Consider the following 60,948-nt stretch of genomic DNA (forward strand, 5'->3'; position numbering starts at 1 on the left):
TTTGTCCTTTGATTATATATATATCTGTATTTTATAAAGTAACACCACTAGTTGCTTCTGTTCTCATGGTCTAAGTTTTTAGGATAGTCAACATTTCAAAGACTCAGCCTATGGTCTGTGCATTAAAAACTTTGAGACATTCAATCAATTTTTCCCCTCTCATTTAATTCAATAGTGATTTATATGACTACAAGTTAATAGGAGTGTACATAAACACCATTCCCACCACCAAAAACTGTGTCCTTTCCCATCCCCCAGACCCCCCCCCCCCCCACGTAGTGAAGCTGAGCATCCACCTTCACCCTCCACCCAGAGATTTTTACTTTGGCACCCTACTTAGACCAACATTCTTTATGGGGTACAGAAGGTGGAAGGTTTAGCTTCTTTAATTGCTTCTCTGATGAACATGGACATCGGCCAGTAGATACATACCCCCAGCCTGTTTCTATCATTCCCTAGTATGATAGTGTTCTGGGGAGGTGAGGTTTCAGGACACATCAGTGAGGTCATCTGTCCAGGGAAGTAAGAATGATGTTGCAGTAGTTCTGCAACTTGGGGGCTACAAAGTGGTAATATATAAAGCAATACAAATTGTTTACTAATCAGGAGCCTAAAGGTAAACATAGAGCAGATGGAACTAAAGGTCTTTGTGTAGGAAGAAGTTAGGAAGTCTATTTTAGGTATGTTCCAAGGGGCCCACAACTTTGGTAATTTTTGCCTTAGCCTGATTTAAATTATATTTTTATTTATGATTAGAAACAGGGAGAAATCAAGAGGGAAGAATGTAAAGAGGTAAAGAGACAGAGAGACACCTTCAGCCCTGCTTCACCACTTGTGAAGCTTTTCCCCTGCAGGTGGGGACCAGGTGCTTGAACTTGGGTCCTTGTGCACAGTAATGTGAGTGCTTAAACAGTTGTACCACTGCCTGGCTCCTAGTTAAACATATTTATAGGTCAAGCAGTTATTTCCTCTAAGCACTTCACTACCATACCCCATCTTACAACCTTCACTGGATGTCTAAAAAGCACCTGGCATTAATCATGTCAACAAATAAAGTTATCATCTGAAGGGGGTAGATAGCATAATGGTTATGCAAACAGACTCTCGTGCCTGAGGCTCCAAAGTCATGATCTGGTCCCCAAGTCTCAGTTTCTCTAGGGCTGATTACTACCTTACCAACTCAGTGTGAATCTCACCATTCATTTCCAATCTCTTAGCAAGTTCTGTTCACTTGACTACCAATGCAATGAGATATACTCTTTGTGGCTATAATCAGCACCTTCATGGTCCAAAGACTATGATACTGAAATTTCCAAACAGCTCTCCAAACTCCACTCCCTTCCCTAGCCTTCATACATATTCATAGTATTCTTTCTGAGATGAAGACAAATACAAAGCTAATGACTTGCCACCAGCTCCACCCCCTTGAAATCCTTCACCACTGCTCTCAGCACATATTGTCGTTTAACATGATGTATATTTACTTAGATCTGCTCTATGTCTTCTCTCCTACATAAACTAAACTCCACAAGGGCAGGAATTTTTTGTCTTTGAGCATGGCACATGGTAGGCATTTATTAAATATTTAATAATGACTGCATAACTGTATAAATGTTTTCAGAGTAAAGCAAGTAATAAAGCATGTCTCTTTGCCTGCAAATTTCTAAAGAATCTAGCCTCCAATCTTAATCATACTTCTTGCTTAATGCTCTTCTTCTAGTCCTTTGGCTTCCAGACCATTCAAAGAGTTTTCCTCTATCTAAGGGCACAACAAAGTTAGATTATGTGCATATTTTCTTCTTTATCTTGACTTCTGTCTCTTCGAGAAAGAAAGCTTTTACTGTTGTCAGCCCTTTGGTGATTCATACTTTGTTTCTCTGCAAAAATCCAACTGTTTCTCAAAAAATCAAATATAGAATTACTTTGTAACCACAATTTCTACTACTCTAGAATTTTCAGTCCCAAAGAATTGAAACTAATGTTCAAACAAAAATGTAGTTGGTATTATTTACTGCCAAAAAATTAAAACAACCCAAATGTCCATCAAATAATGAATAGGATAAATAGAATATGTTGTATCCATACAAGGAACATTACTCATTAATTGGTTCTGGGATTTCTTCTGGAGTTTTCAAAAGGTTCTAGAGATAGCTAGTGATGATGGGTTCACAACATTGCAAATATGAAAAATGCTAAAGGGTTGTACAGTTTTAAATTATTAAAATGATGAATATTATATTATAAAGCAATAAAAAATGCTCCATGTTAAAGTTTTCTGATCTCAGACTTCCTAATAGTTACTGGAAACCCTAATGATTGTTACCTTTACATCTGTATTTGCAAAATATTGTATTTTGCTTATTATTTGTCTACAAGGTACATTCCTTCAACTAATATACCTTGAGACCTGTATTTCAGGCTCTGTTCCATTATCACAAAATCTTGCTCTAAGGTGAAGTCTGGATATATTTCAGAAATTCCTGCCCACAAGCAGTAGAGGGTTGGATTACCACAACAATCATCCATAAATCTGATGTCTGGTTGCTATCCTAAGAGTCTGGAGATTATGCATGGGATAGCTAGAATAAACTCAATATTTTATGGTGTCAGAAGAATGTACCTGGCATAATTACATTTGTATTATAACAGTTTTAAGCACCCTTCTTGCCCTGGTATTTTCTCCTTTAGAAGTGTATTCTGATCCTTGTCTGTGTAATGGATCTCATACCTGTCCAAATAATTTCTATAAATCTCAGGGAGGAGTGAGAGATAATAATAATAAATGTTGATAAGCTTGTAAAGAATTCAAAATTCTTGTGCATTGTTCTTGGTGCAGTCACTGTGAAACAATTTAGAAATTCTTCAGATATTTAACATAAAATTTATATATTATTTAGAATTGAAATGTTAAGATATATACCCAAAGCAAGTGAAAATTAAAATTTAGACAAATGTATACACATCTTCCTTTTTTTTTTCTGCTCTAAAATATGACCCATCTGATTAGATGATTACTTTAGAATTGGGAAGAAATTCAAGAAGTCATTAGGGAACAGAAATTAATTAATCCTTGAGGAGACAGGATTCCCAAGGCAAAAGAACCTGAGTTCCCCAGATTTGCTGTACATCTGCTGATATTTGTTTTGTCAGGTATTTACCTGTATGATGCATAGTTTCCTATTTATTTCTCATTTCCTAGAGAATTTTCCTCACTTAGGCAATCCTCAGAACATACACATCCAAGAGGCAGAGAGTACACCCAAGAACATGAATACAAAACAACCAGCACCAAGGTACATCACTGTGAAACTGTCAAAATTCAATGACAAGGAAACAATTTTACAGGCTGCTAGAAAAAGGAAAGAAGTTATATACAAAAGTAGAATTATCTGACTTTCATCAGATTTCTCTGCACAAACCCTACTCAGGGAGAGAGTAGAATGACATATTCAAAAGTACTAAAAGATATGGAATTCCAGCCACCACATATGTTATATTATAAAAATCCTTCAAATATGAGAGAAATAAAGGCCTTATCAAATATCTCTCTGATAAATATTGATGGAAGAACTGGATAGCCACATGTAGAAAAATGAAACTAAGGGGCCAGGCAGTAGTACACCATATTGAGTATACACATTTACAATGTTCAAGGACCCAGGTTTAAGCCCCTGGTCCCCAACTAAAGGAGGAAAGCTTCACAAGTGGTGAAGCAGAGCTGCAGGTGTCTTTTTTGTTGTTGTTGTTGTTGTTGTTGTGACTTTCCTTAGAACAAAAACCTTTAATGAACCTGAGAGTATCATAATGGTCATGCAAAAGACTTTCAGGCCTAAGAGCTTGAGGTTCTAGGTTCAATTCCCATACTCCAAACCCCCTCCACCACCACCACCCCCCAAAAAGCCAGAAGTGAGTGGTGTTCCTGTGCAGGGTCCTAGAACAAGACATAGACTGATGGTGAGAGTAGTATGCTGACACCTACCATGGAAAGATAAATTGTACTTGTGTAAGAAAAGCTATCATGTAAATCATTATTTCCCTAACAAAACAATAAGAGAGAGATAGAGAGAAAAGAAATGTCTGATGGGTTTTTGTCTAGTCTCCATTATAATATAAGAAAGATAAAGTCTTCATGAAGGGGGTGGGCACTTGAGTCCTTCCATTTCCACACTTCCCCATCATACCTAATGTATTTGGGGGCTTCCATTAAGTAATATGAACACAAAAGAGTTACCTCTTATATTTCACCTCCTGTGAAGTGACTCCCCTACAGGTGGGGAGCCAGGAGCTCAAACTGGTATCCTTACTGCAGTCCTTGTGCTTTGTACCATGTGCCCTTAACCCGCTGTGCTACTGCCCAAATCCCTTATTTGTGATTAATAGTGGTTTACAAGATAGTTCCACACTGTGCCCACTACCTTTCTTCTGATAATTTTTTAGATTATATGATAGACAACTTCATAGATAGTGGAGCAATGTTGTGCTACCTTCCCCTTTTGTTACTGTTCAATTTGAACAAAACACTAAATTCCTTCAACAACCTTGTTTAGTTCAGCAAAAAACCTGAAAATTCAAATGAGACTACAGTCTGACCAGTCCCTAGATTTCACACTTTTGAAGTATCTTTTGGGTTGTTGGAAAAGTCACGACCTATTTTTCTATGGATGTTATCATGATTCCATCCTGCTATCATGATTCCATCCTGACTTCCCTGGGCAGACAACCACACCAATGTGTCCTAAAGTCTCACCTCTCCAGAGCTTTACCCTTCAGGGGAAAGATAGAAAGAGGTTGTGGGTATGGATTGGCCTGTCAACATCCATATCCAATAGAGAAGCAATTACAGAAGCCAGATCTTCCACCTTCTGCAACCCAAAAAGAATTTTGGTCAATGCTCCCAGAGGGAAATAAATTATAGGGAAGATGACCAGAAGGCTCTGAACTCTAACTCCATCAGGACACAAAGAAAGGAGAAAAAAAAGGATGGACATTCAGAAGTAGTAATAGATACAGGTATGACTTAGAAAGAAAGGAAGGCAAGACCATAGAAAAAATGGGCAAATGTATATATAGAAATAATAGTCAGCCCACATATGCACTCTTGGGAGAACTACTATAGCTTCCAGTGGAGGGAATGGGGATATAGAACTCAGGTGGTGGGAATGGTGAGGAATTATATCCCTGTTACCTTATAATTTTGTAAGTTAATATTAACTCACTAATAAAATATTTAAGTAACGAACTATTGATATCTCAGGTGCTCCACATGCCCCAAAGCAGGAGTTCTTACGGTGTGTGTTTTTTTTTTTCATGTGTGAATCTTTTTTTTTATTTCATTATTGAGGAATTAATGTTTTATATTCAACAGTAAATACAATACTTTGTACATGCATAACAGTTCTGAGTTTCCCATATAACAATACAACCCCTACTAGGTCCTCTGTCATCCTTCTTGGACCTGTATTCTCCCATCCACCCCAGTCTTTTACTTTAGTGCAGTACACCAATTCCAGGCCAGGTTCTACCTGTGTTTTCTCTTCTCATCTTGTTTTGCAACTTCTGCCTGAGAGTGAGATCATCCCACATTCATCCTTCTGTTTCTTACTTATTTCACTTAACATGATATTTTCAAGCTCTATCCAAGATTGGCTGAAAATGGTAAAGACACCATTTTTTATAGCTGAGTAGTATTCCATTGTGTATATATACCACAACTTGCTCATCCACTCATCTGGTTGCTTCCAGGTTTGGGCTATTACAAATTGTGCTGCCAAGAACATATGTGTACACAGATCTTTTTGGATGGATATGTTGGGTTCCTTAGGATATATCCCCAGGAGAGGAATTGCAGGATCATAGAGTAGGTCCATTTCTAGCCTTCCAAGAGCTTTCCAGACTACTCTCCACAGAGGTTGGACCAACTGACATTTCCACCATCAGTGCAGGAGGGTTCCTTTGACCCCACAAACTCTCCAGCATTTGCTGCTGTATTTTCTGATGTATGACATTCTCACAGGAGTGAAGTGGTATCTCAGTGTTGTCTTTATTTGCATTTCTCTGACAATCAAAGACTGAGCATTTTTTCATATGTTTCTCTGCCTTTTAGATCTCTTCTGTGGTAAATATTCTGTCCATGTCTTCTCCCCATTTTTAGATGTGGTTATTTGTTTTCTTGTTGTTGAGTTTGGCAAGCTCTTTATATATTTTGGTTATTAGCCTCTTGTCTGATGTTATGGCATGTAAATATCTTCTCCCATTATGAGGGAATCTCTTGGTTTGGGTAGTGGTTTATTTTGTTGTGCAGGAGCCTTTTAATTTTGTGTAGTTCATAGGTTTATTCTTGCCTTAGTCTTCTTTGTAATTGGATTGATTTTATTGAAGATGTCTTTAAAATTTATGCGGAAGAGAGTTCTGCCAATATTTTTCTCTAAGTATCTGATAGTTTCTAGTCTAACATCCAAGTCCTTGATCCACTTGGAATTTACTTTTGTATTTGGTGAAATATAATGTTTCAGTTTCATTCTTCTGCATGTTTCAACCTATTTTTTCCAACACCATTTGTTGAAGAGACTCTGCTTTCCCCTATTTAATAGTCTGGGCACCTTTGTCAAAGATTAGATGTCCATAGGTGTGGGGGCTTACTTCTGGACTCTCAATTCTATTCCACTGGTCAGTGTGTCTATTGATGTTCCAGTACCAAGCAGTTTTGATGACAATGGCCCTATAATGCAATTTGAGATCTAGGAGTGTGATGCCTCCGGTTGTGTTCTTCCTTCTCAAGATTGTTCTGGTAATTCTAGGTCTTTTCTGGTTCTGGATAAACATTTGTAGTATTTTTTCTATTCTCCTAAAAAAATGTGTTTGGGATCTTGATGGGGATCTCATGGTGTGTTTTATGCATCAGGAAGGGACATTATCATCACAAGAAAATTTCTGTAAAATGCAGATTATTGGGTCTCACCCCAGAACTACAGATTACAATTTGGGGGTTAAAGTTCACTACTCTGTGCCTAACAAGACTTTGGGTGATTCTAAGTTTGACTAGACATGCACCCAGTAGGGAGAATGAAAAAGTATCTCTTTTAACTTGTATGCTATTCTCCCTCAGTTCACTGACTGACAAACACTAATTCGTTTATATTTACAAACTCTGTATTCTCCATTAACATTTATATTTGTTAGAGACAATAATCTAATTTTGACAGTACCTAAAATCACTATTACAGTGATCACAGCTGATTACCAGAACCAAGGATGTTCTAAATTGGATATACTTTAGGTATCTCATATTTGTTGATTAAGGGATGAAATTTGGTTTAATTAATCCCCTTGAAGAATTGGAATGGAGACCAAAAGAATGAGTGGGGATAGTATCAGGGTGGCTAGAAATTTGAGCTCATGGCAGACTTTTGTCTATGAAACAGTCTCCATTTTATTTATGCACCTGAAAGACTGATATAGTTGTTCACTAATCACACTTAATCCCTTTTAAAAGAAAAAAATTATCAGCTAGAGTAATATATATGTAGCTGCTATATAACAGGAACCATTAAGCATTGTTGTTCTTGAACTGAATGGAGCTAAGGATATTTAAACATCAAATGACTGCTGTGACTAGAAAGAATGCAGCACAGAAACATGCACAGTAGACTTGGGAGCACTTCAGGTGGAATAAAGCAGTTAGAAATCTGCTTTGATCTTAACTTACTGAAGCTGGTGGTGATTTGTTAACTGTGACATAATCTGACCCATTCTGACTATAATTGGTAACTAAAGTTAGAAAACCATCCTAATCACCTGTGAATGCACATATGTGTGTTGCTATGTTGTGACTGTTATTTTACATTCTTTTTTTGATATTTATTTACTTATTCCCTTTTGTTGCCCTTGTTGTTTTATTACCATAATTATTGTTGTTGTTACTGATGTCACCATTGTTGGATAGGACAGAGAGAAATGGAGAGAGGAGGGGAAGACAGAGGGGGGAGAGAAAGACACCTGCAGACCTGCTTCACCGCTTGTGAAGCGACCCCCCCCAGGTGGGGAGCTGGGGGCTCAAACTGGGATCCTTAAGCCAGTCCTTGCACTTTGTGCCACCTGCACTTAATTCACTTCACTACTGCCCTGCCCGACTCCCCTGTTAGTTTATTTATGAATCTCTTTTTCATTGATCTCTGAGGTCCTTGATGTGAAAAATTATGTGCATTTTATCAGTATACCACCAATGAATCTAACACATAGTAGAAGTTGATTAATATTTGGAGACTGACTAGAACAAATAGATGAATTAAAGAACTGAAGATGATTGTACATTATGGACAGGAAGTTCTCAGTGAATAACAAGGGACAAAGAAAAGTATATATAGTTTTTTTTTCTAACTAAACTTTCATCTCAGCTGAAGATAAAAGCATTAGTTTGCTGGCATACATAGCTATACAGATAAGGGTTTAGTTTTTGATTCATTTAACTTTTTGTTTGTTCCTTTGTTTTACTTTCTTGCTTGAGCTGGTCCTGTTTAAATTCTTGTGTATCTCCAAAGTCAAATGTTTGCAGTTCATCAGAGAAGAGAATAACACTAAGGCAACAAAGAAAGGTACAGGAACCAAAGCAAAGGACTTTGGGAAAAAAGGAGAAATGGGGGTAGAGAGAGCATTAAGGTCCTGGTTCATGATGGTAGGAAAGATCCAAAATGGGGGTTAGAGTGTTTAGAGACTCCTATCACCGGGAGATGAGAAATTGTACCCTTGTATCAACAAATGTACTTTGATCTATTAATACCCCCTATAAAATGATTTTAATATAAAGTGCAAATTAGTAGAAAGATAGTATGTGGAAACAAGAACAGATTTGGCAATGATTTTTAAAAAACAATTAAAGGACTTGCCTGTGGAAGGAAATTAAAAGGCTAGGATCAAAAAAGTTGGAGCATTAATGGGATTTGATTAAGTTCAAACAGAGGTGATTTGAGTTCAAAATCTCCCAGTAGTTGATCAGACTGAAAGAACAGACATAGGTAGATTCTAGCTATAAAACTAACAGGAAACAGTTCTCCACCCACACCTCACACCCCCACTGCAGGGTAGATTTCATTTTTTTAAAGTAGAGTGAGCCCTGTTTTTCTGCTCACTTAGAACCTCTCCTGGAGAATCTAAATCACTCTGACAGAGAAGCATCTTTGTTTTCCCACTCAGGAGTAAAAGTGGGGTTTCCAGGCACTCCTGTCTATTTTACTTTTGTCATTTTGGGGGAGCAACTTCAGAGTACAAATGTAATGTGGATTGAGATTCATTTAAATTTATCATAAATGTCTCACTTCCCTCAAAATCCTGTAATAATTTTTGTTTGAAAGGGCGTGACCCACAGTTTATTCAAACCAAGAAAATAATCTGTCAGAGTACAAGTTTGTTGTTGGTGATCTTTAACTGGCTGGACTAGAACATGGTTTCTTTTTATCTTTTTTTATTTATTTAAGAAAGGAGACATTAACAAAATCATAGGATGGGGGGGGGGGTTACAACTCCACACAATTCCCGCCACCCAATCTCCATATCCAAACCTTTCCCCAATAGCTTTCCCATTCCCTATCCCTCTGGGAGCATGGACACAGGGTCATTGTGGGTTGCAGAAGGTGGGAGGTCTGGCTTCTGTAATTGCTTCCCCGCTGAACATGGGCGTTGACTGGTCAATCCATACTCCCAGTCTGCCTCTCTCTTTCCCTAGTAGTTTGAGTCTCTGGGGAAGCGGAGCTTCAGGACGCATTGGTGGGGTCTTCAGTCCAGGGAAGCCTGGCCGGCATCCTGATGGCATCTGGAACCTGGTGGCTGAAGAAAGAGTTAACATACAAAGCCAAACAAATTGTTGAAGAATTATGGACCCAAAGGTTGGAATAGTGGAGAGGAAGTGTTGGTGGATACTCACTGCAAACTCTAGAGTACTACTGCTTTCAGGTATATATTTGCCCTAGTTTATTCTTTTTATCTTTTTAAAAAATTTTTATTATTTAAAAAAGGAGACATTAACAAAACCATAGGATAAGAGGGGTACAACTCCACACAGTTCCCACCACCAGATCTCTGTGTCTCATCCCCTCCCCTGATAGCTTTCCTATTTTTTATCCCTCTGGGAGTATGGACCTAAAGTCACTGTGGGATGCAGAAGGTGGAGGGTCTAGCTTCTGTAATTGGTTTCTTAACCTCAGTACTATTAACATTTTGAGTCAGACAATTCTTTGCTGATACGGGGAAGCATAAGAGGCTGTTCTGAGCTGTGTACAGTATTTAGCAACGCCCCTCATCTCTTCTTAGTAGGTGTCAGTAACACCTATCTCCCCAAATCATGACTCATCAATGTCTATTTTTTCCCCATGATTATCACTGGGGCTTGGTTCCTGTACTATGAACCCACTGCTTCTAGAGGTCATTTTCCCCATTTTCTTCCCCTTGTTGTTGCTGTCATTGTTGCCACTGCTGTTGTTGTTGGATAAGACAAAGAGAAATTGAGAGAGGAGGGGACAACAGAGGGGAAGAGAAAGATAGACACCTGCAGACCTGCTTCAACATCTGTGAAGCAACCACCCTACACGTGGGAAGCAAAATCCTCTCTTCTCTTATAAGGAAATAAATTATTGCTTGTAGGAACCACCAAAAAAACCTACCTCAAAATTCTTAACCACATTTTCTGTCATGTAAATTATTGTTCAAAGCTTCTGGGGATTAGGCTGTTGATATGTCACAGGGATCAATATTGAATCCAAAATAGTACTGTAGTAGGACAGACATAGACCACTTTCATAAATGAAGAAAGCTTTTTTGAGAAGATGGGACCATAGAAAAAAATGGGAAAATATATACAAATATAGACAGATAGTTGCTATTGCTATAACTTATAATGAAGGAATTAAGGATTCAGAACAATGGTGGTGGGAATGGTGCCTTTGTTATATTGTAATTTCTGTAAATCAATATTGAATCCCTAATGTATAAATTTAAGAAGGTTCTTCTGTACAGTGTTCTAGAAAAAGGCTGTGTCAGCGGGGAAGCAATTACAGAAGTCAGACCTTCCACCTTCTGCATCCCACAGTGACCTTGGGTCCATGCTCCCAGAGGGATAGAGAATGGGAAAGCTATCAGGGGAGGGGATGAGATACAGAGATCTGGTGGTGGGAATTGTGTGGAGTTGTACCCCTCTTATCCTATGGTTTTGTTAATGTCTCCTTTTTAAAAAAATAAATAAAAATAATACATCAGTAGCTGATAAACAAAAGTGAAAAAAAAGAAAAGAAAAAGAGAGAAAAAGGTTGTGAACCAAGAGTCAGAAATGATGTAGTAATAAACTAGTGAATCTATCTTCAGAGAATTTTCAGAGGCATTCATCTGAATGTCAAAGGCGCACTCTTTATTCCATCATTGTAGCAAAGAACACAAAGTTTACAACATAATCATTTTAAAGGATTTATATATGGGAGAAGAAGAGAGAGACAGGCAAAACTGGGGATTGAAGTTGAAATATCATGCTTGAGAGTTCAACATTCTACCAACTACACCATCTCCCAGGCCAGTATAGCATTTTAAGTATTCAGTAGTGTTAACTATATGAACATCATTGTGCAAAAGATTCTTAGAACTTTCTCATCTTTGAAAACTGAAACCCTATACCCATTTAACAACTTCCTCTTCCTCCCCACCTCCTAGTCCTCAGCAACCACCATATCACTTTCTATTTGAGTATGATTAGATTCTCCCTATGAGTGGAGTTGTGCATTCTTTGTCACTTTGTAACTGGCTCGTTGCATTTAGTAAATGAAGTCCCTTCATTTATAAAGCTGAATAATATTCCATTAGATGTAAGACGTGTCATTTAACATTTTGGCCAAAATTAAACAAAATATATGATGGCTATACCATATACCATAGATGTTTAGTAAACTATAACACTAGACTTATGTAATTACACCCTATAATATTCACATGAGAGTAAAAGAAATTGCATAAAGATAAATGTTCCTTTTTTTCTTTTCTTTTTAATAGGACAGAGAATTAAGAGGGTTTGGAAATAGGGGAAGAGAGAAAGACAGACAACTGCAGACCTGTTTCACTGCTTGTGAAGTGGGGAACAGGGCTTCAACCAGTCCTTGAGCATGGTGAAATGTGAGTTTAACTGGGTGCTCCACTGCCTGGCCCCCAAAAACTAAATTTTCTTTCTTTCCTTTTTTTTTAATTTTTTTGTGTGTGTGTGTATGTGTGTGTCATGGGAATACACAGCTCCATCAGTCCTGGCAGTCTTTTTTCATTATCTTTTTAATATGGGGTGAGAGATGAATATAAAGGGAGGGGGAAAGAAAGACACCTACAATACTGCTTTGTTACTTGTGAAGCTCCCCACGCTTTGTAGGTGAGGATCTGAGACTTGAGCCTGGATCTTTGCACATAGTAAGGTGTGTTCTGCCAGTGTCCAACCTTCTGGCCCCAAGAATACATTTCTAATAATATAACCCAACATTAAGTGATACAGTACTGTCTGTACCATGTTTCATTTACCTAATTATTCATCAGTGGATATTTGCTTAAGTTACTTCCAAAGAGAAGTAGGAGTTTGGGAGGGGCCAAGTGGTGGCGCACCTGGTTGAGTGCACATATTACAGTGTGTAAGGACCTAGGTTCAAGGCCCTGGTCTCCACCTGCAGAGGGAAAGTCTAATGAGTGATGAAGCAAGGTTGTTGCTGTCTCTCTGTTACTCTCCCTCTCTATCTCCCCACTCTCAATTTCTGGCTGCCTCTATCAAATAACTAAAGATAATAAATAATTTTAAAAAAATTTTTCCCTTTTGTGGCCCTTGTTGTTTAGCCTCGTTGTTGTGATAACAAATAATTTAAAAAAGAGAAGGGGGAGTCGGTTGGTAGCGTAGTGGGTTAAGCGCACATGGCATGAAGTGTAAGGACCAGCATAAGGATCCCAGTTTGAGCCCCTGGCTCCCCACCTGCAGGAGGGGTCACTTCACAGGTGGTGAAGCTGGTGAAGCTGCATGTGTCCGTCTTTCTCTCCTCCTTTCTGTCTTCCCCTCCTCTCTTGATTTCTCTCTGTCCTATCCAACAACAATAACAACAACAATAAGGATAACAACAAGGGCAACAAAATGGGAAAAAAATGGTCTCTAGGAGAAATGGATTCGTAGTGCAGGCACCGAGGCCCAGCAATAACCCTGAAGGCAAAAAGAAAGAAAGAAAAAGAAAAGAGAGAGAGAGAGAAGGGTTTTGCACTTAAAAGAAGCCTTCATTCATTCAACACATGTAGGTAGCAAAGTTCCAGATACAGTACAAGGAACTGGCCATGTAGTGCACAAAATCCGTACCTCTCAAAAGTGCTTAGTTCAGTTTCACCATCAGAAAAGGTGAGGAGTACCTGGGGGGTTGGGGAGATCGCTCAGCCTGTTAGACTTGCATGACCCATCCCACAGTCCAAAGGTTCAGTCCCCATTTCTGCTTGCTCTGTCTATAATCTATCTATCTATCTATCTATCTCCATCTCTCTCATTCACTCAAAAATAAGTATTTTAAAAGAAAATCCCATTTATAAGAATGTATTTTGAGATGACAGAACCACTTTGAATGTGTCCACTATTAATGAGGAGGGTGAAAGGGCTGGTCAAAGACAACCTTCTAGATACTCTCTCTTCAGAAGTGTTCATTGTAGGTAAGAGAGAGGATCAATCATAGGAATATGTCTCTACAGTGGGTGGGAAGCACCAAAGAACTAGACATAGTTATTACAGTCCCTCCACTCACTTCTCTTTGTCTGAACTGTGGCAATAACCAGTAGCATTTTCCAGTCATGTGGGCCCTGGCTCACTGTGATTTCATTGGCACAGACTCTAGAAGGACAGGAAGATTGACAGAATGGACCAATGGGAACCCTCCAAACTGATGTGAAGTTCCCGCCCCCATGGGGACACATGCGCGTTCGCCTCCGACAGGCCCAGAAAGAGTGGTGTTCAGATTGGATCACAGCCACCAGGTAGGTTGCTAGGTACAGGTGTGCGTGACCTCTACCCACACTGTGCATCCTGACGTAGCCCACTCTTCCACTTCAGCCTGTGGAAAATAGCTAAAAGGTGAGAAAATGAGCTTGTCATGTATAAAAGGCATTTCCAAATTGTATGTCTCCAAAGGGCAAGTTCACGGTGGTCCACGATGCTCTGAGGGACCATGAGGGCCTCAAAGGCGCCAGGATCATCTAGAATTCCTCCCATAAACTCAGCTAACTAGCTCCTTCTTTCACAGAAAACAGGACGCAGCCTCCACCATGGGCCAAGCAGCTTGGAGCAGCCTTCTCTTGGCCTGCAGTCTGGCCCTCATGCCCACCTTAGCAGGTAAGAACACAAAGTAAGGTCCTAACCACTTCTGTGCATTCTGAATTACCGCTGATGTTCTGACATTCCTTACCACTAGAACTACTCCCCCTACCCCTGTATTCCTGCATTACCCCCTGTATGCCTGGAGCCCCACCTTCATGTCTGCATTCCAGCTAGCCTTCTATGTACCATCAGAGGATACTGATAGATTCTTTGCCCGCAAGATGCTGTGTCCAGCAACGTAGACACCGTGAACCAGCAGGTGTTTCTTCTGTCATCATGACTCTTAAAGTCTTCTCATCAGTTCTGGGAACAGAGTCCTGAGTGTCACTGTCAAAGCAGTCCATCTGTGTTTTTTGTATCCCTGATGGAGAAATAGGAATATTGTTTCATGCCTCTTGGAAGTTGCGAAGAATTTGAGAACTAGTGAAGAACTGGCACTTAATAAGTTCTTTATATATATTTTTCCCCTTTTGTTGCCCTTGTTTTTCATTTTTGTTGTAGTTATTGTTGTTGTTGTTATTGATGTCGTTGTTGGGTAGGATAGAGAGAAGTGGAGAGAGGAGGGGAAGACAGAGAGGGGGAGAGAAAGACAGACACCTGCAGACCTGATTCACCACCTGTGAAGCGACTCCCCTGCAGATGGGGAGCCAGGGGCTCGAACCGGTATCCTTACGCCTATCCTAGCGCTTTGCGCTACATGCGCTTAGCCCGTTATAGCCAGACGCTCACTTAGTAAGTTCTTACTGAAGGGCAGCTTTTCAGGGCCAGTGAAGCAGCTCACTTGGATAATGCATAGCTCTGTCATGTATGTAACCCAGGTTTTAGCCCAGTGCCCAACACATTGAAGGAAGCCTGTGCACTGTGGTCTCTTTCTCTCTTTCTCTGCCTTCCTATCTACTTATCAATATCAAAGAGTAATAATATAATAAAGGGATTAAACTACAGGATAGCAGGGACCAGGTGGTGGCATACCTGATTAAATGCATACATTTCAGTGCTTGAGGACCCAGGTTCAAGCCTGATTCCTCCTGCAGGGAAGGAAGCTTCATGAGTGGTGAAGTAGGGCTGCAAGTGTCTCTCTGTCTCTGTCCCTCTCTATCTCTCCCTACCTCTTGATTTCTGACTGTCTCTATCCAATAAACAAAAAAATAATAAAGATAATAAAATATATATATATATATATATATATATATATATATATATATATATATAGTGTAACTACTCATGTGTTTTTCTCCAGAGACTGCTTCATTTTGGGACAAGGAAAGAAGAAAAAAAAAATTCACCCTCTGAAACACATATTATGGACCTCAATCCATTAGTTCTACTTCTCTGATTTCTTTAAGAGGCATGGTGTACTTTGTGAACAGCCTGAAACATCCTGACTTTGTCCTGACAGCATGTGGCAGTGATGACACTTAGATGGAAGCAAGGAGTCAGTAAACTTCAGCTACCTAAGATGTCGCTGTAAAAATGTAAAGGCGGCAAAGAGTAAAGAAGAACATATACCTTTTTTGTCAGCTAGGGCCACTTCTTTAAGTATTTTGTACATGCTGTTTTCTGTGTCTTTTATCTGGAAGACTCATTCTGTGCAAGTGTTTGGGAGCTGATCTCTTCTAGGCCACTGTTAAAAAATAAAAGTTAAAAAGGTGTTTCTTCACTATATTATAAATTGTGATCACACCACACACTTTATATCCTATTCTCTCCCAGCTAATTATTATTGCCAAGAAAACCATGTGTTTATCTTCTTTGTTTTTGTCTGCCTCACTCACCAGAAGGTAAATGCCCCAAGAACAGAGGGTTTTTTTTGTTTTGTTTTGTTTTTAGTAGTAACACTGGTGTTGATTTCAACATAAGTAATGCTGAGAAAGGTTTTGGGGAGAACAAATGGGTAGATGAGGTTCTAAGTCTACTGTATGAGCAAGAATACATCTGCTTGCTGGTGGCAACCAGTTCTGTTTTCTTTTAACAGTCTCCTGGGACATTGGAATGAATGACCTAGAAGAGAAAGATGTTGATGAATTCCACTCCAATGGCCTTAAGTGTCCAACATGCATTGCAGTGCTAGGAAGGACATGTAACACTGAATTCAAGTGGTGCAGACCAAATAAATTTATGTGTTTTGAATTATCTGGCATCATAAAAACAGGTACATATTTAAGATGCAATAATTTATATGCACAGCAAAAGTGACACTCTCTCAAAAGTTTATGTGTCATGTATATCCAGGTCAGATTTGTCAAAAACTTATACAATACTGGGTTCACTAAAAAATATGGCTTATTCACACTAACACATACACTTAATGAATACACACATGCTTTTATAGACAGATATATGAGATTTGAAGGCATTAAGCCTATTGGATGAAATGTTATCCTCTGCAAACTTTGTTCAGTACTTTTAGGTACAGAAGCAATTTGTGTTGTCTCCCACTCTGAAATTTTTTTTGTTTTGTTTTTAAAGTAAAAGTTTGGGAGAAAAACACTGACTAAATTTAAATTTTCTTCAAAGAAACTGTAAAGCATAATTTATGATGCTTGCTTTGAGAAAGAAATCCCAATACAAAATTCAAAATTAATTTTAAAAGCAAGTTTATTTTAATTTAGCTTATTTATTATTTATTGGATAAAAATGGGGAGAAGTTAAGAGGAAAGAGGGAGATAGAGAAGGAAATAGATACCTGCAGCACTGCTTCACTACTCATTAAGCTTTCCTCATGCAGGTAGGGACCAGAGTCTTGAATTTGAGTCCCTACACTTTATGACATGTGTATTCAGCTAAGTGTGACACTACCCAGCCCATGGTAAAGCAATTTTGAATGGATTAGAAGTTTAAATGTAGCATGGGAAGCAATGCTCTGAGTTTCACTGGGGGCTAAATTCTGAATTGTTTTCTTTTTTTTTTTTTTGTCTTCACTGCTCTGAAGCAATTTTTCTCAGAGAGAGAGAGAAAAAAAAGGGGGGTGAGAGCAGAAGAGAACACAGCACCAAGGCTTCCTTCAATGCAGTAGAGTCTGGACTCAAATTTGAGCTGTGCACATGGTCAGGCAGCACAACACTATCCAAATAAGCTATGTCACCAGCTCTTCATAACTCTTTCAGCACTCTTATTTCTCCCACTTGAGACTGGAGAGCACAACTTTCTTGAAGTTATCAATTAATTATCAGTCAGGTAATTGCAAGGGTGAGCTATGTCATTTGGTTTCTTGAATCACTTTCTTTTTTAATTTACTTTATTATCTTTATTTAATTATTGGCTAGAGACAGCCAAAATTGAGAGGGAAGGAGGTGATAGAGAGGGAAAGAGACAGAGAGCAGAGAGACATCTGCAGCAGTGCTTCACCACTCGCAAGGCTTTCCCCATGCAGGGAGGGACCAGTAGCTCAAACCCAGGTCCTTGAGCATTGTAACATGTATGCTCAACCAGGTGCATCACCACCCAGGCCCCTTGAATCACTTTCAATACACAAAGATTATCAGTTTGAGCATCAGTCACTGGATATGAAAACAAGAGGAGGCAAGATGAAATCACCAAAAGCAGAGTGCCTAGTGTATGAAAGTATGTATGTAGAAAACACTTTGAAAGGTTAAAAGTAACTATTTGTGACTATTGTTATTTTTCAAAAGAGAACTTAGGCCAATAATAAGATTATATTTGTTTCCTTTAAAATCAGATGTGAAGGAGTTGGTGCTTGCGCAGCAGGTTAAGCACAGGTGGCGCAAAGCACAAGAACTAGCATAAGGATCCTGGTTCGAGCCCCCGGTTCCCCACCTGCAAAGGAGTCATTTCACACAGGCGGTGAAGCAGGTCTGCAGGTGTCTATGTTTCTCTCCCCCTCTCTGTTTTCCTGTCCTCTCTCCATTTCTCTCTGTCCTATCTAACAGCAATGACAGACAACAATAACTACAACAATAAAAAAAGATTTAAAAAAAAAAGAAATACATTTAAAAAAACTCAGATGTGAAACACAATTCCACAAAATCCCAGAGTATCAGCAGCAGCATACAGATGGCTCCAAACAAAGTAATTTGAAGAATCACACACACACACACACAAAGTTCTACTACCATCTGAATATAATTTCTATTTAAAAAATATGATAAATCCTTAAGTGATCATATGGGTTAATTTTTTTTCCTCAGAGAAATTTTAGAAAACATACCAATAATTGATTAGGATAGGTTTTTTTTTTAAATAGTTTAAAACTTTTGAGACCTTAGGTTGTAAGGATCTATATCCAGGCCATAATTATGTCTGCTAGAAAGAGCCATGTTGGATGACTCTCACCTACATGTGACATGGTTTATATCCTACTCCAGCCCAGTTGGGGTGGGTAAGGGGGATGTATGGAAGGAGGAATACAGTGGAAGGCGGACAGAGGATAGATAGCTTCATGATTATGCAAAGAGACTCTCATACCAAAGGCTCCAAAATCCCAGGTTCAATCCCCCACAGCACCATAAGCCAGAACTAAGCAGTGCTCTGGTTAAAAAAAAAAAAAAAAAAAAGTAGAAGTCTCAGGTTTGGTGTTGTTTCTTTTTTTTTTCAGGTTATAGAGATATAACTGTTGAAATGAAGAAGTGTATAGAAGCAGACTTATGCAATGAGACGGTCACTTACATGGCTTTTCCGATTGCTAACCAAAGTAAAAACTGCAGATCGGCCATCAGAAATGGGGCCAGAGTAAGAGCCCCAACTCCCATCTTTTTTATTTTCTTCTTGGAAAAGATGCTTCATTGAGTCCTTCCTTCCAAGTGCCCAGCTATCTACATTTCTGAATTAAACATGTGTTTTTGGATTTTTGTGTTCATTCATGTCTGTTCATTTCTCCATAAGTGTATTCAGCTGACCAATTATTTACCTTCTGGCAAAGTTTACTTGTGTTCCCAATCTTGTATAAAGTAGGTTAAGACTAAAGTCAATCAACATTGAGTCTCTGCCTTTGAAAATAAAAATCCTAGAGTATTTAGAAAATTAGGACATGCATGGCTTAAATGTTCAGAGACAACTCCAGAAACAGTAATAAGAATGGTAGAACTCTTCTCAAGTAACTGGAGGAGATTGTTTCAGACACCAAATAGAGCTAGAAGTCTATGGGTTTGATTAAGGAAAAGGAGATTTTAGATGAACTTTGATAAGATCTACACTGTTTGACAGTACAGTTATTGTGTATTGGGCCATGCACATGGGGGTGTGGACAGAAGCTAAAGTACAATGGCTGGAGTTAACAGCCTAAGAAAGGATGGTATCAATAAATTTAAGAGCCTAGCTGAAAGCATCTTTCTGTAGGCAGTGGAATGTGCTGTTAGGAGGCAAACATAGTAAACTTACTAAAATGAGCACAGGCCTACTCCTTCTGTGGAGGAAGAAAAAAAAAAAAAAAGAAATTCCTCTTAGTCCACTAGAGATGATCTGAAGATTAAAGTTCTCATTAGTCTCTGAACTCATTAGAATTATTACCTGAGGGCCCAGTTTAGGCTCGTACACCTGACAGACAGCTAAAGTCAAACACCACAGCACAGATGCTGAGAAAAAGAGGTAGGTTTTCCTTAGAATTGATCAAATCAAGAACAGAGGATTGGCCAGGTGGTGGCACACCTGGCTGAGCGCACATGATACAGTGCACAAGGACCCAGGTTCGAGTCCTCAGTTCCCACCTGCTGGGGGAAAGCTTCATAAGTGATGAAGCAGTGCTTCAGGTGTCTCTCTGTCTCTCTTCCTCTCTATCACCCCCTTCCCTCTCAATTTCTGACTGTCTCTATCCAACAAAAAAAGGTTAAAAATTTAAAAATTAAGAATAGACGATCAAAGTCACTCAAATCTGTTCTGCTTCAGAGACTGAATGAAAGGTTTTATAATGTCAGGGATGAGAAGGGAGAATTAAGGGGGAAGAACATACAATGCCTTTCTTCTCATTCCGGTAACTTTTGCGTAGCCAGACTTCTTGACGACACTAGAAGCAGCTGGCACTGAATTATCAGCTGGCCAAAATTTCCTTAAGGGTACTTGCTTCTTCTGAAAAACAAACTCATAGATGTATCAGTGAGTCTGGAACTTGTCTCATGAGGTCTGTGAGAAAGACATTAATTGACAAAGCAATTCAATGATTCTAGTTATATCTAGCTGCAATGAGAGGTGTAAACATTGCTGGAGGTCATCTACAGAACCACCTGATAGCTTTGACTTAAATTCATCTAGACCCACTAGCAGAGACTCAATACTCAACAGATCTTTATTGGACATAACCCTACCCACTCATTTTCTTCCTTTACCTATTTTTTTTAATTTACCCCCAGGTAGTTCTACTTTCAATTCCTGTGAAGAAAAGAAAAGTAAAAAAGCTGAGGTCTGAGAAAAAAAACTAAAGCTCTTATTTACACAGAGTGTACACTGAAAGCAACCAATTTCATGTAGAACACAGACACACAAATCTTTCTAGTGATACCAAACATCTGCCGGGCTAGTGTGGGGGTGCCTCTTCTCAGGCGTGTAACTCTCTGGGTTGGAGAAAACACAACTGGAGGCAGCCAGGGCTGCTACTCACTCAGAGATGAGAGAGAGAGGAACCAAACTGGTGGTGGTGAGGCGATTCAAATATTTATGCATCCAAGTGTCCAAGCTCTTAAAGTCAGAAAACGGAAGTGGCAAGTCAGAAATGGAAGTGGCTTGGCAATATCATACATGGTTAGGAAAGGGGCAGAGAAAGGTAAAAGGGGCTGGGAAAGGTAGGAAGTTCCTTAGCAACTGTTTCGAGGGGTCTAACTGGTAGGATTAATAATTAATAATACCCTGAAGGCAGGGAGGGTCTTGAGGGCAGAAAAAGAATATATCAAATTAGCATAATGGGTGGGGAAGTAGGGAGAAAACATTAAATCATTTGTTAGACAAAGCAGAACATTGATATGTAGATAATAAGAGAGCAGGGCAGGACAGAGAGAAATGGAGAATTTCACAAATTTTTTCTGATTGTATAAATGTGTAAAAGATGTGTCAAAGATGTGAATAAGGGAGTCAGGTAGTAACACAGTGGGTTATGTGCAGGTGGTGCAAAGTGCAAGGTCCAGCATAAGGATCCCGGTTCCAGCCCCCGGTTCCCACCTGAAGGGGAGTTGCTTTATAAGTGGTAAAGCTGCTCTGTAGATGTCTATCTTTCTCTCCCCCTCTTTGTCTTCCCCTCCTTTCTCCATTTCTCTCTGTCCTGTCCAATGATGACATCATCAACAATAACTACAACAATAAAACAACAAGGGCAACAAAAGGGAATAAGTAAATAAACAGATATTTTTAAAAAGATGTGAATAAACACATTTAATTAAACTACTGAACTAAATAGAGTCCAATGGTTTTAAGGATCCTGAATTATTTGCTGGTGCTTTTTAGGTCAATTATGAAGGATTTTTGCCAAAAATAAATTTTTAAAAAATCACCATACAATTACCTCCAATTCAGTGTTTCCTTGAAGCAAATGGAATATTTGTCAGATACTTTGAGTAATCAAGGACCAAAAGGGATCAGATAACTTGTTTCTCATTTGTATTATACTGTATGTACATGTATAAAATAAAATTTAATCTCCAGTAAAAATAAAAGTTTATTTGTAAAAATACTAGAGATGAGGAATATATTGAAATTGAAATTTCTCATAGAACTCAGTAATTATATTTTACTATATATTTTAAAGTATATTTTATATGTTTATATTTTACTATAAATTAATGTGCATAAGGTTTTTAATATAAAAAATAGTTGTGAAAAATACATGTGAAAAGTTGAAGAAATTTAGAATGTATGATTTATATAAAAATATTTATAGAGCTAGACTCTGAGATATCATACGGAAAAAAAGTAGAGTATTGATAAGCATATCCTGTTTAATCGTTAGTGCCACACATGCCAAAATAATACAATTTATTTAAATAAAATTTAGAATGTATGATTTATATCAGAATATTTATAGAGCTGGAGTCTGGGATATCATGCAGGAAAAAAAGTAGAGTATTGGCAAATTATATAAAATGATACAATTTATTTAAATAAAATTGAATCCTTTAAAGGAAATGAGTTATTTTTAAAATAATATTTCTTAATCTAAAAATTAAATTTTAAGTTGAAAAAATATTTAGTGACTTTTATTATTAGTGATTTTAACACTGGTGTACAAATTTATAAGATTTCAGGAGTATAGTTTCATAGCCAGGTATGTGTCTGTGCAATTCACCACACTCACCACTGAAGTTACTATGCCCCCTTATTTCCATCTGATGACTAACATCATTTTCACAAAGTATAAGAGACAACTTGTTACTGTTTTTTTTGCGAGTTCATTTACTTTAGTGACCTATATTCCACATGATTGAAGCCATCCATAATTATATTTCACCTTTTACTTATTGCACTTATTATAATCACCTCCAGTTCCGTTCATTTTGTCCCAAATGACAAAATGCCAACTTTTGCTCCTTATTTATTTGCTTTTAACCAGAGCACTGCTCAGCTCTGACTTTGAAACCTCAGACATGAGAATGTCTCTGCACAACCATTATGCTATCTCCCCAGCCCTATCCAATGTCATTTTTTGTATGGCTGAATTGAATATATTCCCAGTGAATATATATTCCATAACTTCTTTATCTAATCATCTGTCAGTGGATATAAAGGTCAATTTCATGGTTTGGCTATTGTAAATAGTGCAGGTATGAACATAGGGTTACATGTGTCCTTTCAAATTAAGTATTTTCACACCATTTGGATGTAGGCCTAGGAGTAAAATTGCTAGATAATATGAAATGTCTACTTTTAATTATTTAAAAACCTTCCATATTGTTTTCCTGTAGGTTTCACCAGTTTGCATTCCAATCAGCAATATAGTTTCTTTTCCTCCATACCTATGCCAACACTTGTCATTTCTGATCTTTTGTACGTAGAATATTTTCATCAGTGTGAGATACTATCTCATCATGGTTTTAATTTGCATTTCTCTATTAGTAAGTGATAGAGAATATTTCTTCATGTGCTCTAAGCTGTCCGTTTATCTTCTTTGAAGAAGCATCTGTTCAGGGTTTTTGCCTTTCTACTCACTTTTTTATTGATTTGGTTTTGTTTGTTTTTCCAGAGCACTACTAAGCTCTGCCCTATGATGCTGTCAAGGATTGAAGCTGACATGTGTGGTGTCAGGCATGAAAATATGTTGTGTAAATTGTTTTGCTATATCCTTGGCCCAGTTGCTTATTTCTTTTGTTGTTAAAGTGTATTTATTTATATTAAATTAATCTCTGATCAGTTCTGTGATGTGCAAATATCTTTTCCCAATTGCTTTATTGATTTTTTTTCATCCTTATAGAAGTTTCTTTCTTGGGGCCAGTTGGTGATGCACTCTTTAAGTGCACTCTTTACCATGCACAAGGACCCAGTATTAAGCCCTTGCCCTACACCTGCAGCAGGAGAAGCTTTATGAATGAGGAAGCAGAACTGCAGCTCTTTCTCCCGAAATTTCCCTGCTCTCTTAATTTTTCTGTCTTATTAAGAAAAAAAAAAAGAAAGAAAACAGAAAGAGGGGGAAAGAGAGAAAGGGAGGGACAGAAGGAGGAAGGAAGGGAGGAAGGGAGGAAGGGAGGAAGGAAGGAAGGAAGGAAGGAAGGAAGGAAGGAAGGAAGGAAGGAAGGAAAGAGGGAGGGAGGGAGAAAGGGAGGAAAGAAGACTACTTGAAGCAGTAGGTTCACAGTACAGGCACCAAGCCTCAGTAACAACCCTTTTGGCAAAGAAGGGGAGGAGGAAGGTGGGGCAGGGAGTTTCCTTTTATATACAAAAGCTTTGTATTGTAATGTAGTCTCACTTTTTTATCTTTTTATTGAGATATAAAGAGACAGACTGAAGGAAAGATACCACAATACTAAGTTTCCTCCATTGCAGTGGGAGCCAGGCTGAAACCTGGGCTATGTACATAACAAGTCAAGAACACTGCTTGGGTGATCTATCAATATTTTGCCAGTCTTGTTTATTTTTTCAGTAATGTTCTTTGCCAGTGGGGTTGAACCTCCAAATATGTCTCTGACATTCAGGTCTTGATGTGTTTCACCTGTATTTTCTTCTATATGTTTATAATTTCATTTCTTCTCCCACTGTATGGTTTTACCTTCTTTATCATATATTAGATGCTTATTTATCTCTGGATTTATTTCTGAACTGCACTGTTCTAAGTGTTTGTTTTTGTTCCAGTTCCACAGTTTTAATTACTGTTGCATCATAGTATAATTCAGAATCAGGAAAATGGTACCTCCTTTTTGGTTTCTTCCTACCTCACAAACATACATTGACTATTCAAGATCTGAAGTATGCTTCTACACAAATATTAGGATAATTTCCTTGACAAATGTCATTGGTATTTTCATAGTTATTGCATTAAATCTATAAATTGCTTAAAGTAGTATGGCCATTTTAACAATATTTATTCCCCTGATCGAAGATGAAGAAATATGGACAAAAATATTTTGGCTACAAAAATACAGAGAACTTCATGTCATAGTGCTAAATGAATTTAAATAACCTTGAACTAATGCCAGGTAATAGTGATATTAATAACTGGAGGCCATTTTGTCATAAATGTAAGATATAATCTTATATTTGGAATAATAAATAATAACTTATTTGAGAAGAAATAAAATAGCCCAGAACAGGAATATATTCCATAAAAATGGATAATTTAGTGTGGAGTTAAAATAGATGAAAGGGGAGCCAGGTGGTGGTGCACCTGGTTGAACACACTTTATAATGAGCAAAGACACAGGTTCAAGCCAACAGTCCCTGCCTGTAGGGGGAAAGCTTTGCCAGTGATGAGACACTTGCAGATGTTCCTCTGTCTCTCTCCATCTCTACCACCCCCTTCCCTCTCAATTTCTGGATGCCTCTATGCAATAAGTAAATAAAAATAATAGAAAAAAAATTTAAGTCGTTGCAAGGAAAACTTCACTAAGGTACTTGAGTATAATTATAAGAAAATGCTTAATAATATGAATAATAAATCACAAAAAGGCCAGGTGGTGGCACACCTGGTTAATCACAAACACTATAGTGCTCAAGGACACAGGTTCAAGTCTCTAGTCCCCACCTGCAGGGGGAAAGATTCATAAGTGGTGAAGCAAGGTTGCAGGTGTCTCTCTGTCTCTTTCCCTCTGTATCTGTCTCTCCCCTCTCCATTTCTCTCTATCTTTATCCAATAATAAATAAACAAATAAATAAATTTTTTAAAAATTTGCTTTAAAAATAATAATAGGGAGTCAGGCGGTAGCACAGCGGGTTAAAGCACAGTTGGCGCAAAGCACAAGGACTGGCTTAAGGATCCCTGTTCGAGCCCCTGGCTCCCCACCTGCAGGGGAGTCGCTTCACAGGTGGTGAAGCAGGTCTGCAGGTGTCTGTCTTTCTCTCCCCCTCTCTGTCTTCCCCTCCTCTCTCCATTTCTCTCTGTCTTATCCAACAATGATGACCTCACTAACAGCAATAATATCTACAGCAATAAAACGACAAGGGCAACAAAAGAGAGTAAATAAATATTTTTAAAAATTAAAAAATAATAATAATAATAGTAAATCACATCAGCTCATTTTGATGAATTTTTTCACTTTCCAAATGCATAGTAATTATATTTGTTCTGTGTTGCCCTTGTCATTTTTATTGCTGTTGTAGTTATTATTGTTGTTGCTATTTATGTCATTGTCAGATAGGACAGAGAGAAATGGAGAGAGGAGGGGAAGACAGAGGGGGGAGAGAAAGATAGACACCTGCAGACCTGCTTCACCACCTGTGAAGTGACTCCCCTGCAGGTGGGGAACCAGGGGGTCGAACCGGGATCCTTACTCCGGTCCTTGAGCTTTAACCACCTGCGTTGAACCCGCTGTGCTACCGCCCAACTCCCAATTTTTAATTTCTACATAGAAAATATTTGATAAAAAAATCACATTGTTTATACATATATTTTGAAATTCATTGATTTTTTTAAAATACTTTATTTTTTTATTTAAGAAAGGATAAATTAACAAAACCATAGGGTAGAAGGGGTACAACTCCACACAATTCCCACCACCCAATCTCCATATCCCATCCCCTCCCCTGATAGCTTTCCCATTCTCTATCCCTCTGGGAGCATGCAACCTTGTGGGTTGCAGAAGGTGGAAGGTCTGGCTTCTGTAATTGCTTCCCCACTGAACATGGACGTTGACTGGTCGGTCCATAGTCCCAGTCTGCCTCTCTCTTTCCCTAGTAGGGTGGGTCTCTGGGGAATCAGAGCTCCAAGACACATTGGTGGGGTCTTCAGTCCAGGGAAGCCTGGCCGCCATCCTGATGGCATCTGGAACCTGGTGGCTGAAAAGAGAGTTAACATACAAAGTCAAACAAACTGTTGAACAATCATGGACCCAAAGGTTGGAGTAGTGGAGATGAAGTGTTGGGGGGGGGTACTCACTGCAAACTCTAGTGTACTTCTTCTTTTAGGTATATATTTTGCACTTGTTTATGGATACATGTGAACATATGCTCTCACAGAACCTGGTCTATATCTAGGTTTGGGGACTTTGTTAGAAAGTGATCCACCTGGGATGGAATTAGAGAATGCTATGAAAGGAAAGGCCTCACCCGAGTAATAAAGCTGAAGGGTTGTCCTTCCACACCTGAAGTCTCTGGACACAGTCTGAGCTGAAGCATGTTGAGGTGGCAATCATTGCATTGATTAGGTTGCAATCTGATGATGCAATATTATTTGATATGGATTGGGAGAGGCATGCGGGAAAGTGGCCCTATCCTAAGTTTCCAGGACTGGGAGAAATATAGGCTCTATAGTGGAGATGTGAGGTTCCTGCTGTTTTAGGGTTCAAAAAGACAATGGATAGTTAATGTTTTCATCACATTATTTGGAATTGGGTTAACTTTGAAAAGTCCTTTTGTTAGGGTTTGCTGTATAGTACCCAGTATCTTGTAAATAGCTGTGCCACTGGTTGCCTCTAATCTACTTAGTCTAGGCTTTTGAGAGAGTCTGCATATCAAATGCACAGCCTATATATTAAGAAGACTCAGTCTGTGTTTTAAAACTTCGAGACATACAATTAATTTTTCCCCTCTCATATTAATTAACTAGTGATTTATATGACTATACTTTACTAGGAGTGTACATAAACACCATTCCCACCACCAAAAGACCGTGTCCCATCCCACCCACCCACGCCCACCCCCCGCCAGCCCAGGAAGCCGCATGTCTACCCCTCACCATGGGGTTTTTACTTTGGTGCCCTACTTTCAATTTAGTCAGATCATGCTTTTAATTTCCCTTTCCGATCTTCTTTCTCAATTTCTGTTGATGAGTAGGATCATTCCATACTCATCTTTATCTTTCTGACTTAGCTCACTTAACATAATTCCTTCTATCTCTGTCCAAGATGGGTCAGAGAAGGTGGGTTTATTGTTCTTGATAGCTGTATAGTATTCCATTGATTTTTTTTAATTATTGGGGAATTAATGTTTTACATTCAACAGTATATATAATAATTTGTACATGCATAATATTTCCCAGTTTTCCATATAACAATGCAATCCCCACTAGGTCCTCTGTCATCCTTTTTAGACCTGTATTCCGCCCCCCAACCACCCACCCCAGAGTCTTTTACTTTGGTGCAATACACTAACTCCAGTTCAGGTTCTACTTGTGTTTTCTCTTCTGATCTTATTTTTCAACTTCTGCCTGAGAGTGAGATCATCCCATATTCATCCTTCTGTTTCTGACTTATTTCACTTAACATTTTTTCAAGCTCCATCCAAGATCAGCTAAAAATGGTGAAGTCACCATTTTTAATAGCTGAGTAGTATTCCATTGTATATATATACCACAACTTGCTCAGTCACTCATCTGTTGTTGGACACCTGGGTTGCTTCCAGGTTTTGGCTATTATAAATTGAGCTGCTAAGAACATACGTGTACAGAGATCTTTTGGGATGGGTGAGTTGGGTTCCTTAGGATATATTCCCAGGAGAGGAATTGCAGTATCATAGGGTAGGTCCACTTCTAGCCTTCTGAGAGTTCTCCAGACTACTCTCCACAGGGGTTAGACCAATAGACATTCCCATCAGTAATGCAGGAGGGTTCCTTTGACCCCACAACCTCTCCAATAATTGTTGCTGTTACCTTTTCTGATGTGAATTTCATTGACTTTTAAAAAATACAGCACACAACTTATCTCAGTTTTTATTCATTAAGAATTCATTTGAGGTGGCTTACAGTCAACAATATCTATACACTTTTTGGGAGCTACTCTCTCCCCTGATCCAGCTTTTTGGTCCTTTTTCTAGCCATGACATTATCTCCCCAGACAATAACTTGGATCCACCTGCATATCAGATGTCAAGCTCAGAACAAAAAAAAAAAAAAACTACTATCGTCATAGACCCTTTGGAATATAACTAAAATAGGCCTACTAACTATTTACAAAATGGAGACCCCCCAACTCATCATCTGAATTATTCCAAACTTTAGGTTCATAATTAGTCAAAAATTTCTTTGGCTTTATATGTTAACTCTTCTTTCAGCCACCAGGTTCCAGATGCTAAGATGATGGCAACCAGACTTCCTCGGGCAGACGACCCCACTAATGTGTCCTGGAGCTCCACTTCCCCAGAGCCCTGCCCTACCCACTATGGAAAGAGAGAGACAGGCTGGGAGTATGGATCAACCTGTCAATGCCCATGTTCAGCAGGGAAGCAATTACAGAAGCCAGACCTTCCACATTCTGCATCCCACAATGACTTGAGACCATACTCCCAGAGGGTTAAAGAATAAGAAAGCTATTAAGGGAGGAGATGGGATACGGAGTTCTGGGGGTGGGAACTGTATAGAGTTGTACTCCTCTTATCCTGTGTTTTTTGTCGGTGTTTCCTTTTTATAAATAAAAATTTTAAAGAAAAGAATTCATTTGAGGTACTAATGACATTATAGATACTTTAGTCTTAAATACCCAACATAAAATTATTCTAATTAGTATCTTGGATCATATCCATTTATAAAATAAGCAGTTGTGAAATTGTATTTTAGTAGTAGTAGTAGATGGAAAGGACAGTGTAAATAATAAGATGCTTATTTAGTAAGGCTTATGACTAAAGGCAATGGGGTAATCGTGGAGCCTAACGTCTCAAAAACACATAAACAATTACTTTTATAAAATTTTATTGTTGTCCATGAGATAATGATATCCATTTGAAATGTAAAACATCGGTTTATGTTAAGATAGCCAAAATATACTAAAAAATAAATGGCAATGTAATATCTCTATGATTAAGTTCCTTAAATAGGTCATGATAAAAAAAGTACAAAAAAATGTACAACTTTATCATATACACAGTAGAATCTGCTAAATACCTGAACTCTATTCCAAGAGAAAAGCAGCAAACATGGTTATTGCAAATTTATATCTATTCAGTGAAAACTTGACCAGTCTCATTCAGGATAACAATGAATAATTCAATCATGGGCCCCTTGGAATATACCTAAAATAGACCTACTAGTTATTTCCAAAACAAAGACCCAAATCTTCATCTGCAATATTTTTGGCTTTAGGTTCATGATTAGTCAACAATTTGTTTGGCTTTATATGTTAACTCTTTTTTCAGCCACCAGGTTCCAGATGCTACCATGATGCCAACTGGACTTCCTTGGGCAGAGGACCCCACCAATGTTTCGTGGAGCCCCGCCTCCCCAGAGCTCTGCCCCACTAGGAAAAGAGAAAGAAGCTGGGAGAATGAATCGGCCTGTCAACGCCCTTGTTCAGTGGGGAAGCAATTACAGAAGCCAGATCTTCCACCATCTGTACCCCATAATGACCCTGGGTCCATATTCCCAGAGGAATAAAGAATAGGGAAGTTATCAAGGGAGGGGATGGGATACAGAGTTCTGGTGGTGGTAATTGTGTAGAATTGTACCCCTCTTATCCTATGGTCTTGAGTGTTTCCATTTTATAAATAAAAGAATTAAAAATAAATAAACTAACCAAGGCACTTAGTTATAAAAAAAAAAGTAATAATAAAGGAGGGGAGAAACTGACCTCTCTTCCCCACCATTTAAAAAACACCTTCTCTTCTAATAGGCCAATAGATCTTTTAAAATAAAGTTTACATAATAGATCTTTTAAAATAAAGTTTCTGTAAAAAAAAAGAATTAATGATTCAGGATAAACTTGAAACCAACACATATTATTTTCTTAAATAAAACTTTTTAATATCATCTTTTGTACAGCTCCCTTTACCTGTTTGTTTCTAAGACTATAGATAATAGGATTCAAAAATGGAGGCACAATGATATAAAACACAGAAAGAATCACATCCTGAATTGTTTCAGAGTTTTCTGAAGGCCTTAGATATACACAGGCTAAGGAACTGAGGAAGACAGACACCACAAGGATGTGAGGGACACAAGTAGAAAAGGCTTTCCCTTGCTCTCGGGTTGGAAACTTAAGCACGGTAGAAAGTATTTGAACATATGACAAGGAAATATATATAAAGCAACCACCACAAACGATCATGGCAGAAATAAGTATTAAAGTCTCATTGCTAGAAATGTCAGAGCAGGAGAGCCTCAGAAGAGAGGGGATTTCACAGAAGAACTGATGAACCACATTGGATCGGCAGTAGGACAGTCGGAATGTGTTGGCTGTGTGCACACCTGAATAGATAAGGCCACTGATCAGGGAAACCAGTGTTGTCCAGATACAGAATCTGTGGTTCATGATGATGGGATAGTGGAGAGGCTTGCAGATAGCCACATAACGATCATGGGCCATGACAGAAAGCAATAGAATTTCCACAAACGCACAATAAATGACCAGAAAGATCTGAGTTACACACCCAGCTACTGAAATAGCCCTGTTATCAGTGAGAGAATTCACACAGGCATTGGGAACAGTAACAGAAATATAGCACATGTCTAAGATGGACAGATTTCTGAGGAAAAAGTACATGGGTGTGTGAAGATTCTGGTCAAATGTGGTAGCAATGATGATGAAGATATTCCCTACTAGAGTGGCCAAGTACATTAGAAGAAATAGCATGGAAAGCAGGAAATTTATCTTCCATCCATCAGCAAAGCCCACAAGGAGAAACTCAGTTACCATGGTGGAATTGGCCATTTTCTGGAAATATTAGAACTGAAAAAAGGAATAAGGGTAAACAAATATAATAAAATCAGCTTAAGTATACTCTTTGAAATTTCTCTCTTCTACACCATACTATGGGTTGTAGGTACTCACGTTAAATGTTTTATCTCAACTTAGTTACAAGTTGACGCAATAAAGAGCTAAGTTGGAGCTGGGTGATGATTCACCCAGTAGACCAAAGTCCTGGGTTCAAACCCCAGTACCAACCTTCTTCACAAGCACTGAAATAGTGCTACAGGTGTCTCTCCTTTTCTCTGCCTCTTCAACTCTACCTTTCCCTATCTCTCACCTCCTATGAAAGTATAGATGTAGATGACATATTTATATCTATATCTATGTCCCCTCCTGGAATGGTGGAGGCATTAAGTCATGCTGTCACTGAGCACCAGTCATAACTTAATGGTTAAAAAAGATTAGAAATAATGATTGTTTCACCATCACCATCATCATCTAAAAAGAATTAATGAGGGCCTAGGTGGTGGTGCACCTGGTTAAACACACATGTTACAACGTGTAAGGACCCAGGTTCAAGTCCCCACCTACAGGAGGAATATTTCACAAGTGGTGAAGCAGGTCTGTAGGTGTCTCTCTGTCTCTCTTCCTTTCTATCTCTCCCTTTCCTCTCAATACCTGGTTTTCAGTGAAATTTATCAAATAAACAAAGATTAAAAAAAAAAAAGATTTGAAGTGTCCCCGCTGCCAGTGGGGAGCTGGTAAAAAGAAGAGTTAATGACATGGCATATTTAGATGACCCCTCATTGGATACATAGATGTTAATAATTATTATATCCTCTTGGCTGACTGATCACTTAAACGTTGTGTAATGTCCATCCCTGGTTTTTGTCATTTTATTTACACTGAGCACAGCTTCCTAAATCTTGGAGCGTCCCTCTCTCCTTTTCAATCCACTGATCACACTTGCTTCCATCTACTTACTTGTGGTTAAGTGAGTTACTTAAAAGGTCATAGTTGTAAATTTTAACAGTGATTGTTACTTTAACTCAATCCCTGCAGTGAAGCACAGTAGTTAATAATCCCTTGCTATGCTACCAAGAAGTTGGCTGGGCTTTATTTTTCTAACTGGCCCTGGGAGCCTGAGCCAATCAGAGGGATTTCTCTATAGTTAGATTTTTTTCACTTAATCATTCATTAGTGATTAAGAGAGAAAATAAAGATAAGAAAGAGAATAGAGATAATTGAGATAAAAGAGATAAGAGAGGTAAAAGAGAAAATAGTCTGAGAAAGGGAAATGTTTTGCTCACACAACAGGCAAGTGATAGATTGGGACTGGACCCCAAATTCTCTCTCCTATTGTACAGTAGCTAAATCTAGACTCTTCCAAGCATTGTACTGACAACCAGTGGTCTCAGAGAGAAGAGGAACCGGAATACTATCCTTGGTCTTCTCTAGGCACTGCCAATGTGCTCACCTGCTTCACTCCCAGTTCGGAGCCAACAGTCACCAAGTACAGCTTCTTAGCAAATAAATGAATCTTATTTTTCAAAATCCAAGAATGATAGTCAAAACAAAAAATAAATAAAAAAGAAAGGTTCATTTTATTTCAGAATTCCTTCACTCAAATAGTAGAGATGATTAGTGATTGATTAATCAACTACCTGCAATGAATGAATAGTATTCACTCTTTAACAAGGTATGTTGTTTTTATGAATTGTCACTGGGAACAGACTCAGTCTTCTATTGTGTTCAAATTATGTAAACGTTCTATGAATCAATAATAACACAGCTATATGAGTATGTTTAGATTTTAAAAACAAAACAAGCTTTTTTTGTTTGTCTCCAGGATTATTGCTGGGGATCGGTGCCTGCAGTACAAATCCACTGCTCCTAGTGGCCATTTTCTTCCTTTTTACTGGGTAGGACAGAGGGAACTTAAGAGGAGAGGAGAGAGACAGACAGACCCGCAGACCTGCTTCACAACTTGTGAAGCATCCCCTCTACAGGTGGGAAGCAAGGGTTTAAACGCGAATCCTTATGTGGGTCCTTTTGCTTGGTATTATGTGTACTTAACTGGCTACACCACTGCCCAATCCCCCCCAAATATTTTCTAGATCAACAGTGAAACTACATAAGTTGTATAGTCAAACATTTAAAATCAGTAACAGCTTATGCTTGAAGAGTGGTATTTAGAATTCCTAGATATTTTTTTAATTTACATTAAACAATATCTAACAATTGTTCACTAAGGACTAGTCTTTGAACATTTATATGTTTACTACTAGCTATTTCTACTTCTCTTTTTTTCATTATTTATAAAAAGGAAACCTTGATAAAAACCATATAGGTAAATATAGAGAGAAATAGGTAGAGGTAAACATATAAATTGATCTATTGTTAATAATAATATATTTTATTACTTTATATCCAACCTAATCAAAATTATCAAAATGCAGCTACACAAAGATCCATTAACAGATTAATGGTTTACATTTTATTAATGTATCTGTATATCTGCACACAAAACACAAATTGTATAAACTAGAATCCACATGCATTCTTCATTAATAGCTTATTAAAGATGAATGAAGACAAATCCAGCTGAAGTCAGCACAACAGGTGTTAATTGATTTATATTTTTAACATTTTAAACTTTATTTTATTTGGTAGAATAGAGAGAAATTGAGAGAGAAAATGGATGGAAGAGAGAGAGACAGAGAAAGAAAGAGAGAGAGGAGAGAGAGAGAGTACCTGCCTCATTGTTTCACTGTTTGTGAAGCCTTCCACCTCCATGTGGGAAGAAGGGACTTGAACCCAGGTCCCAGCATATGTTAACACACATACTTAACCAGGTGTGCTATCATCTGGCCCCTAATTCCTTTATTTTAATAGCATGATGGAAGTCTAAAGTAAGGATCTGAGTTTTCTGTGAACAGTAAAATATAACTGACATAGTTCAAAAAGGCAAATGTAATAATATAGTTATATTTTGGTTTGTAGTTATTTGCTCACTCTATTTATATATTTCAATATCACTTAGCTCTTAGGTAAAAATGAGTTCTATACAATTTTAAGTATTTTAGTTAATTCTTTAAAGACATCTTAACAATACCCAAAATAATAAAAAATAATGACTAAATAATAACCTGAGATTCAGTTACTGAAAAGATTCTTAAACGATTATAAAGAAAAATGCAAAACTACTTCTGTACTACTTGCAAGACTTTAAAAACATTAGTGTAGTTTCACTTGGTTGCGTATTCATACATATACACACACATACTCAAATAGATTCTAACACGTTTATATAGGTTTACCTTATTATTGATTTTTCTTTATAGGCTCTTTTAGATCTTCTGCTCAAATAGGTCTGAGGATTTTCTGAGCTTATGGTTAATAAATGTCTGAAAGACAAAGATTTTTAATCAGCAGTGGAAGTATTATGATAAACACTCAGAAATTAACTCATCTTTGTGTATAAAGAGCTCATTATACCCTGATATAGCTAATGAGTCACTAGCAATGACAGAAACAGTCATAAAATATTTTATAAGAATTCTCTGTGCTCTCCATTGTCTTCAAGTAATTAACCATTCATTTCCTTAGCTGGCTTACCACTTTATGGAAATTCATGTTTTTAAGGCTGGGGTTATAGATGGACCTGCCCACCTCCATGTCCATCAGAAAAGCAATTATAGAAGCCAGACCTCCCACCTTCTGCACCCCAAAAGGAACTTTGGACCATACTCCCGGAGGGGTAAAAGGTAGGCGAAAAAGACCAAAGGTCTCAGAATCCCAATTCCACCAGAACCATAAGTGTTTGTCACAAGGAATCTTGTTTTTCTGCCATCACAGAAAGGGAAGCGAATCTGGAAAACAGCAGAGGAAGCCATGCACTGTTTCCCTTATCAGAGAGAAGAAGAAAGACAGGAAGGACACTGGGACATAGTAATAGGTCTAGATGTGCTTTAGAAAGGAAATGAAGGCATAAACATAGAAAAATGAGCAAAAAAAATAGATATAGATACTTAGTTATAGAATCAACCCCTATCTGTAACCGTGAGAGAACTACTTCAGTTTCTCGTGGAAGGAATGAGGACAAAGAACTCTGGTATTGGAAGCAATGTGGAACTATACCCCTCTCATTGTACAATCTTATAAATCAATATTAAATCACTGATCATTTAATAAAATAAAATTTCTTGTTTTACAGAATAAAATAATACTATTTTATTGATATTTATTCACATATTTTCATTTCTAGCCCATGTCCACTTGTAAAACAAAAATATCCTTTCAAAGTGAAACAAAAGATCGCAGAAAATTTAGATTGTGAAATGATGAGGGAAAAGGGAACACATTATAGAAAACAGAAACCACATAGTACTTACTCATAAACACTGTATATTTATAACTTAGGATAAGCCAAAGAGTTATCTTTTAGATTTTCTAAATCAATATCTTAAAATGGTTTAACCAAATTTTCTTATGCAGCCATGTTCTGAGATTTTCAAATGAGCAAAGTACATAAAATGCAGAAATGGGTCAATCGACATGTCCTGTTTTATCTAAAATTGTGCACCTATTATATGTCATTACTTTCAAGCCCTTTGGGAACATAGTCCTTACAATTCACTGGAAGTTTATCACATAATTTCACATAAGGGATAGTCTCTAGAGTATGGGTGAGTAGGACCCAATTAAAACACAAGAATGGAGAAGAGACTATCAAAGATAAAACATGTTATATATTTGAATGAACCTGGGTTTCTTGTATTTGCCATGTTCTGGGCAACTGGGTGGCTTTAATCATTGCTTCCAAAACATAGTGAAACCTTCAGGTCTTCAGGTCTACCTGAAAGAAATAGAAAAAAATGTGGCAATGGTTCTGGTTAGCTAAAGAGATAGCTGATCTCAAAGATACTGGGGTTTTTTTACTGAAACAAAAAGTCAAAAATGAAAGTGTCAGTCAAACCTTTATTCACCTATTGCCATGGTGCAAGGAAGAGACTAAAATGGAGAAATGACAAACTCGCCACACCATAAAATATCTTCCAGTAAATCTAACAGAAGAGGTGAAAGATCTTTACAATGAAATTTATGCTGCATTGTTAAAATAAATAAAAGAAGATACAAAAAAAAAGTGGAAGGCAAAGACAAGGTAGTGGCACACTGGATACAGTGCACACATTACCTACCATCTAAGATCTGGGCTTGGGCCCCTGGTCCTCATCCTCAGCAGGGAGGCTTCATGAACAGTGAAGCAGTGTTACAGGTTGTCTCTACTTCTCCCTCCTCTCCCCTCCTCCAACCCCCACCCCCTACCCTGCCCACACCCAGGCTATTTCTTTCCATTTTATCAACTAAAACTGGAAAGGCAGTTAAAAACCATCAGAAGTGAAGAAGTCATTGTGCAGGTACTGAACCTCAGTAATAACTGGTGCCAATAAAAAATTTAAAAAGGAGGAGAAGAAAAAGTGAAATGGAAGGATAGGTAACTATCTGTCTCTATCTATCTCCTCCCCCCCCCCTTTTTTCCCCTCCAGGGTTATTGCTGGGCTCGGTGCCTGCACCATGAATCCACCTCTCCTGGAGGCCATTTTTCCCCTTTAGTTGCCCTTGTTGTTGTAGCCTCATTGTGGTTATTATTGTTGCCATTGTTGATGTTGTTTGTTGTTGGATAGGACAGAGAGAAATGGAGAGAGGAGGGGAAGACAGAGAGGAGGAGAGAAAGATAGACACCTGCAGACCTGCTTCACTGCCTGTGAAACGACTCCCCTGCAGGAGGGGAGCCGGGGGCTCCAACCCGGGATTCTTACGCTGGTCCCTGCGCTTTGCGCCACATGTGCTTAACCCACTGCGCCACCGCCCGACCCCCCTATCTCCCCCTTTCTTTCTCAATTCCTCTTTGTCTTTATCTAATACATAAATAAAAAAATTTTTTTTTAATTAACAAGCATTTCTAAACTGCTGGTGGGATTGCAACTTGGTGACCCCCTGTGGAATATAGTCTGGAGACTTCTCAGAACACTGGAAATGGACCTCCTATGACCTAGCAATTTATCCAAAAAAGGAACAAAAAAAAACCTATCCACCTATATTCAGAGTACAGGTTGTAATCATGCAAACTTATAAATAACTCAGATGTCCAACAACAGATGAGAGGCTAAGAAAGTTGTGTATATACACAATGGAACACCACCTATCTGTTAAAAATGATCAATCTTCTTTGCCTCATCTTGAACGAAACTTGAAGACACCATCTTAAATGAGATAAGCCAGAAGAAGAAAGACAAATATCTGATGATCTTATTTATAGATGGAATTTAAGCACAAGGATATAAAGAGAAAACACATAGTGAAACTTGGACTGGGTATGATATATTGCACCATAGCATGGAAATTTATAGAAAGAGGGATGAAAGCAGGTTGGAGATGTTTGAGTCCTGGTACATGATGGTGGTAAAGGATCTAAGTTGGGGGTAAGACTGTTTTGCAGATACCTATTATGGGGAGATGAGACACTATACCCATGTGTCAACAGCTGCACTACAAACGACTAACCTCCAACTAAAATTATTTTTAAAAAAAAACTTATGGGATGTTGGTATGCTTCTAGTTCTGCTTCTGGGATCTAGTTCTGCTTCTGTTACATTGCTTGACATTGTGGTCTACTAACATGGTCTTTTCTGTTACATTGGTTTGGTCTCACTCCCCCGCCTCAGGGAGATTGTGGTTGTCTTTGCCTTTTTGCGCTTCTCCCTTCTCCCTGACCCCTATCTAAGTACTTCCTGAGTTCCTGCCGCTGCCGCTGGAGGAGAAAGATGGAGGAGCACATTGTGTGGTGAGGTTGTTTGCCCGCTCATGAATAAAGATTAAACTGCGTTCTCAGCTCAGCCACAAGTTTCTGGTCGTCTCTGTTTTCCGTCTGCAAAGCCAGCCGAACGAAAACGACAATGGGACATATATTTTTTTTTTCAATGAACTACTACTCAGTCATTAAAAAGATGACATACTGTTATTAGGGACAAAATGAATAGAACCAGACTGGATTATGTCCCATCTGGGACTTTGCTTTATGTTTCTTTACCTTTCTCTTGATTCCCTGCCTTGTGATACTGCCTCTGCTGACCTCAACTAAATGAATGCAACTAGTGCCACCATGCCACATTTCACTTTGGACTGTATCCAGAGCCTCCAAGTCTGAGATGTCAACCTCCCAACTCCAATAATCTGATGTGACCTTTCCTAACACATGGGACTATCTAATTCCATTTCAAATGGTATAGTCCCTAAAAACGTTACAGATCCTAGGTATTTACCAGGGCCTAGGGGACATGGTGCATGTGTACATGTATCCATAAGTTAGAGAAAACTATATATCGTGGGAGTCGGGTGGTAGCTCAGTGGGTTAAGCGCACGTGGCACAAAGCGCAAGGACCGTGTAAGAATCCCGGTTCGAGCCGGTTCGAGCCCCCTGGCTCCCCACCTGCACAGGCGGTGAAGCAGGTCTGCAGGTCTGTCTTTCTCTCCCCCTCTCTGTCTTCCCTCCTCTCTCCATTTCTCTCTATCCTATCCAACAACAACGACATCAATAACAACAGCAATAATAACTACAACAACAATGAAAAACAAGGGCAACAAAAAAGGAAAACTAAAAAATAAAAAAAGAAAAGAAAACTATATATCTCAAAGCAAAAGTGCTCAATAGCCTGCTATAAGTAGACTTAGACCTATTAAGCTCAGCAAACAAGTAGAAAGACCTAAAGAAGACACTGTAAAATGTCTAATCAAATATTTACTACATAGGCCTAGAAACCCTCTTCTCTTACCAACTACTTCACTTCTCTCAATCAAATGCAATTAAAACTACGTTGAGAGTCTACCTCATGCCTGTGAAAATGGCCTTTATCAACAAAACAGGAGAGGACAAGTGTTGTGGAGAGAGAGGAACTCTCTTACACTGCTGGTGGGAATGCAAACTGGTACAACCACCATGAAGAACAGTATGGAGAATCCTCAAACAAATACAAGTGGAAATACCTTATGACCCAGCAATTCCACTCCTAGGCATTTATCCAAAAGAGATAATAACACTTATTTAGAAGGATATGTGCACCCCCATGTTCACAGCTGCATTATTCACAACAGCCAAAATATAGAAACAACCAAAATGCCCTTCAACAGATGACTGGATTAAAAAAAAGTTTTGGGCGGGGGTAGATAGCATAATGGTTATGCAAACAGACTTTCATGCCTGAGACTCCCTCAAGTCCCAGGTTCAATCCCCTGCGTGGTACCACCATAAGCCAGAGCTGAGCAGTGCTCTGGTTAAAAAAAAAAAAAAAAATATATATATATATATATATATATATATATATAGATGTTGAACTATAATTTTGAAACTGGGGAATGTTATACATGTACAAACTATTGTATTTACTGTTGAATGTAAAACATTAATTCCCCAATAAAGATATTTTAAAAAGTTATGGGATATGTATATCAGAAATTAAAAGATGGTACTGTGTCCTTTGGGATAAAATGGATGGAAATGGAGAAGACTATGCTTAGTGAAGTAAGTAAGGAGACAAAGGACAACTACAGAGTGGTTTCACTCATATGTAAATTTTGTTTCAGTTAATATTTTATGTATTATTGTACAGAGTCAGAGAAAAATTGAAAGGGGAGGTGGAGGTAGAAAGGGAGAGTAACATAGTGACACCTGCAGCTCTGCTTCACCACTTTATGAAGCTTTCTTTCCGAAGAAAAGGGGACAAGGGGCTTGAACCTGGGTCCTTGCACATTGTAATGTGTGCACTTAACCAGGTGTGCCACCATGTAGCCCTTCAGCTTACCATCTCTATGTGCCAACATGTCTGTAATTCTTCTTCCCTCCCTGACCAATTAGTATCCTTTGATTATTTGGGCTTAGAATCCCATTCACTTACATATGATTCTATCCTTGTCTTTATATTTCTTATTCCTTAACTGAGGGGATTGTCTGTGTCATTCATGTCACTCTCATGAGCACACAGTGGGGATAACTCGGTGAAACACTGTGAGAAAAATGAGGGAGTCCTGGGTAGACAAATTTTGACTCCTGCCACCTCCAAAGTCCAAGAAAGTGAAAGTGATTATGGGTCAGAACATTGGTGGTGGATATGATGTGGAACTATATACACTGTAATCTTATAATCTTATAACCTGATATTAATCACAAATTTAAAAAATGAGAAAAAGAAGGAAGTGATAGGACTAAAGACCCTAGGCCTTACTTCTTAAGTAGAGTCTCTAACAGAAGTCACAATCCCTATTTGTTTACTTAGACTTCAGTCTCATGTGGCCTAACTAGGTACAGACCCCCAGCATCATACAGATATTGTAGTCATGTACCCCTGAATGTAGTTACAATATCTGGTCGGGGGAAGGAGTTCTTTTCCCCTATGCAAGTACTTAAGATATCCCTCAATGGAAACTAAATCTGGAGAATCAAGGGGTCCATTTGAGTAAACTGTGAAGTCTCTGCAAGAACATCACACAGTTTGGGTGATGTAAAAACTCTCACAGATCAACGTACCCACCCACTCACCCCCACCATCCTGCCACCACACACACACACACACACACACACACACAGACACACACAGACACACACACACACCAGTTCTCCGCCAGCATTGTATGAAGGTCTTCCTCTTCCATGGTCCCTGTAGAAGTGCACAGCTCTTGGCCCCCCAAGGGATACATCTTGTTCCTCATCAGCTTTAGGAAGAGCTTTCACAGACCACCTTTGCCTATGTTTTCTGTTTGCTTGTTTGTTTCTTATCTACACATTGAATGTGTCATAGTTCCAAAAGATGGTGTGATACAGTTATAATTGGGACTTTGCAAACCATATGGAACAATCTTTCTGGGCCCTGAACTATTCATTCAGAAGCATTTTTCTTGGAAATGAACATCTATAGATAAGGAATAGAGACTTAGAATGTATTAAGGCGGCCAGGTGGTGGCACACCTGATTAAGCACACATACTATATAATGTGCAAGGGCCCAGGTTCGTGCAGGGGAAATGCTTCATGAGTGGTGAAGTGGGGCTGCAGGTATCTCTCTGTCTCTCGTCCTTTCTATCCCCCACCTCCCTTCTCAATTTATTTATCCTATAAATAAAGATAATAAAAAAATATTTGTTTAAAGAGACTATCATTAAGGAGGTGTGTTCCAGGATATATACAAGGGACTAGGGTGCAGGGTGGCACCTCAGTGATGTCATCTAGGGTTTCCTTTGCAATATGTTACTTAGAATGAAGGAAGAGCCTATTAGAATAATGAATAAGAATTTTTTTTAATTGAGAACGGAGGGGGGGATAAAGAAGGAGAGAGACAGAGAGTCCTGTAGCCCTGCTCCACCACTTGTGAAGCTTTCTCCCTGCAGGTGGGAACCGGGGGCTCAAACCCAGTGTATTGTAACATGTGCGCTTAGCCAGGTGCACCAGCCCCAAATATAATTTTTTTTTACCTTCAGGGTTATTTCTGGGGCTCGGTGCCTGTATCACGAGTCCACTGATCCTGGAGATCATTTTTAATATTTTATTTAATTTTTGAGAGAGATGCAGAGAGAGAGAGAGAAACACCAGTGCACTGCCCAGCTCTGGCTTATGGTGGCACGGGGTGTTGAACCTGGGACTTCGGAGCTTCAGGCATGAGAATCTGTTTGCATAACCATTGTTCTATCTACCACCGCCCCACCTGGAGGCCATTTTATCCCCCTTTGTTGCCCTTGTTGTCTTATCATTGCTGTGGTTATTATTGCTGTTGTTGGATAGGACAGAAAGAAATCAAGAGAGGAGGGGAGACAGAGAAGGGGAGAGAAAGATAGACACCTGCAGACCTGCTTCACCACATGTGAAGCAAATCCCCTACAGGTGGGGAGCTGGGGCCTCGAACCTGAATCTTTATGCCGGTACTTGCGCTTTGCACCACGTGTGCTTAACCCACTGTGCTACCGCCCGACTCAGGATTATTTGTTAACCCAATGTGCTAGCAAGTAACCCCACACATACTTGAGGAAGTAATAAATCTTTAATTTTGAGGTTAAAGATGAATAAAAAAGTCAAACTTTTTCTTTTTTCAAATTTGTAGAATAAGAGATTGGCAGAGCCTGGAAAATCAATGTAAGACTTTGAGCAGGAAGATACCAGTCAGGACAGATGAGGTGATGGGCATTAGTGCCAAGCTCCCACTGCTCTGCATCTCACAGTGGATACGGAGGTCTGTGACTCCCATTATGTTTATATTCATCAGTTTGCAGGCAGTTTCAGTGGCACAACCCATGGCAGAAAACACACTTTCAATTTCAACTGCCAAGAGAAAGACAGAGAGTTAGTCTTCTTTCACACCTTGTTTCCCCATCCTTACATACAACTTATTTGCCTCCCTTGCAGACTAAAAGAGTTCTTGGAGTTCCAGTACCTCCAGTCTTAGTCTTCTAGAACAAAGCATCAATTGTAGTTACTGCTTTGTTCAAGGACCACATCTTGCTTCTCTGTGCCCCTAATAACTTCATAGTGCAAGAAAAATGGTGGTCTGGGGAAAATAACATATTGCTTGTGCAAAAAACATCTCTTATGCCTAAGGCTCTGAAATCCCAAGTCCTTAGCACCACCACAAGCCAGAGCTGAGCAGTGCGCTGATAAATTTAAAAAAAAAGAGGGTGGGGATTGGAACTCTGGACTCATGTAGATTAAATGTTCCTGTAGTAGCCATTCTCTTCCTTGTATGTACTTTCTTAAAGAAAGCAAAGGGAAGCATACAAATACCCTCCAGACTATATTTCTTCTACCCATAACTTGGGTTTCTAGGAAGACTGGCATCATGGAAGCTCATTACACATCTATACTTTCCATAGAAAGTTGGAGTAGGGAGTTGGGTGGTGGCGCAGAGGGTTAAGCGCACATGGCGCAAAGCTCAAGGACCGGTGCAAGGATCCTGGTTCGAGCCCCCGGCTCCCCACCTGCAGGGGAGTCGCTTCACAGGTGGTGAAGCAGGTCTGCAGGTGTCTATCTTTCTCTCCCCCTCTGTCTTCCCCTCCTCTCTCCATTTCTCTCTGTCCTATCCAACAATGACAACATCAATAACTATAAAAATAAAACAAGGGCAAGAAAAGAGATTAAATAAATAAATATTTTTAAAGGAAATATTAAAAAAAGAAAGTTGGAGTAGAGAGACTATTCCACTATTCATAGTCCTAACCCATCTTTTATCCTTTGTGAATACAAATTTCCTCACTTACCCATTTCTACCTCTCCTAAGCAAGGGGACTTTAGAGAGTCCTATGTTCTTCTTCAAACTTTTCTCCAAAAACTAAAAATCCTAACTTGCCTATACTATACCTACCAAATTCTCCCATTCACTATAAACTAGTAATTTCATGAGAACTTTTTTTCTTTACTGGGGGGGGGAATTAATTATTTATAGTCAACAGTAAAATACAGTAGTTTGTATATGTTCAACATTTCTCAGGTTTTTGCAAAACACTCAAACTCCTTTCCCAGGCCATTTACCACCATCATGTTCCAAGACCTAAACACTCCCCCTTGCCCCAGAATCCTTTACTGTGGTGCAATACACCAAGCTCAGTCCAAATTCTGACTTGTACTTTCTCCCCTGTTCTTATTCTTCAACTTCTGTCCATGAGTGGGATCATCTCATATTCATCCTTTTCTGTATGGTTTATCTCACTTAACATGATTTCTTCAAGCTCCATTCACCATTGTTAATAGCTGATATATATATATATTGAAAGTTAACATGAGAACTTTTAGAAATATATCAAAGACAAATGCCCTTCTGGCTATACCCTTTGGTATTACAGTTATTTTCTCAATTTTTATCTTAATTGTATGTGTACTCTTTATTACAAATTACATATATTTAGGCAAATTTTAAATACTATAAATTTCAGAATGACACCATGCAGAAGTTTAAGTGCTTAATTATGGTGTTTTGGTAATAATGATAATGCCATTATAAAGAATCAAAATAGAGGTATCACTGTCTTTGCTGGTAAGAAGTAAAAATCCCATTCTAGGAAATCATGATATGACATATCCCCAAATCACAGAGTCCTCCTCCAGAAATTCTCTCTCCAAACACTAGAGTAATAACCAGCACTTAACATTGTGCACCCCCTTTCTGTGCATAGCAGTCAGCCCCTAGGATGGTCCCCAGTGATTCCTATATGCCTATGTATAATTCCCTCCCATGTTGCAACAGGATTAGTCTGCATAACCAACAGAAGTGGGAAATGAGATTAAGTTACTAAAAACTATAATCTCTATTCCGTTTCTTCTTTCCACCTCCCCTCCTAGGTTCCTCTCCTTCTCTCTCCTCCCCCCACCCCCCACTCTCCCAGTTGGTATATCCAGGAGAGGCTTACATGAAGAAGAACCAAGTTTCACAACTACTGAGTCATCTTGAAGCAGATCCTCTGCCCTACTGACCACAGTTCATGCTGACAGCTAGACTAAGTTTCCTAGACAGTCTGACCCAGAACCATTCAGAGAGGTCACTCCCAGATTCCTGGACCACAGGTGCTATAAAATATTCTTGTTTAAAGCTGCCCGATTTTGGAGTGGTTTATTACACAGCAACAACTAGCTACTGGCTAACACACTAAATCCTTTAAGAAAATAAACACTTGGGAGTATCCATACCTTTGCCTTGGTTAGTTATCTTAGTCAAACCAATGACCTCAGCACACTTTGTCTCTTTACCAGTGCAAGCAAAAGGAACTGGTTTACACTGAAGGCTATTCTGACTGAAGCAGACAGGACATGTAATGCCATTGGCCTCTGAAGATGTCTCAGGCACTGAATGAAGAACAAAACTTGTTATTTTGAGGAATAAGCTGAAAAAGAAGTTTAGAGCACTATTTAATACCTAGCCCCCAAGATTGTAATTATTCTAGGATTCCTCCCTTTAAGTATCAGTTATTTTAAAATTAAGTTAGCATCAAGAATATAGTTGAAGCATAAATTAGAGGAAAGATATATAAAAGGATCTTATAAGAACATGGTGTCTGCTGCTCCTTTCATGAGTTACCCCACTCCACCTTGAGAAAAGTACTCTCATAATAAGAGATTATCCTTGTCTAAAGAAATACATATTGTTGTGGAAATAAGGAATTGAATAGCTGAGGAGAGACATCAGAAAAGAAACCTTCTCAGATGGAGTGACACAGTAAATAAGTTAAATCTATGAGTGCTTGCTTCTGCAGTACATATACGAAAACCGAAACGATACAGAGAAGATTAGCATGGCCCCTGTGCAAGGATGACATGCAAATAAATTAAATCTACACTAACACTGAAGAGAAAACTCCCAAGGTCAATCCCAAACAGCCAAGTTTCCTATATAGAAAAAGGAATTTGTATCCTTTCATAGGAAGAAATGCAGTTAACTAACAAAAAGTCAGTGAGTGCCACAGAAGCAGAGAGACAGGTCCTAGCAAAGTAGTTAAAAGGCAAAGACTTAATTAAAGCAATGAGTTGGGAACAGGAGTGGGAAGGGAGGAAGAACAGAGAAAACACACTCACCCTTGATGTCCTGTTGGTTACACAGTTCACTTTGACAGCATTGGTAGTTATATGCGATAGCTATATCATTTCCCAGTGATATTGAGAAATTGAGTGGAACACAATTGCTTGAATAACAGCCTTTCCCTGTAAAGTCCCTTTCGAGCTTTCCTGCAGGAAAACAAACCCCAGAGAAAAATTTTTCTCTCTAAATAAGAGAAACAGATGCCCAAAACTACAGCCAGTATTAAAGTCCTACGCCTTGGATTTTATTGTCTTTAGTCTGTCCACATCTTAAAAAAAAAAAAAATCCAGGCAGTGACATACGTGGTAGAGTGTACATGTCAGAATGGGGAAGGACCCAGTTCAAACCCCTGTTCCCCATCTGCAGAAGAAATACTTCATGAGCAATGGAACAGGGCTGCAGGTGTCTCTCTTCCTCTCTATCTCCCCCTTCAGTCTCCATTTCTATCTATATCTAATAAATAAATTTAAAAAAATAAAAAGGTCCTTCTTCATTAGTCCATAAAGTAATCCACAGGAGCTATTGGAGAGATGGTTTATTAGCATTTGTGAAACGAGGGTGTCAGATCTCAGCATGGCTGTTGTAGAACCAAGACCACTAGCCTTTATTCCTGGAGGAACTCACTTCCTTCCACTTCCCATCATCCCATATTTCCAACCCTATCCCAGATAGATGCAAGAAAGCAAGGTGAAGCAGAAGACATACTGGAAAGTGAAAGGCTCTATCTAGTTGCCAACACAGCAACCTCCCTTACTTTAAGCACCTTCTCTGTCTGCCCCATATGTAGAACAGAAAAGAAATTGACTCAACATACCTGATATCTTCATTTCATGCTTGAAATTAGTACAACCATGAGAGGCTTCACAAGTCTGTGAGGAAGGAGTGCATTCACCGAGACAAGTTTTACATTGATAACACTCTAGAAAAAGGAAATTAAAATGTTCAAAAAGTAATGCAGGAATCAAGAATTGTAATGGTTATTCCCAATACCTAGACATACTTGAGAATTAAAGTGCATGAAACCTGCACCTAGTGGGCCTGAATGGGTCCACTCAGTCTACAGTTACCCACCCCACACAGCAAGGTCACATCAGGCTTCACTCAAATCCTGGACTCATGGTGACCCAGAACTTTCTGGACAACCTCAATCACCCTGGTATGCTAAAAAAAGATATCCAATCCTGCAGAACTAATCACTGCTATTGGACATTGGATATTACTAAAGGACATTTTCCCTTTAGTAGTATCAACTTTGCCCTTCTACTTACTCTTTGGGAGAAAAGGGTCATTTTTTTAAATTCTTACCCATAGGAGTGAAAATCAAGATGGTGAGGACACAAACTGTTTTAAGGAGGTACTTCATGGCTGAGGCTGGAGTCAACATACCCCTGTGGAAGGTCCAAATAAGAAGAGAAGGATCAAGTCAGGAGACCCAAGTCTCTTTTCTAGAAATCCAAGTATTGGCTGTCAATTCATCATTCACTTTGTGAGTGAGAATGTTCTAAACTTTGACTTTATGCTAGATATGCCTCACATTGGGGGTGTGAAGATAAAAAAGAAACTAGGTCTTTTATCAAGGAATTCGGGAGAGAAGGATTTCATCCCCCGGGAAAAATTCTCACAGGAACGTCCTTCTTACAAGAGTGAGGAAGGGTTCGGAGCTCTCTGCAAAAGTTAAATAAAATCATGTGCACAAAATATAGAAATCACTCTTCTGAGTAGCAAATAGAAGCCCTTCAGGTGCTAGCAAGGTCTTAACCTGCGCCTGCCTTAATCCAAGGTAATAAAGCTTCAGCCAAAGACTCTAGCTTCTTAATTACAAATCAGCAGGGGGCTGAGTGGCAGCTCGCCTGGTCGAGCGCACATTTTACAATGTGCAAGGACCTGGGTTCAAGCCCCCAGTACCCACCTATAGGGGGAAAGCTTTGCGAGTGGTGAAGCAGTATTACAGATGTCTCTCTGTCTTTCTCCCTCTCTGTCACTCCCTTCCCTCTTGATTTCTAGCTGTCTTTAACCAATAAGTAAATAAAGATAATAAAAATGTTTTTATTACGAAGTAGCTTAATTTCAAAACATTAAAGTTAAATAGGGGGCTTAAGCACACATGGCGCAAAGTGCTAGGACCAGCATAACAATACTGGTTTGAGCCCCCAGTTCCCCACCTGCAGGGGAGGTTACTTCACAAGCTGTGATGCAGGTCTGCAGGTGCCTGTCTGTCTCTCTCCCCCTCTCTGTCTTCCCCTCCTCTCTCAATATCTCTCTGTCCTATCCAACAACAATGACAGCAGTATCAACAATAATAATAACAACAACAATAAACAACAAGGGCAACAAAAGAGGAAAAAATGGCCTCCAGGAGCAGTGGATTCGTAGTACAAGCAATGAGCCCCAGCATTAACCCTGGAGGCAAAAACATAAAGAGTAAAGTTAATTAGAATTTTGATTCAAAAGTAAACACACTGAACTTCATCAGTGTTCCAGAAAGGTACTATGAGAGCTAGTTTCTAATCCTCAGATGCCTAATATGAATCTTTCTAAGGAAATTAACTATTAAGAGTTTAATGAATAAGAAAAAAAGTTGTGAGAACCAATTGGTAATTCAAAATCTACCAGTAATAGATGTCTCCATCAGCTGTTTAATTTTGAGTTTTTCCTGGATTCTCCCATCAAGCACCTACCCCCTCCATCATAGGCACAGAAAATTAAGGAGATGTATCCCTCTCAATTTCTCTCTGTCCTATTAGAAAAGATAGAAATTGAAGGAGGGGGAAAGGAATAAATGACTGCTACTGAGCCCCAGCGAAGACCTTAATGAAAATTAAAAAGTAAAATAAAAGTACCATCCTCTTCTTAGAGTGGAACACTGTCTCCATATCAATGAGAGATGCATAGGTGCAAACAACACATTTTACGAGACTCCTATCTCTTCAGGCTATTAAACCTTTTCTTTGAAAAAAATAATAAAAGTTAATTTATTTTATTTGGTAGAACAGATAAATTTAGGGGAAGGGAAGAAAGAGAGAGAGAGATACTGGCAGCCTTGATCCACCACTTGTGAAGCTTCCCCCCTGCAGGTGGGGACCTGGGGCTCAAACCTGGGTCCTTGTGCATAATTATACATGCATTTAACAAAGTGCACCACCACCTGGCCCCTCATTAAACATTTTCCTTGGGCCAGTGAGATAGTTCACCTAGGAGTATGTCTGCTTTTCCATGCATGTGGTCCCAGTCTCCACCACACTGTCCACACTGTCGAAGCTTTGGTGCAGGATTCTCTTTCTCTCTCCCTCTCCTTCTCCCTCTCCCCCCACCTCTTCATTTATCTTTTTTCTTTCTGAAAAAGTCATCCTGGAACAGTGAAACTCTAGTACTGACAAATGGAAAAAAAGAAAACGAAATTCTAAAAAAAAATAATACTTTTCAGATGGAGCCCTATTCACGGAGTCCTGAGATATCCAAACAGACATGATGAGCCTAGACCTCAAATAAATCCCTCTTTCCGTTGTTACTGGTCATGTCTATTAGGAACAACACAGTAGACCACTTTATGGGCCCCCATAAGACCTTGCCCTCAGCTTGGATCAACAACTGTAGAGAATGTTCCATCTTTCAAAGAGAGACTGGACAACATACTCTATACTAAACTTGAGGAAGATGGGTCAATATTGGGGCAGCTTGGAATGTTCCTACTCATGACCACAGAATGTGAGCTCAGATCTACAGGCATGCAGAGGTCACATAGGCTCCTAAGCTGTATATGGGCCCTGGATCACATCAAATCGATGCAGTTTACAATCAGCAAAATTTATATGCCTTTCCCATATTTGGGAGCTACTCTCTTCCCTGATCCAGTTTTCTGACCCTTTTTCCAGCCATGACATCATCTCCCCAGACAATAACTTGGATCCACCTGCATATCAGATTTCAGGCTGGGGGAGGGAGGAGAGAAGAAAAAAAACTAGTATAGCCACAGGCCCTTTGGAATATAACTAAAATATGCCTACTAGCTATCTACAAAATGGAGACCCCCCCCCCAACTCTTCATCTGCACTATTCCAGCCTTTATGTTCATGATTTGTCATCAATTTGTTTGGCTTTATACGTTAACTCTCTTTTTAGCCACCAGCTTCCAGATGCTAGCATGATGACAACCAGTCTTCCCTGGACAGACAACCCCACCAATGTGTCCTGGAGCTCCTATTCCCCAGAACCCTGCCCCACTAGAGAAAGAGAGAGGCAGGCTGGGAGTATGGATCGACCTGTCATTGCCCATGTTCAGCAGGGAAGCAATTACAGAAGCCAGACCTTCCACCTTCTGCACCCCACAATGACCTTGTGTCCATATTCCCAGAGGGTTAACGAATAGGAAAGATATGAAGGGAGGGAATGGGATATGGAATATGGAGTTCTAGTGGTGGGAATTGTGTGGAGTTGTATCCCTCTTGTCCTATGGTTCTGTCAATGTTTCCTTTTCATAAATAAAAAATTTTAAAAAAATTCTTTTCAGAGCCAGAACAATATTTCAACCAGTAGAGCTCATGTGGTCCCATGCATGTGAACTTGGGTTTAAGAACCCGTTTCCCTCCTGTGGAAGGGAAGAGCAGGTCTGCAGATACCTCTCTTTTTCTCTGCCCCCTTCTCCCTATCTCTGTCTCACTCTCATCATTTTTTTTTCTTTTTCCTACTACTATGTATACCATTGAGGTAACTAGAGATAAAGATACTTTCTGGAAGAGAAGGTATAAAGTAAGAAAACACAACTTACAACATGGTTTGGGTCAAGATGATCACTCTTCAGATCCAGCTGTCTTCAATTGTGAACTTTTCACTCACACCAACTAGCTCACAAAGGTGAAGCCTGAAGTTGGAAGTATGACTCAATCTCAAGGAAAAAGTGCCAGTCAGGAAGAATGATCTGGCTTTATAGTTGCTGGTGATCTTGTCACTTATTTCTATAGCAACCACACACCCTAGCACTTTGGGTCAACTTCCTGATTCTCAGGGCAAGTGCTGAGTAGCAGTCCCAAAGCTCTAGCTACTGTGCAAAATGATTAGAGGTCCACCCAGGGTGGAGGTGTAGAGGCATTATTTAGGGGAAAAGAGAATCAGAACTGCTTAAAGCATGGAATTATCCAGGGTTTAGCTGTCTAATTTGAAATCTCCCATCCCTGATTCCAGAAATTAATGCTTCTACTTTTTCTTTTCATTTATTTTGTTGATGAAATGTTGTTGTTAAAAGACTTGTTGTCTCAAAGATAAAGTTTCACATCTCTCTGAAATATGTGCAAGAATACCTCACCAGCCACCAAAGTGTCAGTTCCCTCTACCAAAGATCTGCCCAGCTTCTAGAAACAGAAGCCCCAAGAGAGAATTACTCCCTGTATGCCCTGTCATTCACCATGGAAGGGGATGAGGAAGAGGAAAGGACTTTGACTAAGCATACGCCACTGGAACCACACACCTGTTCCTCTAGCCCTTCATTTTCCAACTCTAATGTAGGGCTAAGATATTCATTAACATCCCTCCAAAAAAAACTTAAGAAAAAAATTTTAAAAGATATGACCCACCACTTAGGTTCACAGAAGGTTGAGGTGAGTCTACCTATACTTTGCAAACAGTGATGGGTACCACCAACAACTAATCTCTTCATGTTTCTTCTACTTCATTTTAACATTTCTTATAGAGCATTTGCTTCCTGACTGGGCTCCTAGGTTGTTCCAGGAGGCAGACAAAAATTCTACACCACCTAGGCTGGGGAGACAGCACACTGGTTATGCGAAGAGCCTTTCATGCTTGAGGGGCCAAAAGTCCCAGGTTCAATCCCCAACAACACCATAAGCCAGAGCTGAACAGTGCTCTGGTAAAAAAAAAAAGAGAGAGAGAGAGAGGAAGGAAGGAAAGGAAAGGAAAGGAAAGGAAAGGAAAGGAAAGGAAAGGAAAGGAAAGGAAAGGAACGGAACGGAACGGAACGGAACGGAAAGGAAAGGAAAGGAAAGGAAAGGAAAGGAAAGGAAAGGAAAGGAAAGGAAAGGAAAGGAAAGGAAAGGAAAGGAAAGAAAAAGTTATACACCATACTAGTAGAACTCTGGGCTATGAGGCAGCCTCCTAGACACAATCAGATGAGCACACACCCAAAAGGACACAGGAACGGAGATCTTGCACTATTCCTAATGGACAGTGAGTCCTGAGTGAGAAAAGGAGTAGAAACAGAGAAAGAATGAATGATGAAAAAAAAAGTCCTGGTCCCATATGATTGACACTGACTACACCATTGCATCGATCAGTTTGAATGACAGGTCCCATGTCCATTCTTTCTAGGAGATTCCATGACTCACTGAAGCCCTTTTTCTATGTGGGGCAAGACTCTCATTCTCTTATATTTTGTGCAATAGGAAGTTGTGATTAATGAACTGTGAAATTACCTCATTTAGTTCCTGTAAATATGAATGATTTAAAAAGTGTTTGTTGTACAACAGTCGTATTCCAAAAGTGAATTTTGAAATGATTGATCTGGGGAAAAAATAAATGAAAAGAGTCTTGGGTGTAGCTGTACCGGAGTTACCTGCTTTGTATTCTTGAAGCTTCAAGTATGACTATCAGAACTGTACACTATGAGATACACTTACTCAACCCCAGGGGTGGTCCAATAGTGTTCTGTCCACCCTCCCTCTTGCAAGCTCTTATTCATAGTAATACAGTGCGCAAGGACCCAGGTTCAAAGCCTTGGTCCCCACCTACCAGGGGAAAGCTTCTTAAGTGGTGAAGTAGAGCTGCAGGTGTCTCTGTCTCTCTCCTTCCCCTTTCAATTTTTCTCTGTCTCTGTACAATAAAAAATAAATAAAAATTATATATAAAAATATCTTACTAGCAAAGTATTAAAAATACAAAAACAGGAGCCAGGTGGTGGTGCACCTGGTTAAGCACATGCATTATAGTGTGCAAGGACCTGGGTTCAAGCCCCTGGTTCCCACCTGCAGGGGGAAAGCTTAACAAGTGGTGAAGCAGTGCTGCAGGTGTCTCTCCGTCTCTTTCCCTCTCTCTATCCCCCCTCCTCTCTCAATTTCTCTGTCTCTATTCAATAAGAAATAAAATAAGAATACACACACACACACACATATATATGTATATATATATATATATATATATATATATATATATCAGGGGTAGATAAAGGTTATGCAAACAGACTCTCATTCCTGAGGCTCCATAGTCTAAGGTTCAATACCCTACACCACCATAAGCCAGAACTGAGCAGTACTTTGGTAAAATTAATTAATTAATTAATTAATTAAATATATGTATATATGTACATATATACATATATAATCAATTAAAATAAAGGTTGATGTAGACACTGCACAGAAAAAAATGGAGAGAGCAGGAGTCATGGTGGTAGCTCCAGATTAAGCGTACATAGTACATTTGTACATAGCAAAGCGCAAGGATCCCAGTTTGAGTCCTCGGACTCCCCATCTGCAGGGGCTTACTTTGCAAGCAGTAAAGCAGGTCTGCAGGTGTCTTTCTCTGCCCGGCTCTTTCTTCCCCTCCTCCCTCAATTTCTCTCTGTCCTATACAACAACAATAACAGCAACAACAACAATAATAGCAGCAGCAACAACAATGGGAAAAAGACAGCTGCTGATGGGGCTGGACGGTGGCGCACCTGATTAAGCGCGCAGGTTATAAAGCACAAGGACCCAGGTTTGAGCCCCCGGTCCCCAACTGCATGGTGAAAGCTTCATGAGTGGTGAAGCAGGGCTGCAGGTGTCATTCTGTCTCTCTACCACTCCTTTGCTTCTTGATTTCTGGCTGTCTCTATCGAATAAAGATTACAAAAAAAGAAAAGTGCGAGGACAGGCATAAGCGCAACGGGTTAAGGACACATGGCGCAAAGCACAGGGACAGGGCATAAGGAACCAGGTGCAAGCCCCAAGCAGGGGGGTCAATTCACAAGCAGTGAAGCAGGTCTTCAGGTGTCTATCTTTCTCTTTCCCTCTTTGTCTTCCCTTCCTCTCTTCATTTCTCTCTGTCCTATCCAGCAACAACAATAAAAACAACAATTAACAATAAGAACAACAAAAGGGGAAAAAATAGCTTCCAGGAGCAGTGGATTCATAGTGCAAGCACTAAGCCCCAGCAATAACCCTGGAGGCAAAAAAAAAAATAAAAAGAAAAAAGAAAAAAGAAAGAAAAGAAATGATATGAAAAGAAAAGAAGAGAAAGGAAAATAAAAGAAAAGGGATAGCCACCAGGAGCAGTGGATTCAGTGCAGGCACCAAGCCCCAGCAATAACCCTAGAGGCAAAAAAAAAAAAAAAAAAAGTGAAAGAGCAATATAATAGTGCAAACCAAATTCAACAACATATTATACACTATGATTAAGTGGAATTCACCTCTGGCATGTAATGATATTTCAATAAATATCAATCTGCAAATGCAATGCACTATATAATAAAATGAAGTAGAAATAACATAACACTCAATAGGCATTTCACAAAACTCAACATCTTTTCCCCTTTTTTATACTTTATTGGGGGATTAATGGTTTACAGTCGACAGTAAAATACAATAGTTTGTACATGCATAACATTTCCACATAACAATACAACCCCCACTAGGTCCTCTTCCGCCATCAAGTTCCAGGTCAACATCTTTTCACCATAAATATTCTCAACAAATGAAGTACAGGAGGAATGTGCCTCAACATAATAAAAGTTGTATGTGACAGGTTTGAGCTAGCATACACAGTATGAAAATATCTGTTTTTAATATATTTTATTTATTTTTATTTTATTGGATAGACATTGTCTGACACTGGACTAATTCTGAAAGATTCAGTTCTATTTTAATGTCTATTTCCAAAGCACCTTCCTCATCCAAGAATTTCACTTCTCCATTCACATTTCCTATACTCTTGTTTCTTCAAGATAATAATACCATTTTGTTGCTCCGTCTTCTCGACCTCTATCTTTGTTTCACTTTCTTTTTTTTTTAATCATTTTCTTGGAGGGTTAGTGATTTACAGTACAATTGCTCTCAGATGGATACAATTTCTCATCTTCCAGTATAAGGTAACTGCAAAATGCTCTCTCCCTTCAACTTGGGTCCTATTCCACCACGGTGCACCAGGTTGCCTCCTTCCTTAGGTGAATATTTTCACTGCTCCTTAAAACCGGTCCTCTTTCTTCCCCCCCCCCCCCATGCATTCACCTCTCAGCAGTACCTGGAAGAATACCAGAGGTCACTGCCAAAGTAAGATGTCAGATGTTAAAAATCTAAAGTCTAGATGAACCATATGGAAGGAGTCAATTTCATGAACATGCAGGATAAACTTCACAAGTGATGAAGCAGTGCTTCAGATGTCTTTCTTTCCCTCTCTATCTTCCCCTTCCCTCTCATTTTACTCTGTCTCTATAATAAATAAATAAATAAATAAATAGTTTTTAGGAAGAAAAAAATCAACAAAATAATAAAGCAATCTATAGAATGGGAGAAACTACTTGCAAACAATTTGATTTGCAAATCACTATTTCAAAGGCATACCTACACTACCAGACCTTTTGTAATATAACTCACAGTGGCAGAGACATGCAAAGAAAGTTTCCACTAGGGATGAATGGATAAGGAGACACAGTATATAAACAAATGGGATACTACTCCTCGCAACAAAGAAGGAAATGCTGCCATGTGAAACAATACGAATAGATATTGTGCTGAATGAAATAAATCACACAGTAAAATGCAAATATTATGTGATCTAACTTAAATGTGGGATCTAAAAATGTCATCTTCATAGAAACAGAAAGAATGGTAGCAGGGGCAGGAGTATGGGGAAACAAGGAAATGTTACTCAATAGATACAAACTTTCTGTTACAAAATGAATACCTTTTGGAGATCCACTGTTCAGAAGATCTATATATGGTGACTGGTGTCAGCAATAGCATTAAATACTTAGAATTTTTTAATTTTTTAATTTTTTAATTTAGTAAGTAAATAGATCTTGAATATTCTCACCACACACTAAGAGGCATTTATGTGCACAGTGATGTGTTTGCTCACTTTATTATAGTAATCGCTTTGCAAATATGAACATGTATCAAATCACTACATTTTTAATCCCAGGACGTTGTGTCAACTATAGCTCAGTAAAGCTGGAGGGGGTGATTAGTTTAGGAAAATATGGAAAAGAGTTTAATGAAATACATAGGATTTTGACTAGATAGGTGTAGCAAGGCAGTGCTGTGCCAGTGTCAACAGTCAGACTTCAGGCAGCTAACACCTTACTGCAATGCTGTGGACAGCTGACACAGCACTCAGAAACTTCCTAGTCTTTGGCAGGCAGAAGTAAAGAAATACAATGTGAACTTTCTATTTGCAGAGCTTCTAGTAGATCTAGGAATAAAATTTAATGACTTAAGCTGTCTCTTTTCTATGGAACAGTTAGGTAGGAAGTATCTGGATCTATTATATAATATTCTTGCTGTTCCCTTTCCTGGAAATGCCTCCATTCTTTGAAGCTAGTTACTAAAGTGAAAGCTTAGTGAGAATGGAAAGAGCATTTTTGTAGTCTGCAGTGAAATGTTCCAAGTACTTCACTTACAGTACAGAATTTTGTGATTCAATTTAGTACAAAGAAAGGTATAGTGAAAAAAAAAGGTATAGTGAATTGCCATGTAACCACTATTCTCTTGTCAATAATTTATATATGTATATATATATATATTTATTATTGAATAGAGACAGAGAAATAGAGAGAGAGAAAGAGACAGAGAGACACCTATAGCTCTGCTTTACGACTCGTGAAGCTTTCCCCATGCAGGTGGGAACAAGGGGCTTGAAATTGGGTCCTTGTGCACTGTAATGTATGCACTTAAGCAGCTGCACCACCACATGCCCCCTTGCTATCAATAATCATTAATATTCTGCTGTGGGTTTTTTGTCACAGTATTTTTTCCTTTTTTTTTTATAGGGACAAAGGCAGAGGGAATAAGAAAGACCACAGTACCAATGCTTCCCTCAGTACAGTGGAAGCAGGGGCTCAAACTTAAGTTGTACCCATATCAACACAGTGAATATTCCAGGTGAACTATTTGACTGTTTTTGCAGTTATGAATTTTATGCTGTTATATTATTGTCATGAGCATCACTTTGTGTTAACACAGAGTTTCAAATTTCTTGAACATACAACTTGTGATGGAATTGCTGAGTCATAGGGAAACTTCTAGGTTTAAGTACTTGTGAAACTGCAAATTGCTTTTCAAAACTGAAATGGCTATACCATATGTACTTTTTCTTAAGTTTGTTTAGTGAGGACAGTGTGGAAGAAAGAAAAGCAGTGAGGATAGAGAGACAGCATAATGGCTATGCAGAAGACTTTCATACTGAGGTCTTAGGTTCAATCAATCCCCAGCATCACCATAAGCTCAGAACTCAACAGTACTTTAGTCTCTGTCTCTTTTGTTTCTTTCTCTGTATTTCTCTTTCATTACAAATAAAAATAAAACCCCCACACCTACAAACATCTAATCTTCAACAACGGTGCCCAAAGTCTCTTCAGCAAATGGAACTAGAAAACTTGGGTTGAAACATGCAGAAGAATGAACCTGAACCACTACATCTCACCAGACACAAAAGTAAATTCCAAATGGATCAAAGACCTGGATGTTAGACCCAAAACTATCAAGTACCTAGAGGAGAATATTGGCAGAACTACTTTCCATCTAAATTTTATAGGCATCTTCAATGATACTAATCCAGTTGCAAGGAAGACTAAAACAAAAATAAACCAATGAGACTGCATCAAATTAAAAAGCTTCTGTGTCAATGTTTCCTTTTTATTAATTAATTAATAACATAATAATAAAAATTTTTTAAAGCTTCTGCACAGCAACAGAAACCACCACCCAAACAAAGAGACTTACAGAATGAGAGAAGATATTGACATGCCATACAGCAGACAAGAGGCTAACAATCAAAACATATAAAGAACTCACAAAACTCAGCAACAAAAATAAGCAAATGGCCCCACCCAAAAATTGGGAGAGGATATGAACAGAATACTATGAAGAAATTCTCCAAGTCACTGATTGTCAGAGAAATGAAAATAAAGACAATGAGATACCACTCCTGTGAGAATGTCATACATCAGAAAAGGTAGCAACAACAAATGATGGAGAGGTTGTGGGGACAAAGGAACCCTCTTGCACTGCTGGTGGGAATGTCAATTGGTCCAACCCCTGTGGAGAGCAGTCTGGAGAACTCTCAGAAGGCTAGAAGTGGACCTACCCTATGATCCTGCAGTTCCTCTCCTGGGAATATATCCTAAGGAGTCAAACACACCCATCCAGAAAGATTTCTGTATACCCATGTTCACAGAAACACGATTGGTAATAGCCAAAACTCAGATGTCCAACAACAGACGAGGCTGAGTAAGTTGTGATATAGTTATATAGACATATATGAATGTTACTCAGCTATTAAAAATAGTGAATTCACCATCTTCACCTCATCTTGGATGGAGCTTGAAGTAATCATGTTAAGTGAGATAAGTCAGAAAGAGAAAGATGAATATAGGATGATCTCACTCATCGACAGAAGTTAAAAATAAGAACAGAATGGAAAACACAAAGCAGAACTTGGATTGGAGTTGGTGTATTTCACAAAAGTAAAAGACTCTGGGGTAGGGGGAGAGGTCAGGTTCTGGAGCATGATAGCAGAGGAAGACCTAGAGGGGGCTGAACTGTTATGTGGAAAACTGAAAAATGTTATACATCTACAATCTACTGTATTTTACTGGTAACTGTAAGCTATTGATGCCCCTAATAAAGAAAAAAACTGAAAAATTAAAAATAAATTAATATATTAAAAATAAACAAACTCTTATTAAAATACAAAGTGCCAGAAATTTTAAGTTAATGTCATACACTATTTTAAAACTGATTATGTTACTTGTATAATTTTAAAATATACATATTATTTATGAATATATTTTCAGTCTTAATATATTTTTGGTTAGTATTTTTGAGGACATTTCCTAGTTCATTAAAAATCCTTTTATTGGACTTGGGAGACAGCATAATGGTTATGAAATAACTTTCATGCCTAAGCCTCTCTCTGCTGTCCCAGGTTTAATTCCCATCACCACAAGACAAAGTTAAGCAGCGCTCTGATATGTGTTTGTGTATGTGTGTGTGTGTGTGTGTGTGTGTGTGTGTCTTTCTGTCTTCTCTCATTCTATAGTAATGAATAAATTAATTAAATAAGAAAAAGTAATGGGAGCCAAGCTGTGTCACACCAGTTGAGCACATGCATTACCATGAGCTAGGGCCCAGGTTCCATCCTCCACTCCCTACCTGTAAGGGGTAAGCTTCATAAGAGGTGAAACAAGTACGGCAGGTGTCTCTCTGGTCTCTCCCTCGTTGTCTCTCCCTTCTATCCCATTTTTTCTCTGTTCTATCAAAACAAAGAAAAGAGGGAAGAAAGAAAGAGAGAGAGAGAGAGAGAGAGAGGGAGAGAAGGAGGAAAGAAGGAAGGAAGGAAGGAAGGAAGGAAGGAAGGAAGGAAGGAAGGAAGGGCCACAAGGAGCAGTAGATTTGTTGTCCTTGCACAGAGCCCCAGTGATAACCTTGGTAGAAATAAATAAATAAATACATAAATAAAATCCTTTTTATCCTTTATATTTATTTATATATTTTTGGCCATAAAACACATTCTGTGTTTCTTTTATTCAGTTTATTTTTATGGACAATTATCTTCTTTCCTCATTATTATATGTAAAGCCTAAAGGAGTATTAATTGGCAAAAGATAAGCTGAAGTGGTAGTTTGCTTCAATTTGGACTTTTTTTTTAAAAAAAAAAAAAAGTATGACCATTGGTTATGACCTTTCTTGTCATTTGTTTTTAATCTAAAGTGGGCTTCTTGTTGATCTAACTATTGAAGTTTTCATCCCTGAGTCAGTTTAGCCATTTTATGTTATCTAATAACTATTTAAGGCAGTTGTAGGAACTAATTAATGTGAAAGATCAACTCTTATTTTATTTCCCCAGACAGATCTAGAAAATATGTGGTCACTGTCTCTTGCTTTATAGGAACTGATAAGATCACTTCTCATATGCTGGTTAAGACCTTGGCAAAACCATATACATCTAACCAATTATGAGTTTTTACCAGTCCACCAAGTTATTGTTTTTAAGCCATTATCACATGATTAGTTCCTTCTTTTAAAAAAATGGTGAAATACTCTTTTTTCTTAACAAACAAAAATTTATATTTTTAGCACTTAAAGTCAATTATTTTTCTTATGAGCTAATATGATTTAACACTTGCCCAGTAAACACAAATACAGAACAATAATATTATTAACACTGAAAGTTTAAGGACATGTGATTTAAAATAAACGCTTTATTTGTTAACTAAAGAAATTCTGTTCTGGAGCTCTGCTTCCCCAGAGCCCCATCCTACTAGGGAAAGAGAGAAGCAGACTGGCAGTATGGATCTACCAGTTAACGCCCATGTTCAGCAGGGAAGCAATTACAGAAGCCACAGGACCTTGCCCTCAACTTGGATCAACAATATTAGAGAATGTTCCATCCTCCAAAGGGAAGCTGGACAATATACTCTATGCTACACCTGAGGAAGATGGATCCTGATATTGGGGCAGCTTGGAACATTCCTACTTATGACAACAGAATTTGAAGCTCCTAAGCTGAATATGGGCCTCAGATCACATCAAATCAGTTGGCTTTACAGTCAACAATATTTATACAACTTTCCCCATATTTGGGAGCTACTCTCTTCCCTGATCCAGCTTTCCGGTCCTTCTGCCAGCATGATATCACCCCCCCCAGATGATAATTAG

The 60,948-nt window shown here is 38.8% G+C and overlaps 1 protein-coding gene and 1 non-coding gene across 2 annotated transcripts; one reads left to right on the plus strand and one right to left on the minus strand.

The window, feature by feature from the left end:
* Positions 1 to 30,582: 30,582 nt before the first annotated feature.
* Positions 30,583 to 31,506, minus strand: LOC103107614 (olfactory receptor 14C36-like). Its single transcript, XM_007516429.1, has one exon. The coding sequence runs from the start codon at positions 31,504 to 31,506 to the stop codon at positions 30,583 to 30,585; it is 924 nt and encodes a 307-aa protein (XP_007516491.1).
* Positions 31,507 to 45,751: 14,245 nt separating this feature from the next.
* LOC132537272 (U6 spliceosomal RNA) lies at positions 45,752 to 45,858 on the plus strand. The gene has a single exon (XR_009548732.1). It is a non-coding gene; the product is annotated as a U6 spliceosomal RNA (small nuclear RNA).
* Positions 45,859 to 60,948: the final 15,090 nt, after the last annotated feature.

Source organism: Erinaceus europaeus, chromosome 2, assembly GCF_950295315.1.
Source record: "Erinaceus europaeus chromosome 2, mEriEur2.1, whole genome shotgun sequence".
NCBI lineage: Eukaryota > Metazoa > Chordata > Mammalia > Eulipotyphla > Erinaceidae > Erinaceus > Erinaceus europaeus.

Excerpts from the sequence above, each read along its gene's own strand:
- LOC103107614 (XM_007516429.1), bottom strand. The coding sequence starts at position 31,506 with ATGGCCAATTCCACCATGGTAACTGAGTTTCTCCTTGTGGGCTTTGCT.